The sequence below is a fragment of the Lepisosteus platostomus genome, chromosome 11 (assembly GCF_059453375.1).
Source record: "Lepisosteus platostomus isolate fLepPlt1 chromosome 11, fLepPlt1.hap1, whole genome shotgun sequence".
NCBI lineage: Eukaryota > Metazoa > Chordata > Actinopteri > Semionotiformes > Lepisosteidae > Lepisosteus > Lepisosteus platostomus.
Window position 1 is genome coordinate 23083988 of NC_142621.1, and position 66434 is coordinate 23150421.

A 66434-nucleotide genomic window follows, 5' to 3' on the forward strand; every position below is an offset into this window, starting at 1 on the left:
ACAACCCTTCTTAATGGGTTATGTTTTTATGTTCAGATTTCTCAAACAGGACTGGCATCGCATCCATTTGTATCCTGCCTTGTGCCCATTGCTTGCTGAGATAGGCTCTGTCTCCCATGTGATACTGTATTGAATATAGCGGATACGAAACAGATGGATGGAAGTTAAAATTAGTTTTTGCGGTTTGGCTTACTTGCATGAAGTTTTTCCTTCAGTAAATCTAGATCCTCCTTTAATGCAATCTGCATCCATATCAAGCCAGCACAGGCCACCACACAAGCAGCAAGAATGATGAACGCACACAAGGGGTAGCAAATGTTGCAACACTGTGCATAGCTTCTCCTGTTAAACCAGAAGAGGAAGAAACAGGTGAGAAGATGAAGTTTAAGAATTAAAATATCAAACCAAAGATAAACCTAAAATGCTACGACACTAAAAAAAGTATAGGGCACACATGGCTGCAATCTAAATAATATATACTGTAAAGATAAATTTCCGAGATGAAACTAGTATTCTAACAATTAGAAATTTATTTTACTTAATTTATATTACTTAAAATGTACAGTTTCAAAAATAATTAAGCAGTGCCCTTTATATTATTTTAATTAAACGGGTGTTAACTCTGTCGCTCTGAAATACAATAAAACTGCACTGGAAATCCACAGACTGACAATTCGCTTGTCATGCCTGATATTGTTTTTTTTTATCGTTCCTGTTTCGTCCGATGGTATTGACTAATGCAGGTAGCATCCCACATTTAATTTACCGTCACTGATGTTAACGCTACAGAAAATAAAGTAAAATTACTAGGCGTCAAATTTTACGACAAAACTGTACTACACCTGGCACTCACTTTGCAAACGCTGAGGAGCTGCTCGAATTACTGAATTCTTCGTCATCGGAACTGGACTCGGAATCAGAATCAGGGGGCTCTGTCCTTAGAAGTCTGTGTCCGGATCCTTTCTTTGTTTTCTTCCTCTTGTTGTCCCCTCCGAGCCCGATCAGCGCATTGAGCTCCTTTCGCTTCTTCATCTTTTTCTGTGGGGTCAGCGCCCCTGCCGGACTCGGCTTGTACCCAATTTCGAGCGCCTTGTTATCCAGTTTGTTTCCTTAACGTTAGGCATACACAGATTAACAATTCTTCCACGTTATTTCTGAGATGTTACAACAGTTTCGTGCGATTAAACTACACACATTTAGATCTCAACACAGTCACTTCCCTCTTCTAAAATTAGAAGAAACAAAGTACAAGATAGAACTATAGTAGTTCCTGTACAAAAATAAAACTGATTTTCACTTTTTTGCTCTTCAATAACGTATTATACGGAAAATTGGTAATTAGGCAAAGAAAGTTTTATTATACATATAAAAACATAAATCGAGATAAAATTCTATATTGTTACTTCCACAACCTTATTTCCCTAACACTACAGCTGACAGGCTCACCTTCCAGCAAGTCGCCTTCTGATTGGTTAGTGTCGCGCTGCCTACTGTAGTTTCGTCATTGTGCTTTTACTGTAATTACGTAACCCGATAATATGGGACTTTATTTAAAGTGCCAGGGCAGTAAATAAATTACTTTTGTGAACTTGAGTTTAGTGAGCTAGAATGACACTCATTTTATTTCGCATTATATTTTTTGTTGTTTTAAATAATTTGGTAACAGGTTGTATTGTTTGGATTTTATCATTTAAACGGTTATAAATACATTAAATAACAAATTTAATTAGATTACAACACGGCAAAAAGAATAAAGTTTACTGTCGCAACAGGAAGAAAAATACACGAACATATCCAAAAACGTTGGTTAACACTCCTAATAATAATTCAAGATTTTTTATTTGCCATATACAACAAGTGTATTGGAATGATTACTCGTTCAGCTGTACCCAGTAACAGTAAAGAAAAAAACAAAGGCACAAATGAAAAACAGACATGGACAATACATTTAGACAATAGACGTTATAATACAGCCAAGACAGGACATAGTGCAAACAGCGTAGTACCTTAAAGTGCAGGTGCTAATTTGAGCTGTGCTGTTTATGATGCGCATTGCTTGGGGGAAGAAACAGTTTTTGAATCTATTAGTCAGTGTTCTGATACTGCGATACCTCCTATTAGAACAGACTCTCCCTGTCTGTGTGTCTCATGGAGAGCAAGCTGGGGTATGCGAAAAGACAAATTCCTAATGCAAGAAATTGTATATGGCTAATACAGTGATCTTATCTTATCTGTGGGGAATCTTATATTTATGATAACTTAACTTGAAACTTTTCATGGAGATAAATTTACCTGTATTAGCTTCAGTGAGTATAGATAAAATCAAAACATTTAACACAAAGTGCAGTAATAGTGCAGGTATTATTGGAAAAGAGTTTATTAATATAGTGTCATTCCAAAACCAAGGACACTATTAAAAATGATAACAAATATAACAAATCATAAAAACGTATTAGGAAAAACGTACATATAAGACAAACTGTACTGCAAACATGGAAAGGCTTTAATAATAATAATACAAAAATTATAAGGTTACATTTAAAACTAGTTAAAGATTCTGCTTCTTTAATGGTCACAAGAAGGGCAATCCAAAAAAAGGAAAAACAGAGAAAGCACGGTCACCAATAGTCCATCATTTAGTCCTAGGTACAACAGGGAAGTGGATCATCCTCATCAGAACAGAGCATATGGGAAGGATAGTACATGAAGGAATTCAGAAATGTATGATGGGGCCAAATTATTCAGAGTCCTATAAGTCAGTAATAAGATCTCATATTGATTACATGAGTTTACAGGCAAAGGTTTAAAGGTTTAAGAGTAGGAGTAATGTACTGCCAGAGTCTAGTATGAGTTAAGCTGCAGTAAGAGTTGCAGAAATCAAGCCTTATGTAATAAATGTATGGATCAAGCACTCAGCATCAAACATTGACAGAAATGCAGACATTATTTCTATAACTGTGAATCTATCCAGCTTTTCCAGCTGATATTTACAGCTCGCCAGTAAGATTTCTTCAAATAATTCAATTTTAGAGCTTAATATCCTGCAGACAAATGATAAGTGATGGAGGTGGAATATGAGACGGGGAAGAGGTTTTAATGTAAATCTGGGTATCATGTATATAACAATGAGCAATAGTGAATGATTTGCTACATCCAAAGCGACATTAAGATCAAGGAGCAAAAGAATGTTTCTAGTTCCAGATTCAGATGCAATAAGCAAATTATTTACAGCCCTGACATGAGCAGTGTTAGTGCTACATATGGAACCATTCAGAACGCAGAACCCATTGATAAGTTGCAATAGCTTGTCTTTAATCCGCTGTACAGTGGTTTAGATTAGCTTTATGATTCACCGGCTTCTAGATGGCACTTGTGGTACATTAGATATTAGTAAAACAATAGCTTCCTACAACAAAAATGTAGTACTTTTTTTAAAAATCCACTTAATATGGAATATTAACATGGAATCAGGTAACTGAAGGAAAATTATGATAGCTGAATAAAAATCTGTTTCTGAAATCATTAATTATATTAATTTATGTTGTTTTGAAAATGTTTTAACATTATTATTTTAACTACATTTTCTGTTATCATTGATCAATGGAAAATGAAATGTTTGTCCAGGCAAGTTTGTTCAAAGTGACAATTTGGTTCAGTGATAGCTAAAAAGCTAGAAAGTCCTGGATTTGGTTCCCAGCCAAATCCAGTGTGCTAGTTGTACTTTTAAGAAATAAATTTTATTTTGACTTTTATTTTGATATATATTAATTATATATATATATCACAATATGTATATCTAAATGCAAAAATAATATTAATAATACATGTATTAACATGAATCAGCAAATGTGTGAATACTGATAATGCTGAGAGTAAAACACAGTTCTACTGGCCAGATCACACCAAAAATCTCCAGTTGATTAATGATTAATTTGATTAATTCATTAATTAAGTTGATTAATTCCACAGTTAACTTTGTGGAAGCACCTTTTGCATTTATTATGTCTTTGTGAATAAGTCTCTATCAACTTTGCACACCTGGACTTTGCAATTGTATCCCATTCTTCCTTGCAAAAAAGTTCAAGCTCCTTCATATTGCCAGGGGATCTCCTGTGCACAGCCCTCTTTAGGTCATTCCACAGGTTTTCTATGAGTTTTCTATGGGATTGAGGTCTAGGCTCTGACTGGGCCATTCCAAGACTTTGATCTTCCTTTTCTGAAGCCATTCCTTTGTTGACTTGGATCGTTATCCGATGGCTTTGGGTCGTTATCATGTTGGAAGGTTGTTGGGAGGCCAGCAGGCTTTGTGCCAAAATATATTGATATTTGGAGCTAGTCATTATCCCATCTATCTTGACTAGAGCCCCTGTCCCAGGTGAAGACAAGCAGCCACAAAGCATGATGCTTCCACCACCATGCTTCACAGTAGGTATGGTGATCTTTGGATGATGAGCTGTATGTCTTTGCACCAAACATATCTTTTAGAATTAAGGCCAAAAAGTCCGCCCCTTGTCTCATCAGACCATAAGACATTTTGGTTGTTCTTTTTTGTGAGAAATGGCTTCCGTCTTGCCCAGACGTGTGCAGAATACGGGAGATTGTTGCCACATGCAAGGAGTGACCGATACCTGTCAGAAATTCCTGCAGCTCCTTTAATGTTGCTGTAGGCCTCTTGGTAGCCTCCCTGATAAGTTTTCTCCTTGTCCTGTCATCAACTTTGGAGGGTTGTCCTGAACTTGTCAGCGTCCCTGTGGTGCCACATTTTCTCCAATTATTGATAATAGCCTTCACAGTACTCCATGGTACATCCAAGTCCTTTGATATTAGTTTATATCCCTCTTCTGATCGGTACCTTTCAACAATAAGATCCCATAGATGTTTTGTCAGCTACTTGCGGACCATGGCAATCCCAGTAAGATCCAACCAAGTTTCAAGGACATCCTACAGGAACTGCTAATTTTTTATTTGGGGTTAATCAGAATCACTTTCATTGATGGCAGGTGTATGCTACTTACCTTTGGACATGACTTTGGCCAGAAACACAGACCAGGTTAAGTTTGTGACCACAAATAGGGGTGGGAAAATTTACCAGTTGAGTAAGATCAAAGTACTCTGGATTAGATAAAATATCAGGAGCAAATTTACATTCCAAGAAATCAACATATATATATTGAATTCATCAAGCATTAATACTGAACAGGTCATAGTTTGTAAAAACAGCTCAGATAATTTATATAAAAACAGAGAGCAGGAGGGCAGTAGATAAGTAAAAGCAACAATGGAGTGGGGCCAAAGAGTTTAAGAACAAGTTATTCAAAATAGATGACAGAAAAAACAGATAGCTCCTTAATAATTAAGTTCTTCCAATACACTATAGACAAACCACCACAGACAGTAGAATGGAGTTTTCCTACATATGTGAAACCTGAAGGAACAGTTTAAATTAGAAGAAAAACAAACAAATGTTGGTCAAGTAAGTAGCTGCATCAGCATGCATAGGGTGCAAAGGAACAAGCAGAGGTTTATTACATGCTGAAAAGTGAAGAAAAGAAACACAGAAAAGCAGTGTTTCCTTTCTTCTCTTTTCAGCATTGAATAAACAAATGTTGTTATTGCTAGGTCTCAGTTTAGCAAAAAAATATCAAAACAGCTATCAATGATAAAACCATTTAGTATACCAATTCATTTTAGAGAATTGATACTAGTAAGTGTAAATCAAATGTCACAATGATTAACTAGGCCAATAGAAAATTCCTTAAACCATACAGAAGCCACAATTACAGATGGTAACACTCTGGCGTTTATTCCATGATTGTGGAGCCAGAGAACCTGCAAAGTCCATCCACAATGGTGCCAATACAGTGTAGTAGAGTACAGCAGATTTATGGATCAAAACAAAAAGAAAGTAACTCACTAACCTGTAGAAACTTAAAATCGAACAGATACAACAATCAGCGTCCAACAAAGTAAAATTAAAAACCATAAAAAATGAATTATAAACAAAATATACCAGTAGAGAGGTAACAGACAAAATGTATACTGCATACTTTCAAACTTGAACTGGAAAAAACATACACTTCAATGGAATCTTCAGTTGGTCTCTTCAGTTGGAAGTAGAAATTGGTATAAACGTGTGTGTGCAATCCATGCAGAACCCCCCAAAATGTCATGTCACATAAAGCCACAGGGTTTGTCCCTTCCACATCTTCTGGAAGAAAAATATCAAGATGTTTGTTAAATGGTTTACAGTCTCTAGTTATGTCAGGGTTACAGGTTAAATCATAAATGGAATTAGGGTGCCAAGACAAAAAGTTGGCTACGTACTTTGCAGGATGATGGAGTACTCTTTAGGAAAGAAACTGAAGAAACACTACCCAATATATAAAACAATGATGTCCTCTGTATTTGCTTTTCAGAAATATAGCACCTTATTTTTTTGGGGGGTGGGGTGATGTCACTCAGCCCCCCTACAATGGCATAGGAGCCAGTCTCATTCTTTAGTACTTTTAGTATTTTAGTACATTTGTGCCATTGAAAGTAGCTAAATTGAAAAGGTAAATTCCTGTAGTGCTATCTGTGTGGAGTTTGTATGTTTTCCCCAGTCTACATGGGTTTTATTCGGGTGCTCCAGTTTCCTCCAACCAAACCAAAATTGGCTCCAGTATAAGTGTGTGTGTTTGGATAGATTATTGTAAGTAATGGTTTCCTGATTACACATTTATTAACATTTTATTTTTTCTGATCTTGAGTAAAACGTTTTTCTTAGAATTTCTCTGTTCTCTCTCCTCTCTTTGTTCTGTTATTTTCTAGTTCATTTTTTCTTCAAGTCGGTTAAAAATAAAATAAGACTGATTCCACAGTGTAGTCACAAGCATCAAAATATAGGAGACGTTTTTCACATTATATGCAATGTTAATTTTCACTTGGTATAATTCACCAGTATCTTCTAGAAAATAAATACCAATAAACTTTTATTTTATATAGTGCCTCTAAAAGTAGCTTCTCAAATAGTTTACAATAAGAAAACAAAGAAATTAAAGTTCAAGTAGGGAGCATCAGCATGTGTAGGCTGCAAAGGAACAGGTAAAAGTTCATTCCGTGCTAAAAGGAAAAGAAACACAACATTTCAGCTGTGTAAGGTGGTCAGAAAGTCTAGTTTTGGATCAGATCACTGTGAAGAGAGAGACTGCCAGTTTGGTGAGAGAAAGGGGGCAAGTTACCCAGGGAGGAGTAGAAGGAATGACAAACAGATCTAGAAAAAGATTTAGTGTAAAGCATGGTGCCCAGTGGGTTTTTTGGGATTTGGAGTTCCTAAGATAATACAATGTCTTTAAGCAATCTCTTTTAATATATTGGAGATCGATGTAAGAAAGGCCGATTCAAGAGTTATGGAAACACATTTTTAATTTGGGTTTCATAATATCACTAACCTTAAATGTTTGTTGTTTATTGTCCTTTCAGTGCCACTTCGTGGCATGAAACAACTGGAGATTGTTGCTCTGCTCTGGCTGGTAGAACTGAGCTTTACTCCTGCCATTGTCAGTATTCACACATTTGCTAATTCATGAATTGTTTATATTATTTTTAATATTTACATATACTGTACATATTGTGATATATGATTACTAAAGATATCAAAACTACTATATCCATGTTATTTATATGATTTAAATATTACAGAAAGAGTCTTAAAAGTAAAGACGGTGCATATGCCAGGAAGCAAACCTATGACCTTCCAGCTCACTGTTTACAATGATACCATTGAACCAAATCATCAATCGGTTTGAGTGCCTTGTTTGGATAAGCTTTTCATTTTCCATTGCAACAATCACAACTGCAAAATATAGTTAAAAAGTACATGTCAAAATGTTTCCAAAATAACCACAAGTGAATGAGTTAAGGAATTTTATGCAGATGTTTATGAAGAAAGTGAAATACACTACCACTTCCAGCTATATAAATATATTATATTTAAAGCCATAATTTAATATTGTTAATAATGTTCAGAAACTATTTCTATTTTAAGTTATCAACATTTCTGTAGTTACATGATTCCATATTAATTTCCCATATTAAGTGGATTTAAAGGTGAGTAGTAGGGAAATAGATTAAATGAAGCAATCATTCACTAACATCTAATACACCACAACTGCCACCAATCGATCGTCTTTGGCCAATGGCTCACACAGCCAAAGTACACTCTATTGTGCTGCAGAGCCTCTAACGCAGCAATGACTGTTATTTCAGAAAGTGTATGCATTTTTGGTTGTAGGTATTTATCCAAATAAAACACTATATTTTTAGATAACATTTTTAGCTTTTTTGGGGGGTTATTAGGGGAATCAGACCTGGGGGAGAATTCAGACTTTGTAAAACATCTTCTTCCATCTGTAAATACAGTATACTGATGGAAAAAAGAAACGCAACACCTCCTCCTCCACACTCTGGCACTCCCGTCTGCGTGGAACAGGCTGAAGAGTGACTCATCTGTGAAGAGGACTCATCTGTGACTAGTCCATCACAGCCTCTGTGCGGCCCAAGCCAGTTGGGTGTGACGTCTTGGAGGTGTGTGCAGAGGGCCTCTGACAGGTCACCTTGCTCTAAGGCCAGCAGCATGGAGCCTCACTGTCCTGTCACTGAAGCGGGCATTGTGTCTGCCAGCAGTTTCAGCAGCAGTATGGGTGGCAGATCTGAAATGATCCCTCAGATGGACCAGCCTGCCTGCAGCATGCCAATGGCCCTCTCCCTTGCTTCTGGTGACATTCGTGGCATTATGGAATGCACAGAAAACACAGAATGCACAGAAAAAGTGTGGCCTTTTTCTTGCAGTGACCTAAGTTTTGAATTGAGTTTTAAAGGTGACCTGATCAGGCATTGTACCACCTTGACCTCTTTGGGTAAAAGTGCACCTAACGAGCTTTCGTGTGATTGGCAAGTTGCTCACTGCACAAGTTGTATTGCTGGTCAGAGGGCGTAAAACAAATTGACACCATTTTGTGAAAATATATATGCTCTAATTATAGTATTCTCATTCCAGAAAAAGTTGTTTCTTTTTTCCATCAGTATATAAGCAGAATTATTAGTTTAATGGCAGTCAACCCAGTCACCTTTGACTTGCTTTGAGAGCAGTCTATTTACAGAATTATTGTTGCATTACACATGATAACCTACACATTTCAAATCTTTAATTTATAATTTTAAACTTCAACATAAAGGGATGCTAAATAAATTGAAACCTATTTCCCTATTCAAAACTATTGCATCACTAAACAAAAAGGATTTGACAAACAGGAAATCAGTATTTCCATTAATATATAAGAAAACAAGTTTACTTCCTCTGGGATTTCTTTAAACTGGGGGCCTTATCTTAAATTGTTACTTAAAGCCTAAAATACCATTATCTTTCAGTGCTAAAATTACAGGGACAGGTTCTGGTTTAGACTGCTGAAGGTGGAATCTCTCTCATGGTCCAAATACTTCTAATCTACAATTCTGTTTCTCAGGGTTTGCTTTCTCTGATTTGTATCCTCACTATTTCCTCTATTGGTCTATACAGATGCAGCCATTCAAAATGCGTACAGCACAAAATTATCTGCAGTTTAGAGCATTATACTGCAGTATGTGATTGGCTGGCCAAAATGACTGACAGGCGGCACTCGTGGTGCATTGGTTGTAAGTGAAACGATTGCTTCATTTAATCTCTTTACTGTGCATGTTTAAATCTGCTAAATATTGAATATTAATATGGAATTTGACAACTAAAGGGACATTTTAGTAGCTGAGCATAAAAAGAAGAGGAACATAATGTGTCTGAAGGTCATAAATGATATTAATTTAGGAATATAAACATATTATGTAAACTGTATATGGCTGGTATTGGTAGTTTAAATAAAAAATACACACCAGTATTCCACTTTCTTCATAAACATTTTAAGCATCAAAGTCTTTCATTCGGTTACATACTGTGGTTAGTTTTCATGTGCTCCTTCTGCTATATTAAGTTTATACACTTCCTAAAAAATTATAATGTTTTAACCTTTTCTATGAATACTTGCGCTCATTATCGCAGTAAAAACACATACTTTTTAGAATTTGATTAATAGGCAATATAATATGGAATCGCGTAACTAAAGAAATTAATAACTATATAATTATATTCATATAGCTCAAATTATCACAGTAGTACACTTTCTTTGTAAACATCTGCAACAATTTGACTCATTCATCCATGATTACTTGGAAACTTTTTGCCAGGCCTATTCAGCTATAGCTTAAGTTGTCAAGTGACGTGTTGGTGTAATGGCTTTGTCGTGTGACTTGCATGCTGGAGCTTGGGGGTTCGAACCCAGCTTTTGCCATGAGTTATCTTTTAATAATTAAACATTTCTTTGAAAAATAAAATAGTAAATATTATTGACAATATATTGAATTTGGTGTCTTCCCACCTCTATGACTAAAATGTCAAAGAGAAATGGCTTGAGCGACATAGAGCCGAAAATATTTGATACAGTCTTCTCCGCTTTAAAGGTACATTCCTTGTGGAAGAATTTTTACGTCCAACGTTTGCCAACCAGCTAACGCACAGAAGCAAACTGAATACAAAATTTAATTGGATGATTAGCGATTGCAAACATTATAAAACATACTTGCTTTATACAGTTATACTGTATTGTGTATTAAAACTAACACTCAATGGGCACTACACTGTGAGTTACACTGCCCACTAAACCACTTTCCCACATATTTCACGGGGGCAAGGTCACGTACTGTAGCAGATTCACAGCTAGATACAATTTTATCTTGCCTTGTGAAAGCAAAAATTCAGATATTTGTCAACCTATTTACTAAAACTATCCATCTCAGTAATCTCACTGTGTTAATCTCACTGTACGCCCCTGTGCTCACTCAATGTTCACACTCGCAGTAAAATAAAAAACCAGTTTTCCGCATTATCACTTCGCACCAGGAAGGAGAAGTGTAGGCAGTAATTTTTCTAACTCTCCATCACTGTGCCTAACGCCCCTGGACAGACAAAGTTGATTAAAAGTAATTCAAAAGGGTGTGGTGTGTTAATACAAACTCTGCTTAACAGAGCCGCTTGTAAGCTAGGTAGCTACAGTACAGACAGATTTTAAATTCTTCAAGCAAAATAAGCTGTTTGTCAAAATCAGCTACTTTGCAAGCAGTACACAACTTCTCAAAAGGTACTTTTTGTCTCTTCTGCAAACTCAACAAAGGTTTATTTATTATAATTCCGAAATTTGAAGGATATGTCTCATTATAGTATTGTAGCGAATAAGGTTCGCACAGGAAAATCAAAATACCGACCCCCCTCCCAGCCAGGTCTCCCTCTCGCTGTTCCAGAAGCGTATGGTTTTAAAGAATGTGTGTTATATCTTTTCTTACTCCAGTTATTAATCCAATCTATTTTTACTCATCTGGCTATGTAAAAATATAGCCAAAAGGATTGCTGTAAAGGTTAAATTCTAAGCTGAAAAGATACCACTCAACATGTCTTCTCTAACTCTTCAGTTTACACCTTGTCCATGGTCATTCATTATTAATATTGTAACGAATGGCAGGCATACAGATCGTACAATCTGGTTGCAGCGCTGTGACAGTACAGTCCTCTACTCCCCTGTGCATAACAGGGATGTTGGCTGCATGGGCTGAAGAAGGTCTGTAGCTCAGCCGGCAAAACCTCTTTTGAGTGACGCAGGAGACCTGGATTCGAGACCATGTGGTGAAGGATGAACCAGGACAGGAGCAGCGAGACCACAAGCCCAAGAACTGGAATTGGTTACAATATTATTAGTAATATATTCTGTATTGCATTTCAATTGGAATGTTTTCACAAATATAAGAAGAGGCAATACACAACGTGTAAATATAATCCCTCCTTCAACTTAAAGAATTCCGTGAAGAAATACTAAATCATGTAACCATCACTTATAATAATTCATCCAGATACACACACTCACACTGTAGCCAACAGCAAGCTATAATAGTGGACTATTTTAATATATTCGGCTATGTAAGAAACAAAGTAATTCTCTGATCAGGCTTTGAACCGCCTGGGTGCAGCGCACTACATGACAGTCCATTGCCTATTACCACTATAAGACAATGATATATATATATATTTTAAAAACGAACGTCAAATGTTTCCAAAATTTCTCCTTAGGATATTTTAGCTGCTTAGTTACATGACTCATGTAGTTACATATTAATAATACTATCAAGAGGTATTAAATCAATACAACTTTTATGAAATTCAAGTATTTTAAACGTTTAATAAAAAAGTAAAAATCTTACAGCGTACACAAAGATGTAAATTAATCACGAGGAAGAAAAATCACCCATTTGACATGCATGAAAAGTGGTTTTTAACTATTCAAACACGTTTTTTTACAGCTTGTAAGGCTTTTAAAGCAATGTTTGAGTTAGGCAGGAACACATCATTGTATCTTATTTTTTATTTCGTTTTTAAAATAAAAAATAAAAAATGTTTTTGCCCATGTGTTGATAAGCTGTTCCCTGATTACTGGTAATTATAAAAAATAATCCTTCCCCCCTCCCCCCTTCTTAAACACAAAACCATCACGTATAATAATTCATCCAGCTTGTTCCCTGTTGAATGATGCTGACGGACCAGGTTCAATTCCAGGCGGTGTACTATATAGTACAGTTTAAACTTTTTTTAAAATTCCAAGTTATATTGTTGGCTGATTACTGGCAGCTGACATTTGGATTAAGACAAAATATAGATTTTCTCAATTCAGATGCAAATCTGAAATCTGATGTTCACAATAAGCTATAATAGTGGCCTATTTTTATGCATTCTGCTATATGAGAAACAAACCGAAAGTAATGCTCTGATCATACTTTGAACCGTCTGGGTGCAGCTCACTACATTACAGTACACATTACCACTACAAGGACAATCGTTTTTTTTTTTAAAGAAACAAATGTCAAATTAATTCTAAACTGTCCACTTGTGATACTTTAGCTGCTTAGTTACACGATTTTAAAACTAAGCCTGATCAGGTCACCTTTAAAACTCAATTCAAAGCTTAGGTCACTGCAAGAAAAAGGCCACACCAGTGACTGGGATTCGAAATGGGGCGTTTTCTGGCAACAGTTCAAATGCTGTACATAAGACATTAAGCTTTACTAGCTCCACCTGGCAGTTTTACAAGGTGCTTCCGGATACTATTATCCTATTTTAAAACAAACATGTGGTATGATGTGGTATATTGCGGCAAGTCCACCACGTTTTAACGCAGCGTACCTCAATCATTTTGAATGGCTGGATCCGTATATTCTGCCATGAGGTCTACTTTGTCCCATATCCATGAAGGCTGGCTTAATGACTTCACTCAGAATTATCTGGTCAAATTAAATATTGATGGTTAAATATTTATGTTCTAAGAGGACTGAATTAATTTTTTTCATTAAAAAATTGGTTGTCCTGAATTAATAATTTGTACCACTTTTTTGCTCACTAGGTGCTTTGGCCATTGTAACTGCCTCATGTGAGATGATTAGAAGAAAGGACAGGGTTATGCAAATATTTACACATAACTTCAAACATTTGGCTACTCTAAAACCTGCCATACTATAATAAAATCTGTTTTTCCTATAGTGTTTAATTGTCTTATTTTCCTTTTCAAAACACTACTGTCACTTGGATTTTTTTGTACATAAAAATAATTTACCTATCCCTACACCTTGTCTGTATTAAGTAATTGCAATTCCTGAACAAATTATACTTTAATATGACCTTGTAGAATAAACTGTTACTTAATTTATTCTAGAATTAAGTACTGTTTATTCCTAATTTTAACTTTTAATTTAACATTTTAATGTGCAACTTCGTTTTCTAATTTTTTTTTTACGTTAGCTCTATGATTTTAAAACTTCCTTTTTAGACTTTTAATCTTGCAAGGCCTTAAATACATTTGAAGAGCTTAGAGTAGGAATGTGTGCCAGTGTGAAAGCAGCACAGGAATGGGAAGGGACTATATCCAGAGAGATAAGTAGAACAAATAAAATACACAATGTTTGGACTGTGGCATGTTAGGTTAATGATATACATGTTTGGAGACAGCACAGTTTGGTCTGTGTGATAAATGTCCTGTTATGCCTAACAGTTACTATGAGCTTCAACACTGCTGTCACATGATAATGTATTGTATGCTTTCCTGTTAACTTTTCATCTCTCTTCATTAAAGTACCCCAACAAAAAGCATACAACACACAATAGTGGAGATATACTTACTTTGATGTTGAGATTCTTCTCACACTAAATGCATAAATGTACTGTCATACCAAATCAGGATATTATGTCACTCCTTTCTATTGTTTCAAGAAAATGCACTTTTAATATGTGCTGATTCTCATCAAACTCTATACTAGATGAATAGAATAGTGCCTACAATGTGACTTTCCTACCACTAAAGTTTAATATGTGCACCAGTGCTTTTTATTAAATAATGTTTCACCTTAACTCATCATGAGCTCTGTTTGCATTGCAAAGCCTTGACTTTGAGAGAGTATAAACATAAGCAAATAATACTTTTATAATGCCTAAGTTGTTTGTTTTTTTCTAATAGGCTGAATGATGATTCTTTTCCAAAGGTTTAATGAGTTCCTTCTAATGTACTCACTCGGCTGCAGAAGAAAAAAAAAACACTTTTTTTCTTGTCCTTAATGTTGTTCTAATGTAGCACATTTGATATTCTAGCTATCAAACCTGGATGCAGCTGACCTTGGACAACTTTTGAGTCTGCACATATTTTAAGAAATTCACTTAAAATACCATAACTGCAGGTTTATGCAAAGATAACAGGGCAGGTGCACACACATTTGATGATCATGCATATTTTTCACAACTGACTTACTACTTGATGGAATGAGAGAAAAGACGAGAGAGCTGTGAGCAACAAGTGAGTCACCTTCAGGAAATAATTATTTCAGAATGGACATTTTACAGCTTTAGTTAACCATCTATGCATAGTTACATCATAAAAGAAGGTGGTTTGCAGTATTCCACAATCATTTACAGACTGCAACTGGTTTTATTAATACAATTTACAAAACTGAAAGTACATGCCCTTCCCCCAAAAGAAAGGATTATTTCAGCAACATTATAATCTCAATTCACCTGTTTTACACACAAATTATGTTTATGCTCACCTTTTTGCATTACACAAAATCCTCTCATTAGGCACAATTGTAATCAATAAAATCACATAATGATAATGAGATAAATATAAAGAGCCCTGATCATCACACAACAATGCTCACTCCTCCAAGTGAAAACACTGAAATTTTTAATTGTTCAATCACCAATCAGAATCAGAAGATGACTAAAAGTGACTTCGTTCAGGTGGGTAGCTGTGTCAGCATGCGTAGTCTGCAAACGAACCAGTAAAAGGTTTATTCCACATTGAAAAGAGAAGAGAGAAAACACAACGTTTCAGCTGTGAAGCCTTCTTCAGGTGTAAGAAAGTCACTTCACACAATTTTCAACCCTCTCACCTTTGCACTTCCTAAGATGCCTTTCTGCCTCTCCTGCCTCCTCCCCTCTCCCAGCTTTTGTTCTTCTGTGCAATTTAATCTTTGCTGTCTGCCCTGTCTTTCTCACACCTGAAGAAGGCTTCACAGCCGAAACATTATGTCTTCTCTTTTCAGCATGGAACAGCCTAAAAAGGCTCTGCATGGCTTGGCACCTCAGTACCTGTCTAAGCTATTATAGCCCTACTCCCCATCTCACAACCTTTGCTCTTCTAATTCTGGTCTCCTATCTGTACCGAAAGCTCATCTACACTCTATGGTTGACATGGCCTTCTCCTATTATGCCCCAAAGCTCTGGAACTCTATTCCCAAAGATATCAGAGTCGCCTTCTTTTAACTCCTTCAAATTCAGACTCAAAACCTTCTTCTTTAGAAGAGCCTTCACTTAACTGGTTCTATTTTTTACCCCTCTGCTCCTGCTGTATTTATTACCATCAGGTACTGTCTCCTCTAACTGTGTATTCTCATCGTGCATATCTTGTGTATATTTTATTTTATTGATGTTTTCATTCTGTAAAGCGCTTTAAAAGCGCTATATAAAATGAAGTTTATTATTATTAAAATAAATAACAAAATATTTTTCCATGTTTGCTTCATAACACCATTTTCACAATACACAGTGTTTCACAATGTTGCAAGTGCAAGATTTGAAGAGATTGTAGAGATAATGCTGGAACACGTAATGTTATTATAGTGTTTTTCATTGATCTCACCAGTGTGTAGTATGTACTCTTTAGGGTCTATTAATTTGATGGGCTGTGTGTTCCTATTGAACAGAAAGTTAATTTTAGATGGTAATTACATATTTTTAATAGAATGTTTCATTTTGTTAGAAACTTCTGTTTGCACATTTGGGTGTGGATTTTGATTTTTGAGTTTATAGTTGAGTCATTTCAGAATTATACACCCGAAGAAGGCCCCACAGCCGAAACATTGTGTTTTCTTTCTTCTCTTTTCAGCATAGAATAAACCTATAAAAAATCTACTAAGACGTTAGACCACATTGAATGCTCTGTCACCTTAAATCTCTGGTTAGGTATTTCAATACTGTAACTCCTCCTTGCATTACAGTGAAAACCTCACTTAATAGATTGCTTTGGTCTACCCACAGATACTTTGTACTGTTTGTTATTCACAGGATAAACTGCTTCACTCTGCCAGAATTTGCAGCAAATAGCGATGGAGCTGCTCGAAATAATAAGGAATAATTCGATCATTTATTTTGATCCACGTCGCCTTTATCATTTAATAGCAGTATTTTCGTTAGTAACGGTAGCATTTAAATTATCGAAACTGTTTATTAATAGAAAACAGGCGCTTAAGATCCTCGAAAGCTTCCCTGGACCCCCAGCGCATTGGCTTTACGGGCACGTACATGAGGTAAATACAGTACTCCCAATCTGACTGAATGAGAATTGAATGAGAATGGGCGGATTCAATGTTACTTGAATGTTATGCAAGCAAAGGACTATATATTAATCTCATGTTTCAATATTTTACATTAACAGGCTATAAGTGCATAAATAACTGGAAAATATACACGCAGCACACAGACATTTGGTTTAACTATACTCACAAGAGTAATGTTGGCTTCTAAATGTGATGTTATTCAGTACACGAGTTTATCCCTGCGTTTCTAATCGCAGAGCCTTCACTCCCTCTAAAGTATACATACAGTATGTAACATTTTTCTTCAGCCTTTCCCAGTTTAGGAGAAATATTTCCGGAAAATGGTTGTTGTGTTCTTTGTGTTCCTTGTTTTCAACAGTTGCCGCATTAAGAGCTTACAATTGCAGTTAAGTACTACAGGGTCATAATTATATGTTTGCACCTACAGTATGAATGTCAGAAGACCATAGGATTTGCAGAAAAATGTATTTTATTGACAACTTGCTTGCAGTGAGACGGAATACGTGTTTGAAAACATTTGAGTTTCTTGGCTCGATAACACAGTTGTTAGGTTAAGTTACATAACATTTTTTTTTCAATGTTACTGCAAAGGCGCAGTTTTATAGACCATTTCTGTGTATGTTAGTAAATAAAGGGAACTGAACAATTTGACAGTTCTCCCAGTCTTCATCCATGGAGATTGATATGTCAGTAACACAGTTTTGGATTAAGATTGTAGTATAACTATACAATTCTTGTATATTTTACGCATTACGCTTCTGTGCTGTTAGGTGGCTATCGTGACTAAGTGGAACATTATGTGTTGTAAAAGTTTTAAGTGTTATAAGTAAGATACACTACTGCTCCTATGTTAGCTTTTGGAATTATTTGTGTAGTAGCTCATTTACAAAACATGATGTTTTGTTTTCTTATGGACATAGTTTGGTTACTGAAGGCTTGCACTTGCAACTGTAATTACAATAGAAAACAAAGCTATCAAATAATGCTGCAGTTTGTCTTGTGGTGAAACCAATCTTTTGTAGGCATAATAGGAAAACAGGTTGGGAGAGACTCTCAGTTTCCCTCCAGGCTGTCACACACAGTACTCTAGCTGCCCTTGCAGCACTGGCTTGGGAGCATAGCTCTCAAATCAGTGTTCACAGACTGTTAAAATGGTGTCATAGTTCTCAAATACTTCCTGTAACATGTCCAGGAGAACTCCTTGTGCCTTCTTACAGTACCCCTCAAATTTGAAAGATTGTGTTTCCTCAGAGGTTTTTGCATAGTTTAGAATTCAATTATTATTAATTAATTTAAAATTGATTATTACTGTTTTCAAATATGTTACTCTCATGTCAACTATATTATCCATATGTTTTATATGTAAAATATATAGTATTTAAAATACATTTATTCTGTTTGGTTTGTATTACACAAAAAATAGGAATATTATCATTTTTCTCACTTTGATTCAAATTCAAAGGTAGTACCACAATGTTTTGTTTACAATTTCATATTTAATAGACATTTAAGTTTCTCTTAAAGCAGTTTGAGAAGAGAGTATTTGCATTCATTTCCCTGCCAGTGCTCAAAACGTTTCCTGCAGTTGGCAGAATGCTGTTTGGCATTAAATTACATGAGATAGTTTTAAAATCAACCTATAAACTAGTTGTATATTTCAATGAATTTATATAACAAAACAAAACATAAATGAATAAATCTGTAAGTATTGATGCAGCTTGATGATATTCTTGTCTGTGGTATAGACTTGGGATGTGCTTCTTATTAGAGAGGTCCCTTTCAGCCAGATTCCTAGAGCCTAACAGAGGCTGAAGCTGTCTTTCCAAGGCAACAAAAAGATTATTAGAAGTCTTTAAGAACACTAAGCTGTTGGTGTAATAATATGCCTTGCCACTAGGGACAAATGTTATGACAAAATAATTAATTGCATAAGTTAATAACTAATTACAAAATGTTTAAGTATATTCCAATGAATTTATATAACTAAAAATGCTAATGAATAAAAATGTAAGCATTGTTTGCAGATGCTATTTAATTTATTTCAATCAAAAAATTGAGGAGGGTAAGGACTTAGGGATAACCAAAGGGGTCATCAAGTCAAAATTTTGGAAATCACTTATCTTTGTGTGAATTCTCTAAGTAGAAAGATAGTTTTTAAAATATTCCTATGGAATTAAAGTTGGAATGAAATTCTCAGCAAAACCTTTACCCTATTGATATTTTCATACAATGAAAGTGTTTTTCAGGTGTTAAGTTACAACAAGTAAACAATTAAGTACCTGATTCAGTTATCATCGGAAATGTCAAATAATAACCATCACTGGCAATTTCCAAGAAAAATAATTAGTTTATATTCCCCTTGCATCCTCAGCTAACATATTGAAGAATCCATTCGTTCTTGAAAGAAGAAATTATAGTATTGTTATGAATCTCATGATGATCCTATTCTCAATCCAAAAGAAAGGTTTAAAGTTGAATCATTGTATTTTGGATGTAGCTATAACTGTGATCGAACAGAGATTTTATCAATTTCATGCAATTGATATTTCAATTTTTGTATGATATTAGAAATATTAAAAACAGTCTTCCAAGGAAGATCTCATGAAGTATTGCCAGGACCTGCATTTAGCACTCAGTTCTAGCTCAGTATTTTAATATTAAAAATGAACTGCTTCTGGGAGTGCAGTTTCACAAAACTGAAACTAATGAAAATGATCTGAGATTCACCATGTCCCAGAATTGTTATCAGGATTAGCATTAAGATCAATTGAAAATACCACAGCAAAAAAGTAGATTTAACCAAAAGACTATCCAAGTAGAAAAAAATCAATTAATAATATAACCTCTTTTATATTTTGAGAAATTGTGCACACCAGAAGACACTAACATTTTTCTTCATTACACGAACTATATAGTGTAACCCAAAATGTTTGTAATTATGATTTTGTTTAAATTAAATAATAAACTAGTAGGAAATTGTTTTATTTCACTAACTAAAAATTTTGTTTTCATTTCTTAAATTTGAAGCAAAAAAATTGCAAAGTGCAGGCATGGGTAAAAACAACAAATATTCATAAAAAACCTAGTGCCGGCCCTGCTGCTGTCACGGAAACCAGTCCTGACTCCCATGAAAAGCGTTGTAAAGATCCTATGCGGACAGTATAATCCAGAAGTGGCTGGAGAAGGACAAAAAGGAAGACATGGCAAGAAATGGACAGGAGGACAAACAGGGGATGGTGACGGCAGTGATCCGGTGCTCAAAGGGCGTAGCGATCTAGTCCAAAAGGGAGAATCAGGGTGCAGTCCAAGGTCCAGGTACCGGGGAATCCATCCAGACAAACACGGGGAAAAGGGATCCAGGAACATGGAAGGTAAAACCATAACGGTGCAAGGTGCTCCGAGCCCTGGACTCAGATGGTCAGGATGCCCGGGGAAAAGGCCTTGCCCTCGGGCTACTCCTGAGTCAGGTGGATAGGCGGGCCTTCAGACGTCCGTCTTCCAATACTGTGCCCAGAATAGCAGAGATGCCAGGCTTAAATAATGAAAAAGGTAACAAGACACAGGTGTAGGTGTAGGAACTTAAACTAATGGGAATACAAAAGGGTAGGTGCACCCTCTAGAGGAGGGAAGACAATCGTGACAGCTGCCTACTAAGGGGAAACAATATTGTGCAAGAGTAAATCATTATATTTACTTCACGTTATTATTTAACTCAGTAACTTTTCTTATTCATTTTGTCATTACTTCGCCTGAGTAATAATTATTTACCACTAGATCCCACTGTTTTTATTTGTTTAAACTGTAAATCTGTAAATGTACGTTCATTCTTAAGATCTTCCTACACATTTCTTTAGCAGTTCTCACTCTTCAGTGAGTAAATCAAGAACTTATACACCTGACATTGACAGTATTCACATTTGCTAACTCATTCATGTTAATTTGTGTAATTAAATTGATATATGTGATATCATGTGATATACAAAAATTATAAAAAATTTAAATGTTATATTTATAATATTGATAAATTGCTAGGATCAATGATGCTCACAAATTTATTTTTGTTTTCAGCTACCAAAATTTCCCTTTAGATACATGATTACATGCCTATGTTTGATTCCTGGCCACTGCCGAGGACCTTGGGAATAATCTTTCTCCAATATAAGATTAAATTACACTAATGTTGTCACTAACACTTAACGTATCCCAAGTGCCATCTATGGATAACTTTGGCCAGTGGAGATTCTTTGGGTGATAAAATACAGTATGGTGCAGTCATATTGCCACACTTATGAGTTTTGACGTGCGATCTATGTGGCTGCCTCTGTATAGTGGATCTGTACTAGAGTAGTGAAAATATACACCTTTCATCAAACTTTTTGAAAGATGCCATAGCCCCTGTTTGTCCATTGTGTAGTAATTATTTGTGTGGGAATCCTACACCTGAAAAACTACAAACAGGGCTGTAGACATCGTGACATATTGGCATATTCAGGGGTGGGACGTCTATAACGATAATGATTACACATTGGATAAAAAGTTTGACAAAAGGTGTACAGTATATCTTCACTTCTAGCTACCTTTTTCTCTCTAATGGAATTTCTTCATATTTGGAGTGTGTCATTTTTTGCCATTGCAATCTCAAACAGCAAAAAAAAGTTGAAATTGCAGGAAGTGAAAACTTTTGCAAGGCAGACTACAGTATATGCTGTACTTGTGAACATACCCTGGAACAAGGTCTCATAAACATGAATGTTGTTAGGCTGATCTACAGTGAGTAAAACAGACACACCAATCAGCCTTAAGGTAAAGGGAAAATGGCCTTTTAAATGGCTGAGAGTATGACGGTTTGTGCATTGCTTCTGAAAAGTACCCAGACAGTTCCTATGGTGTTCCATTTGGGAAATTACAAAATAATCCATATACTGTATATTTTTAAATTGTTATTTTTTTTCAAAACCCGAATGTGTTACGGGTTCAGTAATAGGGACCGAACCAGTGAGTGAACCCACTTGCAGGAGCGAACAAAGCCAAGTCGTAATCCGAAAGCAAACCGTAATCGTAGGAACGAGCCGAGAGTCCAGGGGAAGCAAGATATCCGAAAGGGAACGAGTACCAAAGCCGAAGCGTGATCCGAAGTCCTAGTCCGTAGAGCAATCCGAGAATCCAGAGGTAGCCAGTGATCCAAAACAGAGCGAAAGTACCAATCCAAGCCGAGATCCGAAAAGCCGAAGTCCAAAGGGAAAAACCGCAAGCCGAAATCCAAGACGAACACAGAGTAGAAGTAGCGCAACCAGGAAGCTCGAAAGGGAAAACCAATACTGAGCAACGAGGTAGGGAAGGACAGGTGTTTAAGTAGGATGAGACGGGGGTGTGGTGGTGAATGGGAAAACTGATAGGTGAACTGATGGATAGGGGCTACGCCTACTTCTGCCTCCTCCGTTGCCGAGAGGCAGGGATCGTAACATTACCCCCCCCTCTACGGGCGGCTCCTGACGCCCTAACGGGACAATCCGGGAAGTTAAGGTGGAAGTCTTGGATGAGGTTGGGGTCCAGAATATCCTTCTCCGAAACCCACGAGCGCTCCTCCGGACCGTAGCCTTCCCAATCGACGAGATATTGTAGGGATCCACGAGACCATCGGGAATCCAGGATTTTATTGACCGTGTAAGCAGGGAGTCCATCAATTACTCGAGGCGGTGGGGGTTTTTGTTGCGGTTTAGACAGGGTGGATCTGTGAAAGGGTTTAAGGAGGGAAACATGGAAAGTAGGGTGGATCCGAAGGGTAGGAGGCAAGGCCAGTCTGTAAGTTACAGGGGTGATCTGGGCGAGGACACGAAAAGGACCAATGTACCTGGGAGCAAGCTTGCCAGAAGGTTGCTTTAGAGGGAGGTTACGAGTAGATAACCAAACAAACTGACCACGTCGAAGTCTGGGTGGGATACGACGGCGCCGATCAGTCACCTTCTTCCGCTGAGCTGAGGTGCGAAGAAGGGTGGCTTTGGCCTTCCTCCAGAAGGTCTTCAGGTTAGAGATGTAGTCCTGAACCGAAGGTACCTCTGTGTTGGGATGGGAGTCAGGGATAAGAGGAGGCTGATAACCTAAAGCACACTTAAAGGGAGACATGCCAGTAGATGTGGTGTACAAAGAATTGTGTGCATACTCTGTCCATGGGAGCAAGGACACCCAATTATCATGGGTAGAGGAGATATAAGTCCGTAAATAGGTCAGCAGTTCCTGATTCATTCGTTCTGTCTGACCGTTGGCCTGAGGGTGATAAGCTGAGGTAAGTGAGACTGAGGCGCCCAGTGACTTACAGAAGGCCCTCCAAAACCGGGAGACAAACTGAGGACCCCTATCAGAAACAATATCCTTAGGGATGCCATGCAGTCGGAAGATATGCTGTACAAACAATTCTGCTAGTTCTCGAGCTGTAGGTAAAGATGGTAGGGGAATAAAATGAGCAGATTTGGAAAAACGGTCTACCACCACCATAATAGTCGTGTGTCCATGGCTGGGTGGAAGGTCAGTAATAAAATCTACCGAGAGGTGGGTCCACGGACGGTCCGGGATGGGTAAGGGTTGAAGAAGGCCCGCTGCCCTCATCCGGGAAGACTTCATTTGGGAGCAGATAGAGCAGGCCTGGACATATTCCTTGACATCCTTGGCCATAGTTGGCCACCAGAAGTCTCTGGAGATTAAATCCAAGGTACGGTGGAATCCAGGGTGTCCGGCGAAATGGGAGTCGTGTCCCCATTGTAAAACTGCCGATCTGACGGAATTAGAGACAAATAACTTGTCCTGAGGGCACTGAGTCTGCCCCACCAAGGTTCGTCGGACAATTACCTCAATGTCCCATCTTACCGCTGCCAGGAACTTACCAGACGGGATGATGGGTTCTGGAATCAATTCGGCCTCAGGGGGGTCGTGGATCCGTGAAAGGGCGTCTGCCTTGATGTTCTCGGAACCTGGAGTGTAGGTGATCAAGAAATTGAATCTGGAAAAAAAAAGGGACCACCTAGCCTGGCGAGGACAAAGACGTTTAGCCGACTGCAGATACTCCAGGTTTTTATGATCAGTTTAAATTAAAAAAGGGTGATGAGCACCCTCTAACCAGTGCCTCCATTCCTCCAATGCCAGTTTAATGGCCAAGAGCTCACGGTTACCGACATCGTAGTTCATTTGGGCAGGGGATAACTTCTTAGAGAAGATGGCACAGGGATGAAGAATCTGTTTTTCTCCATGACGTTGGGAGAGAACAGCACCCACACCATGGCCAGAAGCATCCACTTCGACCACAAAGGGCAAAGTTGGATCAGGGTGTTTTAGGATGGGGGCTGTAGTGAACAGGTGTTTCAGACACTGAAATGCTTCTTCGGCTTGAGGGGTCCATTTGCCTTGTTTAGGTCCTTTACGGGTCAAAGAGGTTATGGGAGTGACCACCGAGCTGAAGTTTCGAATAAACTTCCTGTAAAAGTTAGCAAAGCCGAGAAATCGTTGAATGTGTTTGAGATTCCTGGGAGTGGGCCAATCAGTAATCGCCGAGACTTTACTCAAATCCATTTCCACCCCCTCCGGCGAGATGACGTACCCTAAAAAGTGAATCCTCGAAGCATGGAAGGTACACTTCTCTAGTTTGACATATAGTTTATTTTTAATGAGCCGGGAGAGTACTTCTCTGACATGGAGAACATGATCCTGGAAGGAATCAGAAAAAATTAATATGTCATCTAGATAAACCAAGACAAATCTTTGTAGGAGATCATGAAAGATGTCATTAATAAAAGATTGAAACACTGCTGGAGCATTAACCAAACCAAAGGGCATGACCAAATATTCGTAATGTCCATGGGTTGTCATAAATGCCGTCTTCCATTCATCCCCCTCCCGAATGCGGATTAGGTTATAGGCCCCTCATAAATCCAGTTTTGTAAAGATCTTGGCTCCATGCACAGACTCAAGTGCTGCTGGAATTAGAGGCAAAGGGTACCGATTCTTGATGGTGATTTCATTGAGGCCACGATAGTCTATGCAGGGACGGAGCCCACCATCCTTCTTTTCCACAAAAAAAAAACTGGCACATGCTGGTGAAGTGGATGGACGTATAAGCCCAGCCTTCAGAGAATCTTGTATATAGACTTTCAGGGCCTCAGACTCAGAATTGGAGAGTGGAAAAATACGACCTTTGGGAGGGATAGTACCAGGCATAAGGTCAATGGCACAATCGTATGGTCGATGAGGGGGAAGGGCCAAGCCCTCCTGCTCATTAAAGGCTTCCTGTAGATCAGAGTATTGAGGGGGTATGGTAGGAACCCCTGAAGGGGACGTCGCCATGAGTGCAATCTTCACTGGTAGGCGACAGCATTTTCTAATACATCTGGGTCCCCAAGCTTCAATCTCTTTACGGGACCAAGAAATGTGTGGGTCATGCTGCTGTAGCCAAGGAAAGCCTAGCACCAGAGGATGTGTTGGAGTCTCCAGGAGATAAAACCAGATGTCTTCCACATGGGTGGCGCCTATCTGCAGGCTTATAATTTCCGTTTGCCACCTAATAAGTCCTGGAGATACGGGAGAGCCATCAATGGACTGGACACGAAGAGGGGTAGACACCAGGGTCAAGGGTAGTTTCCAAGCTCGAGCGACGGAGGCGTCTATAAAGTTTCCTGCCGCCCCCGAGTCTATAAAAGCAAGAAGAGGTCTCCTTTCATTACCCCAGAATAGGGTAGAACAAATAAAAAATCCTGAGGAAAACTGTGGGAATTGAGTATTTTCACTCACCTTAGGATTCCGAGAAGGTGGGCGGCGCCTCAAGGATGAGTATGCAGCAGGGCAGGCCGCTTTAAAGTGTCCAAGTTTCCCACAGTACAGGCAGCGACCCTCTCGTTGGCGCCTCTCTCGTTCTTCAGGGGTTAACCGGGTGCGGGCTATTTCCATAGGTTGTTCCGAGTCGGCAGATCTGAAAGGTGATAGCCGAGGAGCCTCTAGTATAGGGGACCGAGATCTCTCAGCACTCCTATGACGAATTCTGAGTTCTAATTACAATACCTGTGAAATAACTTCCTCCAAGGTATTGCCCAATTGCGGCATATTTACCAGATGGTCCTTAATTTCTTCACTGAGTCCTTGACGGAAAAGAAAAATAAGGACCTCATCGTCCCAGTGAGTCTCTGCTGCCGCTACTCGAAAATCTATAGCATAATCATGTACAGACCGGCGGCCTTGGTGGATGGAGGAGAGGCGGAAGGCAGAGTCTTGGCCAACTACGGGACGACAAAAAAACCCCTTAAATTTTTCTAAAAAAAGATCATAATCCTGAATTTCAGGAGCCCCGCGATCATACAGAGCAGTAGCCCATTCCAAAGCGCGGCCGGTTAGCAGTGAAACTATGAAGGCGATCTTGTCCTGAGGAGAAAAAAAAGTTTCCGGATGGAGCCTGAAAACCAGCGCACACTGTGCTAAGAAGCCCCAACATTTGGTAGGGTTGCCGTCAAACCTGTCAGGTGGAGTTAGTGGAAGAGGTCGAGGGGCAGGTGTAGCAGCTGGCGGGGGTGGAGCCGAAGCGGCAGCTCCAGCGTTGCTTCCTCGATTGCCGATGGGCGGCATTGCAGACAGGTGCGCAGAGATCTGTTGGACAGAAGCCTGGAGCTGGAGTAAGGCTTGTCCGTGCTGATCCAAAGCCGAGCGAATCTCCTGTTGCTCCGCTGGGTCCATGTTAAATGGCTCAGTATTCTGTTACGGGTTCAGTAATAGGGACCGAACCAGTGAGTGAACCCACTTGCAGGAGTGAACAAAGCCAAGTCGTAATCCGAAAGCAAACCGTAATCGTAGGAACGAGCTGAGAGTCCAGGGGAAGCAAGATATCCGAAAGGGAACGAGTACCAAAGCTGAAGCGTGATCCGAAGTCGTAGTCCGTAGAGCAATCCGAGAATCCAGAGGTAGCCAGTGATCCAAAACAGAGCGAAAGTACCAATCCAAGCCGAGATCCGAAAAGCCGAAGTCCAAAGGGAAAAACCGCAAGCCGAAATCCAAGACGAACACAGAGTAGAAGTAGCGCAACCAGGAAGCTCGAAAGGGAAAACCAATACTGAGCAACGAGGTAGGGAAGGACAGGTGTTTAAGTAGGATGAGACGGGGGTGTGGTGGTGAATGGGAAAACTGATAGGAGAACTGATGGATAGGGGCTACGCCTACTTCTGCCTCCTCCGTTGCCGAGAGGCAGGGATCGTAACAGAATGCTCAAACTAAAGACTTCCAAGGGGGGAAGGAAAAGTTACAATAAATTTCAGGATAAAACAAAAGAGAGAAAATGTTTTTTTTGATTGTGTAAGTATTCTGACCTTTATTAAAAGCACCTTTTACAGCAATTACAACCAGAAATGATTTTGGTTATCCCATTTATGGGATAAGGTTGTACCAACTTTACACACTAGCTTGGTTCAGTTTTCCCCCATTTTTCTTGGCAGATTTCCTCATTCTCTTCTGTGTTGTTTTTATTTTGGAATAATAGTGGTGTTACCTGTATTATGTACTATTAAAAGTTTTGTTACAACTTGGGTTCTCTTTTGGACATCACATTAGCGTGCATTGGTTAGCATTGCTGCCTTGCATCACTGGGGCCTGTGATTGAGTTTTTAAGTTCTCCTTATGTTTGCATGAGTTTCTGACAAGTGCTCCGGTTTCCTCCAACTGTCCAAAGACATACTGGTAGATTAATTGGCTGGGAAAATTGGCCCTGATATGAATGTGTGGATGTTTGGGTAAGTGTGGCCCTGCAATGGACTGAGTGTATCCTGCCTTGCGCCTGTTGTTTGCTGGAATAGGCTACAGCTCCCCCTTGATCATGTATTGGATAAAAGAATGTTGATGGATGGGCGGAAATAGATCTATTGGCCAGATAATTCTTGATGAGTTTTGAACTAGTCGCTGAAGACGGAGCTGGTCTGGGTTCATCGACATGGTCCAATATCCTTCAGCTGGCTGGTCTGTGCAGGGATAACCCAGGGCCCAAAAAAGGAAGTTAGTGGTCTGCTGAACTTTTTTAAACAGTCTGTGCATAGAAGTCTGACTCTGGTTGGAAGTGAGATGAGTGGAAATAACTATAAGAACTAAAATTCTTTACTGAATATGCTCTCATATTCAGAATATAGATAAAAGGAGTCTAGCTATAATGATCTATGTTGTTGATCAAGCAAAACTTATTGGGCAGAATCCTGTTATTTACTCACTCACTCTCTTAACCTTAAAGTTCTGACTCAGACTACCTGCAGTCATGTGTTTGCTAATGTGAAGCTGACAGGTAAGATGGAGAGAGAGAAAAACAGCAACAAGTGAAGAAAATGAGTTGTGTAGTATGTTGTAAGACAAAAATCACAGTTGCTGATAAGTTATGTCATTCTGCCCACTCTGCACGTTCCTCATTAGTCGATCATCCTTTAGGTGATTGACAGTGAAATTTGACCTTAATCGTAGATAGAAGAGGATGCCAGACAGAAGGCAGTCACAGGCTGCACAATTTATCACTGGGGAGTTGAGAATGGATGCAGCTTGATGATATTCTTGTCTGTGCTACAGACTTGGGATGTGCTTCTTATCTTATCACAAATGTCCCTTTCAGCTACATTTCTAGAGCCTAACACAGAGGCCGAAGCTGTCTTTGCAAGACAACAGAAAGATTATTAGAAATCATTAAGCACAATAAATTGTTCGTGTAATAATATGCCTTTCCACTGCTGATGAAAACAACTCTTTGTGCAGTGACTGGATATTGTTGATCAATGGACATTTTCATACTGTATATCTCAGCCACTGAAGTCAGTAACTCTTTCAAAGTCACTGTTGACCATTTTTCTCCTTGCTCAATGTGGAGTAATAGCAGAGTCTAGGCAGTGTCTGGGTGCCTTCTACTTGTTAATCATTGATATCACCACACTAAGAGATATTAAGGGCCTTTGTAATGTTTTTATACCCTTTTCCTGATCTGTGAATCATGGATGTCGGAGAGGACAAAACGTGGAGAGTGAGGAGAGCAGAAAAAGACCCATGTGCATAGTGGCGGAACGGGGAAAAAGCCCGGGCTCAGCAGTTCAGGAGTCGATTAGAAACCAATGCCCTCAGGCAGTGGACAAGGGGTGACCTGGATGCTAGGCGGGTTTCAGGACATCCGAACATCAAAGCTGAGCGAAGCAGAGTAAGTGACCCGGAAATATATAGCCCCAGGGAGAGAGAGACACCGGAAGGAGAGCAAAGCACAGGAATCTAGGGACAGGACAGAGTGGGAGCGCCCTCTGGCTGCAGAGGGCATGACAGTACCCCCCAGAGGCTCCTGACGCCCATACAAATAAGTGAGCTGCACAGCACTGGGGGGAGGAAAAACCTCATTTAACTGAAAGGAAACCTCTGGGAGTCCACGGCTGAGAGCTGCCCCCTCCTCCAGAGTATAAACCTTTATTGGGTAGAGGAAAGGGGGGTCAGGTAGAGCTCCAGAGACTTAGAACAACAACAACAAAAGACAAGTACATAAGCACAAAAACAACCACAGAAATAAACCTAGGAGACCAGGGTAACAAACCACAATAAACAGATAGGAACCAAAAGTTCCACAACACAGGGGTCAGGGGGACCAGAGTGAAGGGGAAACCAGGAAGTGAAAAATCAAAACAACAAGCAAAAAATAAAAATAAAAACAAAAACCAGAGGAAAAAAATACCACAGACTGGGCAATAGGCACGTTCACATTCTATCACTGATATCGGAGTGGACAACCCTAGGAAAGCCATACCGTAGTCCGCTCACAAGCACGGATGTCTGGAGTGATATCCAGCGAAAAGAATGGAGGAACAGCAAAAAAGGCTCACCAAACTAATGCTGATATCAGCAGAAGACAACCTGAGGAAAGCCAGGCAGCAGCCCACCCACAGGCACGGATGTCAGGAAGGTGATATCCAGCAATCAGAATGGGAGAGGAAAAAAGGCTCACCACCCTATTGCTGATATCGGAGTGGACAACCCGAGGAAAGCCAGGCACGAGACCCGCTCACAGACACAGATGACCGGAGTGATATCCAGCGATGAGGACAGGAGGGCCAGCTCAACATTCAATCACTGATGCTGGCAAGAACCTGAGGAAAGCCGGGCAGCAGCCCTCTCGCAGACACAGGAGTAAAAAAAAAGCATCCTGTGATATGAATAGAAGAGCTGAGAGAAAAAAAAAATGTGGAAAAAAAAAAGCGCCACTCGCGGGGTCAGTAGGTGGCTCAGCTTTCTATCACGGATGTCGGAGAGGACAAACCGTGGAGAGGGAGGAGAGCAGAAAAAGACCCATATGCGTAGCGGCGGAACGGGGAAAAAGCCCGGGCTCAGCAGTTCAGGAGTCGATTAGAAACCAATGCTCTCAGGCAGCGGACGAGGGGCGACCTGGATGCTAGGTGGGTTTCGGGACATCCGAACGTCAAAGCTGAGCGAAGCAGAGTAAGTGACCCATAAATATATAGCCCCAGGGAGAGAGAGACACCGGAAGGAGAGCAAAGCACAGGAAACTAGGGACAGGACAGAGTGGGAGCGCCCTCTGGCTGCAGAGGGCGTGACACTGTGCCTTTTATTTTACTTTATCCATAATCTTCATGGTGGAATCTTTGCTTGAAATTCACTACCTGACTGAGGGATCTTCTTTAGAGAGATGTACTTAGCCACTCAACTGTGTGACTTAAGGCAATGCTGTACTCCTACAGTATATTAATTAAGGTTTGCAACAGCAATGGGTTTAAACAGTACAATCACTTATTTGTAAATTTGCAAACTATTTACTTGTTCTTGTGCTTGTTTTTTGTAGAGCAGGTTATGAACTGTATATAACTAATGTTAATTGCTACTCAAAGTGTATGACTTCAAACTTTAAAGCAAACTTCAAATGTGAAAATTGTAAAAATTGACTGTCAGCATAAATTTGCATGCAATGTACTTGGATCTTATTTCTTTGCTACTTTTCCCGTTTTTTTTCTTTTTCTGTCAAAAGTTTCCACAGGATGGGAATGATTTAGACAAGACTGCAAAATGGGCAGACCAGTACCCATATGCTTTTCCATTATGGTTTGGACCTTTTGTACCATTCTTGAACATAAACCACCCTAAATATGCAAAAACTATCCTTTCAACTACAGGTAAGAACTCCAGTTGAGTAGCAGAAAGTTACTAAAGATGCCAAATGATACAGATATTATGAATAGTTGAAAAAATGTATGTATGAAGATGTATTCACAATTTGTTTGATATCAGATATTTGTACAATTCTTTATTAAATAAGATCAATGATTTTATATTGACAAGAGGTGAGATAAAAATCATATTAATATTATTTTGAAAAAGTACAATATATACTATATATTCTATTTGTAGTAACAAAGAACCACTCAAGAAGGCCTGAGATCTACACAGAATAACTGTAAATAATATGATAAGCATATCTACTTTATTTTACAATAGTCAAATTACTAGCTTCGGTATAAAAGTCTAGGCCAGGTATTATTGAAAGAATTGTATGTTAAATCTTTGACTGTGCCTTGCAGAAGATCACTTTGAAATTGTTCAATTTTCAGACTTGTTTTATTTAGCCCATTCTGAAAAGATAATTATTATATGTGTGTATTTTTTTCAGAACCAAAGGATGACATTTTATATAGATTTCTTATTCCATGGATAGGTAATGTTCCGTACGTTGTTACCTGTGGATTTTTAAAATGCCATCTTTGACACGTCGTATTCTGACATAAAATAAAAACAAAAAAAGTGCACAAACACATGAAATAATTTAAATTTCATTTCATTTCTTTCTAACCAGAAGAAGAAAGATTTTTGTTTGTCTGGAATGTCCTCAAACAAATGATTATTTCATTTTAAAACCTATTTTAAGATATAAAACATCCAGTTTTGTAACCAAGGTCACAATTAGTCATTTCATAGCCAGTTCTAGATAATGACTTCTGATAAACAGTGTTTAATCATATCTGGTCATGTTCTTGCTTTCCAGGGGAAGGTTTGCTTGTGACAGACAAACAGAAATGGTTTAGGCACAGAAGACTTTTGACACCTGGATTCCATTATGATGTCTTAAAGCAATATGTAAAACTGGTAGCTGATTCTACAAAAATCATGCTGGTATGAACATATTTTTAGCTCGAAAACTTTTACTTTCATACTTAAAAACAAATGTTTATGATTTTCTCAGGACATTAGAAATAAATTCCTAGCACAACACATTAAGAAACTGTATTGACTGTACTGAAGTGATTTGACCTCCTGTTAAAATATCAGAGGTAGAATCTGAAAATTTCAGATTGCATTACACTTTCAAAATGTGTTTTTTAAATGTCCTGCACCATTTTGTTTGTGGTTTCTAAAACTGTTTTATAATTTACTTTTACAGTTCTGGAAAATGTTGTGCTAGATTACCAACATTGCATTCAATTGAAGCAAGTCCCCACGCAGTCTTTAGACTCAAACTGTTTTTACTTCTATATTTGCTAAGATTAAATTTGTTAAACTAAAGTAGCTAGATTTTTTATCATCTGTTCATTTGGTTATTTCAATTGTACAATTCAACACATACAGTATGCCACTCTTTTAAGACATTAAACCTTTTAAAATAGAACGCAAAGGTTATTTTGCATGCAGTTTATATTTAGAAATGCACCAGCTAATTTAGTTTTTATCTTATACAGGACAAATGGGAAATGTATACTGGAAAAGAGGAGTCTTTTGAAGTGTTTCAGCATGCTAGCCTAATGACGCTTGACAGTATTATGAAGAGTGCATTCAGCTACACTAGCAACTGTCAGACTGAGAGGTCAGTATTGTAAAACATGCAGAGGTATAGATTTCTATTTAAAGATTCTTTAAGTTTATCTACACATTTATTTAATGTATCAATTTCTCTGCATGTTCAATTATGAGTCAAAATATACTGATGGAAAAAAGAAATGCAACATTTTATGGAAAGAGCTATAACTATAGTTATAGCTTATGTACTTTCACAAAAGGTTGTCAATTTGTTTTAAGCCCTGTGACCAGCAATACAGCTTGTGCAGTGAGGCATTGCAACTTGCCAATCACACCAAAGCTCGTTAGGTGTACTTTAACCCAGCAAGGTCCAGGTGGAACAATGCCTGATCCGGTCACCTTTCTCACCGTTGATGGTGCCTCTGTCGCTAATGATCTGCGCCTGTGGCTGAACGGTGGCCAGTTCATATCCCGTGGCCGGCAAAGGAATCCTACTCTGTTGGGCCCTTGAGCAAGGCCCTTAACCCCAACTGCTCAAGGGGTGCCTGTTTAAATGGTTGACCCAGTGCTCTGACCCCAATCTTTTCTCCCTGTCTGTGTGTCTCATGGAGAGCAAGATGGGGTATGCGAAAAGATAAATCCCTAATACATTGTATATTCCAAAAATTGTACTGTATATGGCCAATAAAGTGATCTGAGCTTTAAAAAGGCCTTAATTCAAAGCTTAGGTCACTGCAAGAAAAAGACCACACATAGTCAGTTTTCTGTGCATTCTATAATGCCTTGAATGTCACCAGAAGCAAGGGAGAGAGCTATTGGCAGGCATGTCATGTGCCAGCGTTGCCAGTGTGACCGTTGCGGTTCTGCGCGGACTCATGCCCTCGCCGCTCCACCCTGGCGATTCGTCCTGCAACACCTGGGGCGCGAACCCGGGTCTCCGGCGTAACAAAAAAGGGAATCAGCTGCATGAGCTAAAGGTGACCTCCCTCAGCCCAGGCAGCCCACGATGACGTCACCGTGTCCGAACTAGCTCCGCTACACCAGACACTATGGAGTAAGCTGCTCCACTGTGTTCTGATTGCAGAGAAGGTTTCAGCAAACCGGCAGGTCAGATAACCGTCCAAGATCCGATTGCCTTCGAGTGACCACACCAGAGCAGGATGGACACATCAGACTGGTCCACCTGAGAGATCTGCCACCCTTACTGCTGCAGAAACTGCCGGCAGACACAATGCCCGCATCAGTGAAAGGACAGTGAGGCTCCATGCTGCTGGCCTTAGAGCAAGGAAAGTGTCAGAGGCCCTCTGCTCACACTTTTTAGACGTCACACCCGACTGGCCAGACAGAGGCTGTGATAGACTTGTCAGCAGTGGCATTAGGTCCTTTTCATGGATGAGTTACTCTTCAGCCTGTTCCACGCCGACGGGAGGGTCAGAGTGTGGAGGTGGAGGTGTTGCATTTCTTTTTTCCATCAGTATACCTATATATGAAAACCTTGCAAAAATATTTTATTAAACCACAAACTTTTAATAGCATTCTTTGGTCAATAGAAACAAGGATGGAGTTTTCTCTTCTAACAAGCAACTGTACATTTTAGTTCAGGTGGGTAGCTGCGTCAGCATGCGTAGGCTGCAGAGGAACAAGTAATAGATTTATTCCATGCTGAAAAGAGAAAAAAGAAAACACATTTTGGCAGTGGAGCCTTTTTCAAGTGTGAGCACTGTACATTTTGATCTGATTAAGAAAAACATGTTCACCCATCAAACCCATGTACATACAAGAAAGCATTGGTAAATCATTGACCTATTTTAATGGAGCTGAAGGGAGTAATAAATTATAAGGAGTCACACCTCTAAAATGCCAGGAGTCTATGTTGATCTGTAAAGAGATGGCACCTACTCTACCTCATAGTGCTCTGTCAAGTTCCATAGAAATAGTGACTTCTACAATTTCTTAGGTGCCTGCAGGCTCATGATAATGTCAGTGAGAGATGTGTCTCTCTTTCTGTTGATGCTGAACTTGCTGTAAGTTGTAGCAAAACTTGTAGTATGTTCAACTATCAAGTAGGTAGCTGTGTCAGCATGCCAGGCTGCAAAGGAACAAGTAAAGGTTTTATTCAATGCTGAAAGGAAAAGAAAAGAGACAGTATTTTGGCTGTGAAGCCTTCTTCAGGTGTGAAGGAAAGAGAAAAATGGCAATTAATGAAAACTGGCAGAACAAAAGAAAGGGTAGTTTAGAGTATGCGGGGAGCATGGGGTACCAATGTAAATAACTGGGCATTTTCTGCAAGAGATGCAGGGAGGTGAGACAGTAAGGAGACTGGGAAACCTTTACAGGAAATGTGAGGATCAAAGATCTCCCCAAACCCATAGTTTCCAATATCAGCTCTATTGGCCATGATCACACTGATCTCTCTGTCTACATCCTCAAAAAGGGTTTTCGGAACTCCTATTACAGAAAGACTTCCGAAACCAAAATTATCCTGAAACTAGGATCACACCTTCTCCATTCCCTTAACAACAGACTCGTCTCCTTCCAATCCTCTCTATTCATTTGCAGAGTTACTCCTTCTCCCTACCCACTGCCTCCTCTTGACTACCTCTCTTTTGTTACCCTGTCTTTTGTTCTACCATGCTTCATTATCTGCCAATTTTCCTCTTTCCGAAGGCTCCACAGCCGAAACATTGTGTCTATTTTCCTTTCAGCAAAGAATAAACCTTTAATTGTTCCATGTTAAAAAATAAATTATTTGATGGGTAAACATGTCAGTGGGCTCTTTTTTCACCTTGTCAGATTGTAGTTTTCAATCAAAATAGTGTGACTATCACTGATGCATGGCAACACAAAGTAAGAGCTATAGCTTTGTAGTATCCTATCTACTATATGATTTATCAATTTGTTCTTTCATTGTTGTATGTTCTCACTGAAATGGGGATTTGTAAACAATTTAATTAAGACAACTCTTTTCCAAATTAAGAATAAGCTGAAAGAATTTGATTTAACTGGGAGAGGCTTAGCATGGCACAGTGGTACCATGGTTAGCATTGATGCCTTGCAGGACTGGGACTCTGGGTTCAGTTCCTGGGGTGCTGTCTGAGTAGAGTTTGTAAGTTTTCCCTGTGTTTGTGTTGGTTTCTTCCCGTGGTCCAAAGACATACTGGTAGATTATTTAGGTTCTGGGAAAATAAACCCGTTGTGAGTGTGTACTGTGTGTGCCCTACAATTGACAGGTATCCTGTCCAGGGTGTTTCCCTCTTTGTGCCCTTATCCTTGCCAGGATAGGCTCTGGCTCCCCCACGACCCTGTATTAGATAAAGAAATGGATACGTGGATGAGAGAGGCTTGAAAGTCAGATGGTGAGGTCAAATCCTTATTGTTTGATGTGAATTCACATCCATGCATATCCTTTAGGTGAAAAACAAAACGCATGAAGAAAAAATAGCTTCTTTCAAGATTTTTTATGACAGCAGCCAGCAATTAAACTTTAACTTTTGTATTTGTATCCCTTACTACAAACACCAATGACTCCTGCCATGGAGAACAGTATCCATTCGCAGTTTGCTGACTGCTGTTATGATGCAGTAAAACACATACCTTAATTGTAATTCCAGAGCTCAAATTAGTTCTACATCTGGTAGATCCCAAGCTTAGGTGATTGTATTTGCATAGTAAATTAATTATACATTTTCTGTCCTCTTTTCTTTCAGTGGTACAAACATGTATATTAAGGCAGTCTATGAGATGTGCAACATAATAAACCTCCGATTCAGGTTCTTCCCTTATCACAGTGAAATTCTTTTTTACATCAGCAATCTTGGCTACAGGTTTCGGAAAGCGTGCAAGATAGCACACCAACACACAGGTTTGTTATAACTAATTATTCTATTTAATGTTTTAATCGGAATTGGAGTAATTATTGTGAAGGGGATGTAGAGGAGAAGATACAGATATAAAATTCACACAATCATGCTTGCATTTCATCATCAGTAACCATCCCTGAGTATTACCAGTTTTGAGAAGTTAATATAAAGTGGATTTATTTCCTAATGCGAGAGGAATGCTTAACGCTGTGAAGAACTAAAATGTGAGCACCTAGTGTCTTAAAACCTGAGTACAGACTAGGATATATTTCCTTCAGGATCACGAATGGAACAACATTCACACAGGTGCTTTTTACATATCTTTGTGTTTTTGTAATAAATTGATTTAGAAAACACATGCAATTCTGTGTTCTTTGGAATAAGAATTATCACTTATTACTTCAGTAATACTGTTCAGTTTAGCTGCTACAACACACAATATTAGTCATAGATGTAATAAATGATGGAGACCTTCCAGTGGCACTCAGCTAATTTGGACATACACATGTAGCTGAGACTCCCATACATCAAGCAGCTACTCTTATGTTCTTTAAATTAGTTGATGTTTGGTGTAAGGTGGTTTCTAGACCTTCTAGATTTTGTTTTGCAAGCCCCTGATTCACAATGCATTTGAAATGGAACTGGGTCTCTCATCTCCTAAAGCAAAATGAAAAAAATGTTGACAAGCAGCTTTTTACTTTGTAGGCCGCAGATATCAGTGTTGTGCTTTCCTACGATGATCCAGTGGGGGTGAACCTGCTTTGGCTTTCTGATGTACAGCACTTTACAGAGGATTGCAACTGTCCTGAAGCTCTTGTCATCTATGAACAAGGAGAGTAACAGGATGGATATCCTGCCTGTGCAGGGAAAAGTAGAGTGGCAAGTGTCAATGCTGTTTAAGTACCATCTGATTGAATTGGAGGACAAAAAAACATTATATCAACCTATGTGTTATTGGAGATAAGCCTATGTAAATGTCTACAAAAATGGCTAACATGATTGGTCACCACATGACGTCACAGGAGAGTACAAGATTTATGACATCTGAGGTGCACGGAGGCTCAGGCCCTTTCAATTTACTATGAAAATCCTTTGCAAAGCTGACTGACAGATGCCATTTAAGCCAAAAAAGCATTCCTGTTAAACTAATTCATCTTGTTTTGCAGCCAAGCAAGGTGTTTTTACTTTGGCACTGAGGGTTATTGGAGTTGTGAAAATCTCATGACTGTCAGTATTGTAATAAGATAGATAGATAATACTTTATTAATCCCGTAGGGAAATTGATGTGTTACAGCAGTCCAGCCCAAGACAAGCAAAAAACAGACATCAGAATAGTTATAAAACAAAAGACAACAAAATAAATAAAAAAATAAATACGTAGGTGTGTGCAAAATGTGATGATCATAGTCACTGTAAAAAGAATAAAATATGTGGAAAATGTGCATAGGTTTATACAGATTGATTGTCCAAAAAGTACAATGGAGCAAACATGCCGTCCATAGACGAGCAAATGAAGGGCTAACAGTCTTAGCCTAGGGCAGCGTTATACACCCTGACAGCCGGCGGGAGGAAAGACCTGCAAAACGTTCCCTTGAACACTGTAGCTGGAGCAGTCTGTTGCTAAAAGTGCTCAACTGCCCAGTAACAGTCCCATGAAGCGGATGAGAGGTGTTGTTCATGATGGCTGTGAGCTTGGTCAGCATTCTCCTCTCAGCCACCACCTCCATGGGGTCAAGGCTCATCCCCAACACAGAGCCAGCCTTCTTGATAAGTTTATTGAGCCTCCACTCCCAAGTGTGACCGGTAGGCGAACTGCAGGGGGTCCAGTGCTGTCCTCACCAGGGTTCTGAGGTGGTCCAGTACAAGCCTTTCCAGAGTTTTCATTAGGTGTGATGTAAGTGCCACTGGTCTGTAGTCATTCAAGACTTTAGGGTGCCCCTTTTTGTGTATTGGCAAAAGGCAAGATGTCTTCCAGAGCATCGGAACCTTTTCTAATCTCAGGCTGAGGCTGAAGATGTACTGCAGCACTGAACAAACACAATCTTGTGTTTGTGTTTGTTAGTTTTAATTTGTACCTGAAATTCACAATTTAAGAGTTCACAGTTATATTGTTGTGCAGCAATTTAAAATGTTATCTCTTCCTTTCGCATATGAGTACATCTAATCTGTTTAATATTAAATATAGAATCTATTTTTTTCTTTTATTATATGGCCAGCAGCCGTATAACCCTACAACTCACAACTGACAACCCACTGAAGCTAAGCAGGTGTGAGCCTGGTCACATGGATGGTGCTGGAAGTGGTGTTAGTGGGGCCAGTAGGGAGCACTCACCCTCCAGTCTGTGTGGGTCCTAATGCCCCAGTGTACGACGGGGACACTATACTGTAAAAAGGCGCCATTCTTTAGATGAGACATTAAACTGAGGTCCTGACTCTCTGTGGTCATTAAATGTCATGGATGTTGGAAGGGACGAACCGTGGAATGGCAGGAGAGCAGAAAAAGACCCTATGCGAAGCGGTGGAACAGGGAATTAGCCCGGGCTCAGCAGTACAGAGTTCAGAAAAATCCGTATAGAAACCTATGCCCTCAGGCCACGGACGGAGCGGCAACCTGGTGCTTGGCAGGTCTCATAACATCCGAACGTTGATGCTGAGCGAAGGGGAATGAGTGACCCGGAAATATATAGCCCCAGACAGAGAGACACCGGAAGGACAGCAAAGACCAGGACACTAGGGACAGGGCCGGGTAGGAGCGCCCTCTGGCTGCACGGGACATGACAGTACCCCCCCTCTTCATGGGCAGCTCCTGACGCCCAAACAAATAAATGAGCTGCACAACATAATTTAACTGAAAGGAAACCTCCGGGAGTCCACGGCTGAGAGCTGCCCCTTTCTCCACGGTAAAAACCTTTATTGGGTAGAGGAAGGGGGGGTCAAGTAGAGCTCCGGAGGCTTAAAACAAAAAACAGACGTACACAAGCACAAACCACAAAAATAAACCTGGGAGACCAGGGTAACAAACCACACGAAACAGATAGGAACCAAGAGTTCCACAACACAGAGGTTAGGGGGACCAGAGAGAAGGGGAAACCAGGAAGTGAAAAATCAAAAAACCCAGCAAAAACAAAAACACAAAAAGCCCAGGAAAAATACCGCAGACTGGGCAAAACAAGTTCAACATTCTATCACTGAATGAACAACCCGGGGAGAGCCAGGCACAAAGCCTGCTCACAGGCACGGATGTCCGGAGTGATATCCAGCAATAAGAATAGGAAAGCAGGAAAAAGCACAACATTCAATCACGAATGCCGGGAGAGACGACCCGAGGAAAGACAGGTATTCGTAAGCGGATGTCGGGACGGCATACCACTGAATGACCTGCTCACAGGCACAGAAATCAGGAGTATTATCCCACGATTAGAATAGAAGAACTGAAAAAAAAAGCCCAGCGGAAAAAAACCTGCAGAAAGACAAAAGGCACCGCTCACGGGGTCGGAGATGGCTCAGCATTCTGTCACGGATGTCGGAAGGGACGAACCGTGGAATGGCAGGAGAGTGGAAAAAGACCCTATGGGAAGCGGCGGAATGGGGAATTGGCCCGGGCTCAGCTGTACAAAAGTTCAGGAAATGCCGTATAGAAACATATGCCCTCAGGCCACGGACGGAGCGAAGACCTGGTGATAGGCAGGTCATATAAAGGGGCGTGACATATAAAGTCCCATGGCGTTTCTCGAAAAGAATAGGGGTATTATCCCAGTGTCCTGGCTACATTTCCCATTGGCCTTAAACACTAATGGCTTCCTAATCATTCACATCTATGAATTGGCTTCATTGCTCTGTTCTCCTCCCCGCTGAAAGCTGATATGTGGTGAGTATACTGGCACACTATGGCTGCCATCACATAATCCAGGTGGGTGCCACACATTGGTGATAGAGGGGAGTCCCCAATAGCTGAAAAGCACTTGGAGTGGAGTGTCCAGAATAGGGCTATATAAGTGTAATTAATTATTACTGTTTTTTAATGTCAAGTTTTATGCCTGTCTAAGAAAAGGTTGTTCTTCACTACCATAGTAGATAAAGTCAGTGCTTAGCAATGTTTCCACTAACTCAAGAACTAAGAACATGTAGCTTCTTTGTATTTTGTTTTCCACAATGCCATCTGTTCTCTTTACAGATGAAGTGATAAAGCAAAGGAAGGAAGCCCTAAAGAATGAAAAAGAACTTGACAAGATTCAGAAGAAGAGAAACTTAGACTTTCTTGATATCCTACTTTGTGCAAGAGTAAGTTACTACTATCCAGTGATTCTGTAAATGATATAAAATGCAAGTTAAAAAAAGCCTGTAGTACATACAGTTTTTAGTAAAGCAGTTGAACAGGTATATGAAAATGTTGATAAGAAATCCAGTACAAAACAATAATCAAACAAAATCAAACAATCAAAAACAATGTATACATTATTTTAGCCTATAATAATTCTATACTCCAAAGCAATTCTGAATTACCTCTCTGCCAGTTCCTAATCTCAGTCCATTTAGTATAGTCTTCTGAGCCAAAAAGATGCCATCCTCTAGTACTAGAAAGACAAAAAATTCTATTGATGTATTCTGATGCATCACCACAGTGCATTTTGAGTGTGGCATTGGATATGGAAACTTCTAGAAATATTTTTGAACTTTTTTGATGATGTACAGTGGCAGCACGGTTGGCACAGTGATTAACATTGTTGCCTCTCAGCACTAGGTTCAATTCCAGACATGGGTTGCAATCTGTGTTGACTTCTTATGTTCTTCTGGTGTTTGTGTGGGTTTACCCTGGGTACTCTGGTTTCCTCCCATAGTCCGAAGGAGGTAGAGTAACCAGTGTCAGATTTCCCATTAGCCACTGTAGGCACAGTGCCTAGGGCCTATGAAATTTTTAGGGCCTACGAAGGAGGGAAACACTAGTGACTAAGAATAAATGTGCTGAAACAACATGCTTGCAATCAACTTTAGGCATCCAAATCAATAAACATATGCTATCTAGCGGCTGTTCTAGAAACTAGAAGTATCGAAGTGATGATCGCTCAACTCGCTCCATCAATTACACGGTTTAGCATTAGAATAGCTGGAATAGAATAGTCAATGGACATAATTCAATTGGTGTTTACCCCTCTTTTTGCACATTTATGAGTGAAATTGCCTAGGGAACGTGGCCCTAGTGTAAGTGTGAGTCTGTGTGTACCCTGCAATGGACTGAAATCCCATCCATGGCATAACCCACCTTCCATCCGTTGCTTGCTTGGATAGGCTCTGGTTCCCCTGCAACCTTGAACTGGCTGGAGCTGTTAGAAAATGGATGGATGTAAGATAACAGTATGAGATAATTTGGTGAATACTGTGAAAAGATTCAAGGTTTTCATCAATATCCAAAATAATCAGTTTACTAAATGTCATCATACGCAATGTTAAATGCAGTACAACTAGTTAATCCAATTTTGCTCTGGTCAAATTACAATAACAACATGAATATAAAGGATGAATTAAAAGGAGAAACCTACTAAATACTTTAAAACTAATCTCAATGAGAAAACAGTAGCGCTGGCCAAAGATCAGTGCTATTACTACCTCCAAAACAATCCCCAAAATTCTGATACAGATTTCTTTAAAAATGAAGTTAATGGACTAAGCTGCAAACTTCTGCGGGAATTGATCAGAGAATATGAACTGTAGCATGGAGTAAATGAAGAAGAAACATGAAGGAAACAGGCTTGAGCTTTCTTTGTTCAAGCAGACTCGCATACAGATGCAGCCATTCAAAATGCGCGGGCGATACCGCATTATTTTCCGGTGCGCTTTACGCAGTCTACCGCGAGTTACCGGTAAATACCACTAGTTACCGTAAATTCTCCTATAATACCGCAAGCAAAATAATAGTATCCGGAATTTCCGCAAGGTGGAGCTAATAAAGCTCAACCTCTCATGTTTGAGCTGTCGCCATCAAAGTCTTTAACGAAGATATTACTAATAGTATTAATAATGAATGACCTTGGACGAGCTGTAAACTCAAAGTTTTGCCCTGGTCCACATTATTTTTTTCATTGACCGTCTTTGTAAAAGTAACACCACAGCATTTCGCAATCACGCATTTGTTTCCAATCATGCAAAGTACAGTGATTCACCATGCCTTTCACATGCTCATAAAAGAGATTGATTTAGGAACATAAACATATTACCGTATGCAAACTGTACTGTATACAGTATGTATATGTATATTTAATGTCTTAACTGTGCCCGTTTAAGTATTGGATATTTATATGGAATTTTACCACTGAAGGGAAATCTTAGTACGTGAGCATAAAAAGAATAGGAGCATACTGTAACGCGTGTGAAGGCCATAAACTATATTAATTTTGGAACTTAAACATACAGTATATGGCTGGTCTCGGTACTTTAAAGAAAACATACACACCAGTATTCCATTTCTCCCTAAACATTTTAAGCATCGAAGTCTTTAACTAACGTGATACCGGAGTCAACAAGCATACTTTTAGAATTTGATTAAAAGGGAATATAATATGGAATCGCGTATCTAAAGAAATTAATAACGATATAATTATATTCATGTTGCAAAAAAACTGCAACGGACATAAAAACTCCCTTGCTTTTAACAGAGCGTTCCATAATTTCTAACTACGAAAATTATTTAAACTGCGACACTTATCATTCAACCAGAGCTCGAAATATCACAAGGATCCTCTAGAGCACAGCAAAGACTGTATTAAAAGAATCGCGTATCTTAAGAAATTAATAAGATATAATTATATTCGTGTACTGCGACAGGGCTGTGCAGGGCTGTTTCACCTCTCTCTTCATGTGACTCTATTCAAAAGCCATTTAGCAAAGAGGGGATGAGAAGAGTGAGAAACTAGTACTGTATACAGTACTTTAGATCTTTTTTTCTGAACCGGGGAAAATCTGATCATGTTTCTCTATAACAATAATAAAAAACATTGCCACACCCGGACTGTTAGTGACAAACTAGTATACCTTAGATATTTTTTTCTGAACCGGGGAAAATCTGATCATGTTTCTCTATATCAATAATAAAAACATTATTTTACATATCACCTTAATGTGATATCACCTTAAGGACAGCACATACAAGGGTTAATTGCACAATGGACCGCGCAAAGAAATTTAAAATAGTCTTCTTTAGGTGTGAGGGCAGGAGTGGATCGCAGGAGGCATAATCAGCAAATTAGGAAAACAAAGAACAGGACAGGTGAGACGTTAATACAGAGAGCGAGTGATCAGAAAAAGGAACAGCTGTTACGCCCAGGTTTTACGCTCTCTCTCTGTTGAATGAATAAAAGCATTTTATTAAAAACGCGTTTGCGTTTGTCTGGGTATTTACTTTGTAATCTGTGGTTTACATCTACTGTATTGCTTTGAGATGCCACTTTTAAAGGTGATATGTAAAATAAAGTTTATTATTGTTATAGAGAAACATGATCAGATTTTCCCTGATTCAGAAAAAAGATGATTAAAATCTGTAATCTTTCCACTTGTATGTCATCGGAAAATACAAGAAGTTTCTGCTTTGTGTAAGGATGGTATCAAAAAGTAATCTAAGTGGTGGGAAAGCTGTGCTCCTCAAAGCGCTTTACAGGATAAAAACAACAGCAATAGTGTTAAGCTGGGCAAACAATTTTTTTATAGAAATACAAAATGAGATATAATGATGTGTTCCGGCTAAGACATTAACGAGTACAACCCCCTCTCTGCAGGAGTGCTGGTTGTGACGAATTAAACCGGTTTCACAAGTATTTTCAAAGTAGAAGGGGGCGAGATTTCCAGAGAAAGACACCTCCCCCCCTCAAAAACCCAGTAAGTACAGTACTTACTAGTTAAGAAAGCTAGGCTCCTCAATGAAATCGCTTTAACATGCTAATGCGTTGGTGTAACAGTCCGGGCATGGCAAGCTTCTAATGTCAACTCGACTCGATTGGAAGACAATGAACATATTCTAGCCCTAAATGAATTAATAGCAAACATGGTTTACATAAAAGGTATTTTTCCAAGAAAGTTTATAATAATACGATCTATAGTTGAAATCTGAGCCTAAATAAATAGAAAAAGCATTTTCATAGAGCAATCACGCTGTGTTTATGTAGAAAAAGTGATTAGGTTTATGAGCAATCTAATTACTTATTCGTTTAAAACGCTATATAAAATAAAGTTTATTATTAATTTGCTGGACAGAGCGGTGAACATTATTATGGATAAGACAAAGAAAGCGATCCTGATCAGTTTAGAAATCTGTGTACGCTGTAAGGTTTTTACTTCTTAAACTTTTAAAATACACGTTTCGAATAGAAAGAAATCATCTTCCTGGTACAGTATGTATAGCAAACCAGCACGTCTTTTTTCTCCAATCAGAGGGGTTAGAAGCTCGGTTAAAAGCAAAGGAGATTGTCTGTTATAGTGGACATAAAAACTAAAGTTCGATGGCATTATATCCTAGAAAACACAGATCGGGGCCAGACCAGGAGAATGCCCGCAGCGTAAAAGAAAATGCCTGATGAACTAGGGATTGGACAGTTTCCAAGTGCTTGTACAATCGATGGAAATGTTCAAATAAATGTGCAAAAGAAATAAAATAATCATTTATTTCTTTATCATATTGGCTAGCTAATGTCCTTTGCTAGCTAGTGGCTGTGTTTCTGCGTTGGGTAGCAACGGGTGACTGTTCTCAGGCGAAAGATGTAAACAGCTTAATTTTCGTGTTAAATAATTTTTTTAAATTAAAATTCATTCCATACAGCAATCGCATATTTGGGTACCGTTTCATAAAACTTTCATGCTTAAAATGTTTAGGGAGAAATAGAAGACTGATAATGGAATGGAATGGAATGAATGGTAAGTGTCGCAGTTTAAATAATTTTCTTGTTAGAAATTATGAAACGCTCTGTTAAAAGCAAGGGAGTTTTTATGTCCATTGCAGTAAAAGAAAATGCCTGACAAAGTAGGGCTTGGACAGATTCCAAGTGCATTTTTGCAATTTACGTTGCATTGTCCATTTTGCTGCTGTAATACAGTTTAAAATAAGTCTAAATTTAAGGGAATAAGGGAAACGTTTTTTCAAAGAAATGTTTGTTAAAAACAAAGTCATGGTTCCACAGTGGGATTCGATCACAGACCGCGTGACATGGGAGTCAGGAACCTAACCCACAGCGCCACCGGCAAGGTCACATGCTGAAAAAGCACTACAGAAACATTATCAACAAACAATGTATAGCGTGTACTATTCTTGTGTTGCGGTACATGAATATAATTATATCGTTATTAATTTCTTTAGATACGCGATTCCATATTATATTCCCTTTTAATCAAATTCTAAAAGTATGCTTGTTGACTCCGGTATCTCATTAGTTAAAGACTTCAATGCTTAAAATGTTTAGGGAGAAATGGAATACTGGTGTGTATTTTTTCTTTAAAGTACCGAGACCAGCCATATATATGTTTATGTTCCAAAATTAATATCGTTTATGGCCTTCACACGCGTTACAGTATGCTCCTATTCTTTTTTATGCTCAGCTTCTTGGATTTCCCTTCAGTGGTAAAATTCCATATAAATATTCAATACTACAACGGGCACAGTAAAGACGTTTACTGTAAATCTTTCTACGACAGACCAACGGACCACGAGTGCCCCTGTCGGTCAACCAATCACGTACCGCGGTACCGCGCGTCATCGTGCATCACAATGCGCGACGCCGTAGCCAATTACCTCCAGTACATGTGTGTACCGCGCACTTTGAATGGCTGCATCTGTATGTAATGTTTTGGAGGAATGCAGATGGGAGAATTAATTAAAAGAGAAGAATGCATGATTCAGGTGATGGAACACAAGTCAGATTACTCAGGTAATAGTACTTGAGATTGGAACGCATGAAGGGAAGAAGAACACATTCATTAATGTGTCAGTTAACACCACACCATTTGAATGCCATAATTAAAGGAGCCTGAGCTGCATCATGGGAGAAGGCACCGGGGATGGCAAGGGCTGTGAACGAGGAGGCCTGCAACCATACTATACTGATACTATGCACTCATACCCTTAGGGGAAGTGAGCATCAGCAACCTACTGGGACAAATCAAAGGAGGACTGAGGAAAGGAGAGAGACTAAAAATTAAAGGCAGGGGCATATGTGTAGTGGATTGGATGCACTAATTATAGAGAAAAGGGTGGGTGGTGTAGGAAAAGAACAGAGTGAGCAGGATTAGGTGAAGAGAGAAAATGTGGAAAGAGAGATGAAGGGGGCGCCATTGTGTGGAGATCCAGGTAGGGCTGGCAAGATCAGGAGAATTGAAAGAAAAGAACAGACAGCAAAGAGTTTGTTGTTTTCCATGGAGAATTTGAAGTTGGAAAGCTGCTTGTTCAAGAAGAGTGTAGTGTGCTCTCTGAAGGCACCAGTTCTGTAGGGTTTGGGCATTTACTGGGACAATTATTAATTGTAGCAGTAAATCACAAAATTTTGATGGCTTTAGAATCCAACCATGCGATATAACTCAAACAAGGCACACACACAGGTACTAATACACGAGGATACATTTATTAATACATAGATTATGCATGTAAACCTAACAGATCTTATCGAGAGGGTTATCAGAATACAAAAGGTATATATTCAGTCAGTTTCAAAGAGTTACATATATCAAGAGGACATACGTTCAGTATATCATTCATTTAGACCGTTTCGTAAATGAACTTGGTTATAACTTCTACATTAGATACTCAAAACAAGTACATAACTCTTAGGAATTAAATTGATATCAACTGGTTGGGATAACAATTTAATTCTCGAGCTGTAATGCATTGAAGTTGAATACTCATCCAATCTCTGGGGATTCAGATCTCCTGCGGGCTCTCTGGCTCTGTGCCAGGCTGTGCTGCGCGGCTTGCGACGGTGCGCTGCTCACACTCACTGACTGCCTAGTTAGTGTTGGCTTTAAGTAGCACAGTTTGTGCACAGGAGAAAAGATGACTGTAGGTCCCAGCAAGTCAGGAAGAGGACTGGTTCGTTCCTGATGAAGAGCTAGTTCTGAATAGTGATTCAGCTGTCCACAGTTCTGACCTGTTCACGAGGCCTGCTGCTGGTGCTAACCTCGGGTGGATCCTCTGGTTACTCTCTGGCAACCTCAGCTCTAGACTCTTAGAACAAAGGAAAGTTCTGGCACTCGGACACACTGGCCGTTCCGTGGTTGTCCGGGCTGAGTCTCAGGATGGTCAGGAGGCGCGCTGCGAGAATGTCCTGCCCTTGGGAGCCTTCTGCTCCTGGGCTGTCCTGCCCTGGAATTCTCCTTTGAAAAGTCCACAAGTTCTCCTACAGGCTCTCTGTGTTGCCTGTTTTTACCTGGAGGAACTTCAGCTCGGTGATTGGCTGAAAGTTCCATGGGCATCAGAGTCCCACGTGGGTTACTCGGCCCTACCAGTCCCTGATTGGTTGATCAAGGTGAGATATGAGTCACTTACTCCTGACACTTAGGAATGCAGTCCAGATGTCCATCTGGCACTCCCTAGACAGATAGGCGCCAATGGATGACCATTGATCATGATAGCCAGGCTTAGCTAAGTGCATCCCCATTTGGGAGCTGTCCCTTATCAAAAGAAAACATCTTTAAATCAGCCTGCATGAATAGTTTCTCTGTGGCTGCACCACAGAGATGAACAGAGAGATGGGGCCTCATTTGGGAAAGCACCCCAACACTTAATTCTGTCTTATTAACAAGCATTGCCGCTACAAGAGGAAGAAAGTGACTCCATTCCTGGTGAACACGCCAAAGGTAAGGTCACAGCAGGCAGCCAGAGAGTATTATTATGTAGAGATTGTAGGGAAGAAGGGCACAATTAGACTTCCTCCTGAATATCTGTAAAGTAATACCATTTCTTAGTTATTTCCATCATTAGATTATATAAATAAATACATGATTTCCATCAAAGAGAAACATTATTCTAATTAAATCTCTACATAATTTTGTTAAACTGCAGGATGAAGAAAATAAGGGCCTTTCTGATGAAGACATTCGGGCAGAGGTAGACACTTTTATGTTTGAGGGACATGACACTACTGCTAGTGGGATTTCCTGGATCCTGTACAGCCTGGCATCAAATCCAGAACACCAGAAAAAATGCAGAGAGGAAGTTCTCATGGCTTTAGAAGGGAAAGACACCGTGGACTGGTTTGTCAGCCTTAACCAATTTATATATTATGGTATCTTATTATTGCGGATTAATTCTCAATATGTGCTTGCAAGTGGCAAGGAAATCGCTAGGATTACTACAGCTGGTAGCCTGGGAGACACCCAACTCTGATAACATTTAGCTAATAGGATGCCAAAGCTTTCAGACTCTTTAACTCTTAGCAAACCTAATTGTTTCGCTTAGAATGAAGACAAAATTTTACATAATGGGGTTGAACTTCTTTTTTCCACAAAATACTCCATACGTCGGCCAATTATACTGCCAGTATTACCAGTATCCAAGGCAGTATAGATTTTTTAATATTTGGTAAAAATGTTATCTTTTACTGCTAATGATTTGCCTATAATAACACATTTTACAGAATTATATGAAAGCAAACAATACTGAAACACTTTTTTTTTAAAAATTAAAGAGCTTTTAAGAATATGCTGTACGAAATATTAGACCTTTTTGAACTGATTACATTCTGAGATTAACAAAAAGAAGGGCATGCAGTTTGTGTGAATGATAGACGTACAGGTTCAGTACCTTTAACCACACTGCAGCATTTTCTTATCTTAGTAAATTAAACATTAATAATGGTCTGAGAATGTGGTAGGCAAAGCTTTTATATCACAGCAGCAATACCATTATTTAGCCTAATTGTGTCCGTGGCTAAGCAATGCTAAGCCTGGTCAGTTCCAAGATGGGAAATGTCTACGAAAAATCATACCACTGCTGTAACTAAGAGGCACTCTTGCCCCTGGACCAAAATTTCCAATGCCTTATTGTGGTGGCAGAGGACAAGGTACTATAGAGTGTACAGGAACAAGTAATAGGTTTATTCCATGATGAAACGAGTGTGCACCTTGTGACTTTAATATTATCATTTATGTTTTTTTTTATTATAGGGATGATCTTAGTAAAATACCATACACAACAATGTGTATAAAGGAGTCACTCCGCCTATACCCCCCTGTGCCAGGGATATCCCGGAAACTCACCAAACCCATGACATTCTTTGATGGACGAACAGTTCCCGAAGGTTTAGCTTTATTTCCATTATTTATTTGTGTGTAAATGAAAGTAAACTAAAATATTTTTTATTAAAAAACAAGATAAATTACACATATTAAATAACAATAAAAATTAAACAAGTCCTGTTTTAGTGTTTAATATCAAACTGTGTGTAAACTTTGTCCTTGACAATTAAGTGAAAAGACTAATTCAGCAGACTCTCAAACTAACAAATAAAATATTAACAAGATATCTCTTTGATCAATTACTGAGTCATCAGTAAATGGAGACTACAAAATATAGAATACTGATGTGAATGATGTAAGTATGAATATGGGTTGACTTGTAGCAATTCCTCTATGAGTGCAAAGTAGTTAAGAAAATAATCAACATTACAAATAACTTGTTTTGCTTTCTGCTATGCTAGTAGTTCAGTAATCTAATCTACTTAGCTAGTAGTTAGTTAAATTCCCCTGAAAATGTGTCCCATACAACTCAGGACTCCAATTTATCCAGGGATAAATATCATCATGTAGAATGCATGTGCAACGTTTTTGTTTCAGATTTGCAATTTCAATTCAATTGTATGTGTTCTAGACCTTCATCTTTTCTATACACAATGAAACAGGTTCAATTTACAAGTTATTAGTAACTTACAAATAAGTTCCATGCAGAACCTAAAAACTGCGTACATGCTGGAGTGATGTTTAATAAATATATTTACATTAATTAATAATCTAAACATTAAAAATGATTGATGGACATGCATATCTGTTTTCATGTTAAGGATGAGCAAATCAATAAAATGTTATGCTGTGGTTAGAGCCCCATCTCGCTTAAACATTGATTAATTCAACTACCTAAAAGATCATGAGTACCTGAGAAAATGCAGTGGAAATCCAAGCAGTCCCTGCAACACTATTTGAAATATGGCATAAGTGTCTTTCCCAGTACCAAAAATGTATTGAATTTGTAATGTGTCATATACATAAGACTATTTTAATTTATTTAGACTAGGATATTATAAATATATTAGGATATTTCGTTTCTGAGAAATTGTAGTATGCTTAAACTAAATCATTTTGAATGGCCCTCAGTTGTATTAACACTTCTACATGTTCTTTGGGAATTGGATGCAATTATCTCTAGAAATGTATTTCATAGCTAAATTATTGGGTCAGCAGCACTATCATTTACAGTATAGCATACTGTATATAAGTAACAAGTAATATGACAGTGTAATATGAATATTTATCATTCATGTATATTTTATTTAAAAGATTCACCTTTTTACTTTCTTAAAGGTTTTATTTTAGGAATAAGCATCTACAGCATTCATAGGAATTCTAGTGTTTGGGAAAATCCAGAGGTAGGTTTAAAGACATTTTAAAAACAATAAATACATTGAAAACCATATTGGTTATCTGAGGAAAATAATTCTTCTACAAATCACTCTTTTTGATGCACCAGATTCATACTGCTTGCCTATTTTATGTGAAGAGATATGTTTTTTGTCATGAAAACTAATGGTTCTTTCTCAGTTGTTAACATGTAAAAAGGATCAATTAATCAAAATGTAGTTTGATTTGACTTAAAAATAATCATTGTTGCTTAATTGTGACTTTGGATCTAAGCAACTACTTTTAAGATAGTCCAGCCTACTACAAAAAAGTGTTCTTTCCTTAACATTTCTTTATATATGTACAGTAAAGCATCATTTAACATATAAAGGTTTGGAATTGTGGAATGGCTAATAGAAGATTAAAACTTGATTTCTTTGTTTTCTGCTTTGCATTGTAGATATTTGATCCTCTGAGGTTTTTACCTGAAAACTGTGCCAAACGACATCCCTATGCTTTTGTTCCTTTTTCTGCAGGACCAAGGTTTGTGCTTGTCAATAGTGTACACTATGGGATCGCATGTTGTCAATGTATTGTTCTGTAAATATAAAGTTCCAGAAATAACAGAAATAAAAGCAGTCTCTGATTTACCTATTTATGACCTCAGGTATCACTATTCGAGCATTTCTAACCTCTCAACCGAATAATCCCTAAACGTGAATGAATATAGAATTCCTTGGGCAATGTTTAATGCAATTTCACAATATTATTTTTTAAAGTACAATTTTCACATAAATCATCCTGAAGCAGTGTATATTCCACTCAGTGTATCATCCACTCACGTGTATTCTCCACTCATGTGTATGGTGGTAAAATATGGCATGGATGAACTCGTGAATTGCCATTATCTGTCTCAGTTCTTTGACACTATTATTAATATCATTATTACTATTGTTGTTGTTGTAATTATTATTATTATTATTATTATTATTATTAAACATCTGTCTTTAGTTTCAGTTTAACATTGTGTCAGAACATCTTGTGTTTCACATGTTTCACATTAGAAGAGAAACTTGTAGAAAGTCATTCTATTTTTCATTCTTTATTTACATATTATAGGAACATATTCTTTATGTTGAGCCATCATTTTAAGGCACAAATTAATAAGGAAAGTCACCCATGCATATACTGTGCGAGCCACGGAAAAACTGTGAGCACCTACTGTGGTGTCACAGGGGATTGGATAAAACAAAACGAGATGAAATTGTCCGAAAAACTCATACCACGCATTTTCCTTTTAAAACTTCCCGGTTCTGTCCCGCCTTCGCTCCTCTGTCTGATGATTGTCTACAATTTCCCTATATCTTAAAGCCCAATCCGTATTCCAATTTCTGTTTAGTTTTCCAGTCCGTTATTTATAAATACAGTCACCAAATACAAATACAAATACAAATACAAAAGAAGTTCAAAAGGATTATCATACAAAACTATCCATGAGGGATTACATATGTACTGCTAATAACTTTATTAAGTATTAGATAATGAGTTAGATTTTTTTAGGCCTTTAAACTTTCCAGACAGCGAAAAGACCTCAGTTCTTGATCCAAAATTTTAGTGCCATTTAAGGAATTGTAAGATTTACGGTAAAGAAAAGATCAATTCAATCATCTCCTGTTTAAGAACAAAACAGTTTGTTTTTTTTAAAAGGACATTGCATGTTATTCTAAAAAGCATTCTTCTATAGTAGCCTGTATCTTTGGCTTTTGTGTAAAGATGCTGTTTTATAAAAAGTGAAATTTAATATTGATCAGTTAAAAGAAGTGAGAACATTTAAGTTCCAGAAATTCAGTCCTTTCTGGAAGACATTTTCTGACTTAAAAACAGAATCGTGATTTTACATATGAAGTATGATACACTGTCATAATTAAGACACAGGTTAGTATGTGGTATGACCTCACTGATCATTAATGCAGTCCCAGCTGCATGGACACATACAGATGCAGCCATTCAAAACGAGCGGGCGATACCGCATTATTTTGTGGTGCGCTTTACGCAGTCTACCGCGAGTTACCGTAAATTCTCCTATAATACCGCAAGCAAAATAATAGTATCCGGAATTTCCGCAAGGTGGAGCTAATAAAGCTCAACCTCTCATGTTTGAGCTGTCGCCATCAAAGTCTTTAACGAAGATATTACTAACAGTATTAATAATGAATGACCTTGGACAAGCTGTAAACAAAGTATTGCCTTTGTCCACGTTCTTTTTTTCATTGACCGTCTTTGTAAAAGTAACACCACAGCATTTCGCAATCACGCATTTGTTTCCAATCATGCAAAGTACAGTAATTTTTGAGAATTGATTCACCATGCCTTTCACATGCTCATAAAAGAGATTGATTTAGGAACATAAACATATTACCGTATGCAAACTGTACTGTATACAGTATGTATATGTATATTTAATGTCTTAACTGAACCCATTTAAGTATTGAATATTTATATGGAATTTTACAACTGAAGGGAAATCTTAGTAGCTGAGCATAAAAAGAATAGGAGCATATTGCAACGCGTGTGAAGGCCATAAACGATATTAATTTTGGAACTTAAACATACAGTATATGGCTGGTCTCGGTACTTTAAAGAAAACATACACACCAGTATTCCATTTCTCCCTAAACATTAAGCATCGAAGTCTTTAACTAACGTGATACCGGAGTCAACAAGCATACTTTTAGAAATTGATTAAAAGGGAATATAATATGGAATTGCGTATCTAAAGAAATTAATAATTATATAATTATATTCATGTACCGCAACACAAGAATAGTACACGCTGTACATTTTCTGTTGATAATGTTTCTGTAGTGCTTTTTCAGCACTCTGCACGCGACTTTACCGGTGGTGCTGTGGGTTAGGTTCCTGACTCCCACGTCACACGGTCTGTGATCGAATCCCACTGGATTTTTTTTAACAAACATTTCTTTGAAAAAATGAAACGTTTCCTTAGTCAGAGATTAATTAAAACCTCACCTGCACCAAACAAATTTATATTTCTAAATATCACAACATGATAGAATTTAAGTCATTTTAATAACAATGAATAGTCACCTAGGCGTTACAATATTTACATTTATATTGATTTAAATTGCGTTTAAATTGCCTTTATTTAAAACCCATAAATAAAGCTGATACCGTTTAGACTTTTAATTATTTAAAACTGTATTACAGCAGCATAATGCACAATGCAACGTAAATCGCTATCTTTGTCTTCTGTGTAATAATGTTCACCTCTCTGTCCAGCAAATTAACAATAGTAATAATAATGAACTTTATTGTATATGGCGCCTTTAAAGGTGGCTCCTCAAAGCGCTTTACAGGTTAAAAACAATAACAACAATACTGTTAGGCTGGGCAAACGATTTTTTTTTTAAGAAATACAAAATGAGATATAATGATGTGTTCCGGCTTAGACATTAACGAAGAGCATAACACGTGGGCGGCGTAGAGGTCGGCTCTGGCTTTCCCATCTACTGTATGCACTGCAAGTACAACCCCCCTCTCTGCAGGAGTGCTGGCTGTGACGAATTAAACCGGTTTCACAGGTATTTTCAAAGTAGAAGGAGCCGAGATTTCCAGCGAAAGACACCTCCCCCCCTCAAAAACCCAGTAAGTACAGTACTTACTAGTTAAAGGCTAGGCTCCTCAATGAAATCGCTTTAACATGCTAATGCATTGGTGTAACAGTCCGGGCGTGGCAAGCTTCTAATTTCAACCCGACTACGGAGAAAGGAACCCTTCTTTCATTAGAAGACAATGAACATATTTTAGCCCTGAATGAATTAATAGCAAACATGGTTTACATAAAAGACATTTTTCCAAGAAAGTTTAGCCTTTGTCACTAATGAAACCACTTAATAAAGACATAAATATAAAAATCTTAAGATTTTTAAAATACATGACTTTGCTAAAATTTATTTGAAAATAAAAACGATTACAAACGCCAGGGGAGAGAGAGAACAGGGGAGGGATGATGGTTTTGCATAAGGGGCGGGGCTATGGAAATGAGGTCTGTTTGTGAATGTGGAGTTACATGTTCTGGCTGTTTGTGAATTATAGTTGTTGAGTATGGAGTGTTAAGGTATTGTGTAATGCTTTATGTTGAAAATTGAGGTGGATTTTGTTTATGATAAAGAGGATAAACTGGGAGGAGGGTTTGGTTTTGCATAAGGGGCGGGATTATGATAATTGGAGGAATTTGCGAGAGTATAATGGTTCGATATATTTGATTTTGTATTGTGGTTGTTATCTATTTTTTTGGTTGGTATTATGTTTATATGGTTGTTTTTGTTGGTTGGTTGTTATTATGGTTATTAATAATACGATCTATAGTTGAAATCTGAGCCTAAATAAAAAGAAAAAGCAAGTGATTAGGTTTATGAGCAATCTAATTACTTATTCGTTTAAAACGCTATATAAAATAAAGTTTATTATTAATTTGCTGGACAGAGTGGTGAACATTATTATGCATAAGACAAAGATAACGATCCTGATCAGTTTAGAAATCTGTGTACGCTGTAAGGTTTTTACTTCTTAAACTTTTAAAATACACGTTTTGAATAGAAAGAAATCCTCTTCCTGGTACAGTACTGTATGTATAGCAAACCAGCACGTCTTTTTTCTCCAATCAGAGGGGTGTCAGATGGTGTCAGCCAATCACCATTCTGAAGCCCTACCATAATCTCTGGTATGGGGAGACCCCAGAATTCTGTCCCATAGTTTAGACAGATGATAGATACTTTTATTGATCCCGTGAGGGAAATAAAGTAAATCATTTTCATTTTAGGAAATTATTAAACGCTCGGTTAAAAGAAAAGGAGATTGTCTGTTATAGTGGACATAAAAACAAGAGTTCGCTGGCATTATATCCTAGAAGACACAGACCGGCGCCAGACCGGTAAAATGCCTGATGAACTAGGGATTGGACAGTTGCTTGTACAATCGATGGAAATGTTCAAATAAATGTGCAAAAGAAATAAACAAAATAATCATTTATTTCTTTATCATATTGGCTAGCTAATGTCCTCTCTTTGCTAGTTAGTGGCTGTGTTTCTGCGTTGGGTAGCAACGGGTGACTGTTCTCAGGCGGAAGATGTAAACAGCTTAATTTTTGTGTTAAATAATTTTAAAAAATTAAAATTCATTCTATACAGCAATCGCATATTTGGGTACCGTTTCATAAAACTTTCATGCTTAAAATGTTTAGGGAGAAATGGAAGACTGGTGTGTATTTTTTCTTTAAACTACCAAGACCAGCCATACACAGTACAATTTATGTACATACAGTAATGTTTATGTTCCTAAATTAATATCGTTTATGACCTTCAGATGCGTTATGCTCCTCTTCTTTTTATGCTCAGCTACTAAAATTTCCCTTTAGTGGTAAAATTCCATATAAATATTCAAAACTAAGTGGATTAAAATGTGCACAGTAAAGACATTAAATGATTAAATCTTTTCACTACCAACCAATGCACCACGAGTGCCCCTGTCGGTCATTTTGGCCAGCCAATCACTTACCGCAGTGCCCTCCGGTGCCCTGCGGTGGCTTGTGGGTAGGTTACTGTACCGCGGGTTTTTACCGCTTATTTTGAATGGCTGCATCTGTAGATCATATTAATGTCTGAATACACTCTGGGGCATCTTCTGCAACTCTGTATAGGTGTGGACAATTCATGAGGTTGGTTGGTCATGTTGTCTCCTTTTGATACCATTATTGAGTTGGTCCCACGGGTCCCACTTAATAAACCTTTATTTTCTTAAGGTCATACCATTGCAATCCTTTCATTCTGTAGTCTAACATTATCCTGGTATACTCAACTCTTCTGGATAAGTTTAAAAGAAAGGCGAAAGAAATACAAAAAAAATCACAATTTGTATGACATCACATGTTTTCAGCTTAATATTTTTAATAAACAAACTCTCCCTTTATCAGGGTTCCTTATATTGCACTTTTCACTTTACTAAACCCCACAGTTCTTCCTTACAATCTCCTCCGAGATTGTTGCTCTTCTTCTTTCCCTTTACAGCTGGGCTCTACTTCTGCACTCACACCAGCAATGTTTCACACCTACTGCTACCTCTACTCCAGGTCTCTCACTACTGAGCCTCAGAACATGGAGATCTTGTGTTTGCTTTCACCTGCAACAGCTAGCTCAGGACTGAACTACTCTGCCTAAAGCTCCCTCACAGCTCCAATTTATATTACTCCAACTCAGTTTAGCTGTGATTACCTAACCCCCCCCCCCCAATGAGTGCTCCACCCCTTAAAGACATCATACCCTGGACAGCATATATGAATTTGCAGCTTTTGACTGGTTCTCAGTTTTTGATGAGGCTTGTCTTCAGCTTGTTTTCCTGATAACAAAACATGTAAAAGAAAAAACATAACTAACGATTTAGCAAAATTTTGGTACCTGTTTGTGTAATATGTCTGAATGTAAAATTGATTGCATTTTTTATCAGTGTAATTAAAACTAAATATTGTCATTACATTAATAAAGTATCACATACTATATATATGTTATATTAACACTATAACATTTTGTGCCAAACAGGTTTAACTAGAAAAATGCAATGAGATTATAAATGTGAGTTATTAACTGGAATTCGAGACAGAAAACTATAGAAAGTTAATTTACTCAGTTATTAATGGTGATTGTGAAGATCCTAATTACAATCATCATGGAACTTTATATAATGAAAATAAACACCTCCCTTTGCATTAGTCTCAAGCATCCCTCCTTCATCCTATCTACACTTTGCAGTTAGTCCTTGGTTAACTCCTCTCTGAATCAGGTTTAAGCCTCCTGGTCCTATGGCTAGGAAGCTGCCCATTAACCAAGCGAGGTAAGTCAAACCTATCCTACCAAACAATCCAGACATTCACAAAGCACTCTACTTTGCTTTTTCCTCCAGAACTCTTTTTAACAGACCATAACAGTTATAATCAAAAGCCTCTTTGATACTGAGCTTTCCTTTTGTAAAACAGAAGAATTGTTTTTTGGATGGTGCTACAATGATACTAATTTATTTTTAGTAACTTATAACATGTATTAATTTGTAATAAATTGCTCCTGTAATACATTTGTACATTCCTCTTCCAAATAGGAACTGTATCGGACAGAACTTTGCCATGAATGAGATGAAAGTTGCGGTAGCATTGACCCTGAAGCGCTTTGAACTGGCAGTTGATCCAAACAAGACTCCAAAGAAGATTCCTAAGCTGGTTCTTCGTTCACTAAATGGGATACACCTAAAAATCAAACATGCTTCAAGAAAAACCTGAATTCAAACCTTGTAACTGTACTGACAATTTTTTCATTATTCTGCCTTTCTAAAATAGAAGTAAAATAGAAGTACAGGTGTAATTTAGTTTAAAAAATCAGGTTTGTTTTGATATATATGGTAACTTGCAAATTTATTCCTGTAAAGTTTCCACATTTCTTGCTATCTAAACTTTTAATCATGGTATTTTCAAAGGAATTTATATTCTACACCAAACAAATCCAAATAAATAAATGCTGAAAATGTGGGAATAAAATGAGATTTGGGAAAAAAAATGTTTCTCAATTGCATAAGTATTCATCCTCTTTTCTATGGCCACCCTAAGACTGTTTGGGTGCAAAAGCATAGTTTGTGAGGTCACAGAATTATTGTCTCAATGTAATCAAATTCTTTAACTTGACTATAGAGTTATCTGTCTCTGTAACATTCCTTGGACAAAGATTCAATTTCAAGCCATAATGCATATAGTGATATGACAAATTGACCAGAAAGACTAAGGAGCTTACAAAACAAATCAGGTATACAATGTGCTTCTGTAGTTTGGTGAAATTGTACTAACAAAGAAACAAGCCAACAAATATAAAGGGAAAGCATATTTCATGCTTTGGTGTTAATTCAATTGGTTGAGGAAATGACAGTATTAGCCAACGGTCACAACCTCCCTTACTTATGATGACTGAACCAAAGAGGATGCTGCAACAGTGAAGTTAAAGTGAAGATAGGGGTGCTAGAAAAGATGTGTGTAGAGTTTTATAGGAACTGAGGAGACACACATGTAGCACAGAGTGAATGAGAAGCTCTTATGATGCAGGCTTGAGTTTGTTTGGTTGAGTAGATTTGGATATGCATTGTTTCAGCTTTTCTCTAAAGAAGAATGAAGTGTCTAAGAAGCATGTATGATGCAGGTGATGGAATGCAACTTTCAGGGTAGAGTGTCAGCGACCAGGATGGGCTCCTATAGGGACAGAGATAAAGGAGGATTGAAAAGAGGAGAGACAAAACTGTACAATTAGAGACTGGAGTGGACTGCGTACTTGATCAGAAAGATAAAGAAGAAAGGGGGGTGGGAAGATCAAGCATGATCCAGAGAACAGAGGTGGGGAGAGAGACAAAGTAACTGCTTTTCCAAAGGTCCATGAAGGGATAAGGGGAACTGAATAAAAAAACAGACACCCTGGCAGAGACAATGTCTGTTGTTTTCTGTGGAGAAACAGGTGGAAGTGCTGCTTGTGTTAGAAATTCCAAATTTGAGACACGTCTGCCTCCAACATTACCAGAATTTTAGTGCTAAAAAGATGAGAACAGAGTTGTGGGCATTTAGCAGTATTTATATGTAGGGGAGCAGTAGTGTGAATTTTACTTCATCCGAAACGTTTATTAAAACCATTAATGGCACAGATCAAAAGGGGTTTATTTAAATTCTTCAGGCATATGACAGGAGATTTTATGGTTAGATGAGACATAGATTTTGGCCTAAGTCAAAGCATTACATCACCATGTTAACTCCATCCTTACTGTTGAGCAAGGAGGTTTTAGCATGATGTTGTGGGAATATTTCTTATTTTCATGGTTTTAGGAAACTTGTTGTAAGAAACAGGTAGGGAAAATGGATGCTACACATTACAGGCAAGAGACAAGAGAGTGTGGTTGAATTACTCATGAATTATAAACTGGGTAGGAAATGGACTTTTAAGTGGGACAATGACCTGAAACAAGGCCAAAGCAAAAGAAAATGAATGGTGACTCTTGAAATCATTAAATCTTCTCCAAAAACCTGCAGCATTTTTCTCAGATAATATTGACAATACTACAGTATTCCACTGTGCAAAATTTGTGGAGATCTGTCCAAAAATATTAATGGTGCTACTGTATATCAACACAGGGGCTGAATACCTATATGCTATCAGTGATTTTTTTCTGTGTACATCTTTACAGGTTCTTGCTGACATTTAAACGATTTTCTTAACTATTTTGTATTTAATTATTATAGTTAAAGGGCAGGGAATGTACTATAAATTGTTGCTAATGTGCTAAGTTTCCAAAAAATAAGTAGTTAATGTTAATACCTTACTGCATATTTAATGTTTGTATAAAAACTCAATTATGCTAACATTAAAATCAGATGCAAAAATTAAATTGTTTTGTGGTTTTGCATTTATATTTGTATTTGGACTCTATGGTGACACAAAGGCTTGACTGTACATGGGTTTTGAAGTTAAGAAGACAGGAATCTTTTGTATAATGATTCCTTGTGTTAGCTATGTCAGCTATGTGGATAGGTCTATATGCAGTTACATTGACTTCCTCATAAGTGGCAAATTCAAGCCCTTAAGGTAGAAAAAAATCAGGTTCTATAGGCCAGTTTAAATTCTGAACTTGGGAACCTGGGAAAAAATACATTTGAACAAAAGATTAGAAATAACTGTTGTACAAAACTAATTCCCTGTGGTTTAAGTACTAGACTAAACATCCAAGCTGTTAATTACTCCTGCTGTAAAGCTGCTGAAAATCTGATGCTGCAACACCATACAGTACCTACCTTAATATAAAATGTTATTATTTATTAATTATCCTCCATATTGATGCTAGTCAACTTTATACCAAAATAATGTATGTACTGTATGATATAATTTGCATTGAAAAAGGAATTTCAAATTGTCTTCCTTGTTTGTTATTGAATCATACTTTATTCATCTTTATCAAGTGGTTCACTAATTTCTTTGAAGAGTGAGATTGTATTTTAAAAAATCAGAAATTGCTTGAGTAGTGTATATTGGCCGGGATTTTCAATAATATAAAGAAGAAATAAATGCTGTGGTGAAATCATTTTTATTAAATCATTATTTTTTTCACAATTATTTAAAAATGATTTGATAATTGTTATAATGTGGAAGGCCTAATTTTGAAAACTAGCCATTTGCATTTTAAACATCAAATTTCAGCTGCTGCATGTTGTAAGTGGGCAAAACCAAGCAGTGTGAGCTTCCACTGTGATTGGGTGTTCTCAGTTTTCCTTGAAAGTCCAGACTGATTCTTCATGTTGCTAAAAGTGGACTCTGTAAAATTAAAGATTTATTCAAATTACATTTGACCCTGAAATGATTTTATGCAGACATTTATGTATTTCAATTGATTTTACTTAATACAGATGCAGCCATTCAAAATGGGTGGGGTATTTCACTGTATACCTCGGTGGGCGTGTCGCAGTATCACGCAGTATCACGGGGTAAATCGCGTCATTTGACGTCATGCAGGAAAGTATCCGGCATCACCTTGTAAAACCGCCAGGAGGAGCCAATAAAGCTTAACCTCTCATGTACAGCATTTGAGCTTTTAAATTTAAACTGTGTATTACAGCATGTTAATCATCAGTCATTAAAAAGTTGGTATATTTTATGAAAGCAAGATTGCTCAGTTGGACAAAAGTACACAACCTACCTTTATCAGAAATATTTATGCATCAAAGCCTTTACCGAAGATATTACTAATAGTATTAATAATGAATGACTTTGGACAAGCTGTAAACTCAAAGTATAATTTCTTTAGCACATTTGTACAAGCACTTGGAATCTGTCCAAGCCCTACTTTGTCAGGCATTTTCTTTTACTGCAACGGACATAAAAACTCCCTTGCTTTTAACAGAGCGTTTCATAATTTGTAACTACTAAAATTATTTAAACTGCGACACTTATCATTCAACCAGAGCTCAAAATATCACAAGGATCCTCAAGAGCACAGCAAAGACTGTACTAAAAGATACTTGTATCAGATACATGAGAATCCAGGCTTTTTTATCAACGGTTTCTTTTCCGTATACCAGATATTATGGAACCACTTCAGAAGGGTGTCAGCCAGTCAGATTCCAGGAATCTGTACTTTAAAGAAAAAATACACACCGGTATTCCATTTCTCCCTAAACATTTTAAGCATCGAAGTCTTTAACTAACATGTGAAATAGCGTGTAAAAAAGTGGTAGTTTTAAGCTTTTCTGTTAATATAATATGGAATTGCGTATCTAAAGAAATTAATAACGATATGATTATATTCGTGTACTGTGACATGTCTTTGAAAAAATAGAATAGCAATATTATGGACAATTAATTGACTTTAAACTGTCAGAGCTGACTGACAAGATTTACGATGTGGCTGTCAATGTTGGATTAAAAAAAAACACGTTGCCCGACGTTAGTTGCATTGCTTGAAAAATAATTTTATTTCGAGAGACTGGATAAGTGTTTTTTTAACTTCCTGAAAAACAAGTAATAATTTAACTATATGTGCAAACGTTTTATGTTATGTCGCTGTTGTGAATGTCTGTGGAGTGTATCTTATTTGCCTGTCTGTCCTGGCTGTGCTCTTTCGCTTGCCCCCCCCCCCCCTCAATTCAATTCAAGGTGCTTTATTAGCATGACAGATGGGTACAATCAGTGTTGTGTAATTACTTTGCTTTGAGATGCCACTTTTAAAGGTGATATATAAAATCAAGGCTTTAACTTGCTTTAACTCCGCAAGTCTGAGTTCTTGTGTCTGTCCTATCCGAACCCGAAAGTATTACAATATGTATCTTTATAGCAGGTGGTGTACAGCTTTTTAGTATAGATTACACTTTTATAAAATGTATTTAAAAAATAAAAATGATTACAATCTAATCTTTCCACATTTGATCCCAAGATCCCAAGAAAAGCTATGCTGAAAGTTTATTAAGATACTTAGAAGATAAAGATATCAATTTATGTTGCATTTGTCTGATTGTGAATCAAAAAACACATATATTTAAACCCGCGTTTGTGATTTAAATCAAAACGTGATTTAAATCAATATAAATGTTTATATTGTAACGCATAGGTAACTATTCATTGTTATTAAAATTACTTAAATTCGATCATGTTGTGATATTTAGAAATATAAATTTGTTTGGTGCGAGTGAGGTTTTATTTAATCTCTGACCCAGGGAAAAGTTTCATTTTTTCAAAGAAATGTTTGTTCGAAAATAAAAGTCATGGCTTCAGCTGGATTCGAACACTCACCGTGTGACGTGGGAGTCAGAAACCTAACCCACAGCGCCACCGGCAAGGTCACATGCAGAGTGCTGAAAAAGCACTACAGAAACATTATCAACAAACAATGTATAGCGTGTACTATTCTTGTGTTGCGGTACATGAATATAATTATATCGTTATTAATTTATTTAGATATGCGATTCCATATTATATTCCCTTTTAATCAAATTCTAAAAGTATGCTTGTTGACTCCGGTATCACGTTAGTTAAAGACTTGATGCTTAAAATGTTTAGAGAGAAATGGAATAGTGGTGTGTATTTTTTATTTAAAGTACTGAGACCAGCCATATACTGTATGTTTATGTTCCAAAATTAATATCATTTATGGCCTTCACATGCGTTACAGTATGCTCCTATTCTTTTTATGCTCAGCTACTAAGATTTCCCTTCAGTGGTAAAATTCCATATAAATATTCAATACTAAAACGGGCACAGTAAAGACATTTACTGTAAATCTTTCTACGACCGACCAACGGACCACGAGTGCCCCTGTCGGTCAACCAATCACGTACCCCGGTATTTTGCGTCATCGCGATGCGCGAGGCCGTAGCCAATTACCTCCGGTACGTGTCTGTACCGCGCACTTTGAGTGGCTGCATCTGTATGTCTATGATAATTTATTTCAATCTGTTTTCTGGATGTTTTCTCTTGAATCTGATTACCCTTGTGCAACATTTTTTAAATAAAAAAATTGATAAAGCTGCACAACAGACTTAAGAACAGTTTTTCAACAAACTAAAAAACACAAAACCTAAAATGTGCAACTTGTGTCCTTTCCTGTAATTACTTTCATAATATTTACACATTCAGTATTTTGCACGGTAAAATTGGATGTATTTATGCATCTGTTTGTGTTACAATGGACATGCATCCCTTACAACGTGCAGTCCTGACTTGCACACAATACTTCCATTGCAGGCTCTAGATTGCCTCAGGATGACCTAGAAGAAGCAGCTTTTTGATAATGTATGGATTCTGATTATGATTATGTATAGGTTTCTATTTTCAAAAGGATTTTAGTAACTCTCACAAAGTTTCCCATAATTTTGAGTTGTTATTCAACTCAAACTGCACCCGTATTACCTACCTAGGGAGTTCTCATATGTTATTGTTGTGTTGGTGTATGTCCCACCCTCTGCCAACGCAGCCTCAACATGTGACATCATACACACTGTTACAGCTGGACTATAGACTCGTCACCCACAAGCCATGTTCTTGATAACTGGTGATTTTAATCATGTTTCCTTTCCTCTACTCTCCCTACTTTTAGTCAGTTTGTTAAATGCCTTACTAGAGATAATAAGACTTTGGACTTCCTGTAAACTAATGTCAAGAATGCCTCCTCATCACTCCCCCCCTTGGCAGATCTGACTACAACCTTGTTCATCTCCTATCTCTGTACAAGCCTCTTGTCCTACTGCAACCAGTATCCACCAGGACAGTGAGGAGATGGTCAGCTGAGGCTAGTGATGCACTGATGGACTGTTTTGAAACAACGGACTGGGAGATAGTCTGTGAGCCTTATGGAGATGACATTGATGGTCTTACCCACCGCATCACTGACTACATAAACTTCTGTGTTGACAGTGCAGTGCCCACCAGGAAAGTGTGCTGCTTCTCCAATAATAAACCCTGGGTCACCAGTGATCTGAAGGCCGTCCTAAATAGGAAAAAGAGGGCTTTTCGGGCAGGTGACAAGGAGGCGAGTGTAGAAAGAGCTGAAGGTGAGAGTTAGGGGAGCAAGGTGGCTTATGGGAGGAAAATGGAGGACAGGCTGATGGAGAGCAATGTGAGAGAAGTGTGGAATGGCATGAAGAAGATCTCCAGATACAAGTTGTCCGGCGGCGAACAGAGTGAGGGAGGCCTGGAGAGGGCCAATGAACTGAACCTTTTCTTTAACAGATTCGATACAGGGTCCACTGTCCATTCACCTCACAGGCCTTCACCCCAGACACCCTCTTCATGTCCTCAGTCACCCCATCATGTGATCCCTCCTACTCCTACTCCATCTTCCCCTGCCTTCCTCGGCCTATCCATCACAGCTGACCAGGTCAGAAGGGAGTTGAGGAGATTCCATGTAGGAAAGGCAGCGGGTCCTTACGGTGTCAGCTCCAGGGTGCTAAAGATCTGTGCGGACCAACTGGGTTCAGTGCTGCAGTACATCTTCAACCTCAGCCTGAGATTAGAAAGGGTTCCGGTGCTCTGGAAGACATCTTGCCTGGTGCCAGTACACAAAAAGGTGCACCCTAAAGTCTTGAATGACTATAGACCAGTGGCACTGACATCACACCTAATAAAAACTCTGGAAAGGCTTGTGCTGGACCACCTCAGAACCCTGGTGAGTACAGCACTGGACCCCCTGCAGTTTGCCTACCGGTCACACTTGGGAGTGGAGGATGCAGTCATCTATCTGCTACACAGAGCAAACTCTCACCTGGAGAAGACGGGGAGCATTGTGAGAGTTATGTTCTTTGATTTCTCCAGTGCCTTTAATACCATCCATCCTCATTACTAAGAGATAAGCTAAGGGCAGCGCAGGTGGACACTCCCCTGGTGTCCTGGATTATAGACTATCTGACCTGCAGGCCACAGTATGTACGGCTACAGAGCTGTGTGTCCGAACCGCTTGTTAGCAGTACTGGGGCTCCACAGGGGACTGTCCTTGCTCCATTCCTGTTCACCTTTTACACTGACTTTAGGTACAACTCTGAGGCATGTCATCTGCAGAAGTTTTCGGATGACTCTGCAATTGTGGGGTGTATAAGAGAGGGGAGGGAGGAGGAATATAGGAGCTTTATTACCAACTTTGTGGAGTGGTGTCATCTTAACCATC

General features: G+C 38.4%; 2 protein-coding genes across 3 annotated transcripts in view; one reads left to right on the forward strand and one right to left on the reverse strand.

Moving 5' to 3' along the window:
• Positions 1-1463, reverse strand: part of efcab14 (EF-hand calcium binding domain 14) — a 15735-nt gene extending 14272 nt beyond the window's left edge. The window contains exons 1-2 of one of the 2 annotated variants that reach the window (XM_088598883.1): positions 854-1462; positions 194-342 (exon numbers count right to left, since the gene is read on the reverse strand). In XM_088598883.1, the coding sequence (XP_088455009.1) occupies positions 194-342; positions 854-1032 (328 nt within the window). In that variant the 5' untranslated portion in view covers positions 1033-1462. Of the gene's footprint in view, positions 1-193; positions 343-853 lie in introns of both variants that reach the window. The other variant, XM_088598884.1, reaches the window with a different exon arrangement.
• A 15228-nt stretch (positions 1464-16691) lies between these two features.
• Positions 16692-58816, forward strand: LOC148652200 (cytochrome P450 4B1-like). The gene is made up of 12 exons (XM_088598888.1): positions 16692-16959; positions 30998-31142; positions 31637-31681; positions 32009-32136; positions 32700-32824; positions 36465-36619; positions 40792-40898; positions 48649-48839; positions 49752-49885; positions 51162-51226; positions 51658-51740; positions 58365-58816. The coding sequence occupies exons 1-12, from the start codon at positions 16759-16761 to the stop codon at positions 58540-58542; spliced, it is 1557 nt and encodes a 518-aa protein (XP_088455014.1). The 5' UTR covers positions 16692-16758; the 3' UTR covers positions 58543-58816.
• The last annotated feature ends 7618 nt before the right edge of the window (positions 58817-66434 follow it).

Excerpts from the sequence above, each read along its gene's own strand:
- LOC148652200 (XM_088598888.1), top strand. The coding sequence starts at position 16,759 with ATGGAGCTGCTCGAAATAATAAGGAATAATTCGATCATTTATTTTGAT. Across the intron at positions 32,825-36,464 it reads AGCAACTGTCAGACTGAGAG|TGGTACAAACATGTATATTA; the intron begins GTCAGTATTGTA and ends CTTTTCTTTCAG. Across the intron at positions 48,840-49,751 it reads GGGAAAGACACCGTGGACTG|GGATGATCTTAGTAAAATAC; the intron begins GTTTGTCAGCCT and ends TTTTTATTATAG.